General features: G+C 39.0%; 1 protein-coding gene across 1 annotated transcript; it reads left to right on the forward strand.

Moving 5' to 3' along the window:
- The first annotated feature begins 18,567 nt into the window (after window positions 1-18,567).
- CXCL14 (C-X-C motif chemokine ligand 14) lies at window positions 18,568-43,141 on the forward strand. The gene is made up of 4 exons (XM_075209850.1): window positions 18,568-18,852; window positions 19,325-19,430; window positions 35,968-36,078; window positions 41,389-43,141. Exons 1-4 carry the CDS (start codon window positions 18,789-18,791, stop codon window positions 41,402-41,404), a joined length of 297 nt encoding a protein of 98 aa, XP_075065951.1. The 5' UTR covers window positions 18,568-18,788; the 3' UTR covers window positions 41,405-43,141.
- The last annotated feature ends 28,948 nt before the right edge of the window (window positions 43,142-72,089 follow it).

Genomic DNA, 72,089 nt, shown 5'->3' on the forward strand with positions numbered 1-72,089 from the left:
TTTTTGTGGACTGTACATGGATGTTGTAAATGATCCTCATGGTCTTCTATATAATGTATGTTACATATGGTAATAAAGGCCGACATTTGTTAAGAGAAAAGTAAAAGTTATAAACCTCTCACTATTATTATCATGTGTTTGGGTAAGATGCATCTAGAAAATCACTTCTTTGCTAAGTACAACTGGAAGGTGCAAAATGTGGACCATTAAAAGTACAGGAAGAGATCCGGGAGTAAATTTAACAAGCTGCGGGTTTAAAAAAGCGGAGATGTTGCCTATAGCAACCAACCAGATTCTAGCTGTCATTCCGTAGAATGTACTAAATAAATTATAACTAGAATCTGATTGGCCGCTATAGGCAACATCTCCACTTTTTCAAACCTGCAGCTTGGTAAATTTACCCCCTGATCTCAGTCATCTAAGTGCTGATGCAAAATCCAAGCCTAGGTGCCTGAGGCTAGAGGTGCTACTCTTAAAATAAATAGAATCTGCCTTTCATTTATTTTCAGTTCATCCAGAATGTTTTCAATTATTGTATGAGGAATGTATTAGTAAGGACACATGTTTCCCCATGGGCTGTTCAATATTATGTGTCTTCTTTGAAGATTTTTACTCTGTCTTTGAGTGGATTCTAAGGTAAGCAACAGAGATCAATTCAGTTATCTACTATCTTGATGACTTTCCCCTGCAAGGGCACATGGGACTCTTTTTTATGTGTGGTACTGCTGGCATTTCACTTTGTGGTCCCCTTGGTGCAAGATAAGACTATTGGCTCTAAGGGATTGTTCATGAAGAGCCTGATTTATTAAGATACGTAAAGTGAATGCAACTTGCTTTTCTTTTTAATTTGAACAAAAATTGCACTCAGGTACGTCCATATTCAAGTTCAAGAGGAGTTTAAGAGATGTTTCTAGTTGTATATGGGTCTACGTACAGTCTGCATATGTGGCACTTGCCATATGCAGACAGACACGACATCCCTACCAAACACTGGACTACCCACACTGCATAACACAACACACACCTAAAACAGCCGCCCAGCATGTCATTCCCTGCCATTGCAAAAGCCTATAAACATCCTATACACCACATACCATTCCCTAATTTAACACAGAATGCACAGGATAGAAGGATAGCATTTTATTTCCAACTACAACATAGGACCCCACCTACAAGTACTTTCACCACTTTAAGAACACACAGCTACCTAAAAGAAACAGGCACAAATCATAAACTTGGATACCATCTTAAAGAGGAAGAAACAAGAATGTGAATAAGAAAGAAAACCCACTTTGTGATTGACTTTCTCCTACAAGGACAAAAGATACATTCATCTCTAGCTGCAATCAGCAGCACCATAGGTACTCTTGTATTACAGTTATTCCACCATTGTCCCCATCCTTTATTAACTTGTTTACATGTAGATCTTATAGCACATCTAAGACAAAGTGAAAAGACAAGAGGATCTTATCGTTACTAAAACTGGCACCATCAGTGCAATCCAGGAGAGCAATACAGCTCTAATCATCAGCATCTACTGTGAGCAACTTTTAACCCGGAAAAACACAACAGCTGTATCACAAATTACAAGCAACACCAGAGTGTGCCTTGGAACACCTCCAAATATGACAAATAGGGGGTCTGTCTCAAAAGGCAGCAACTGGAAACCACAGTTAGAAGATACTAATATACAAGTGCGGACGACCTACATCCTCTCAATATACTTGAGGCAGTTGGTGGCGGGAGAAAGAAAAGTAAAGAAAATGTTAGGTAAATTTAAGTAGACAGTTATGGTTATTTTTGTACATAGAGATATTGTATATATACATATATATTTATATACACAGTTTTCTCCATGCTGTGTCGAATTTGCATCCACACAAGTGTCAGTGTCAGTTCTTGATGAGCTACAGGTATGTCATTGTCTAAGTGGAAGGGAGTGAAATCGACGCTGCACAGTCATGTTTCACATGAATTGTTTACCCAAAGGAACAGAGAACTGTTCATTGTTTTTACTTGACCTGGTTTGTTCATCAGAGCAGCATCTATCAAGTGTCAGTAAAACGACACCAATTGTAAACAATGCAAACTGCATCATTGTTTGTTTTTAATAATGCCCCTTTTTAAGTAAGAACAATTCTCTTTTGAAAAAAGAAAAATGGATATATAATCCATAGATGGTATGGTACAATATTGTGGATGATGTGGAAGGGGAATAGCAATTATATTGCTATAAAAAGAAGAATTACTTAAACAACCACTAATCCCGAAAATTATTTTTTAAGTATACAGAGCTTGAAAGTAAAAACATTATTCTGGATTACCATGACATTTTACTGCAGTTCTGTTCAAGGTAAAGTGTAATAGAGTACTGCCTCTACCCTCTATTGTAGACAGTTAAAGCCCCACTGCACATATGTAGGACAGTCATGGTCTGCACTATCATTAAGCAAACCTAGGTGATGAAATGGAGCACCATAGTTTAGGGGGTACCTAAAACAGTGAATGAAAACATAATCTAGTTCTTTTATTGTCCACTCACACCCACAAGCTGAGCACTATGATATCACAGCCCAGCAACACACTCAGTTTGACAGGATCAGAAGAAGTCTCCCCCCTCCTGCCTTCATGCCTGATAAGGTTAGAATGGTGAGGGAGGGGAGCTGATGGCTGATGGTGTTCTGCCTGTAGTCTACAGGACAAGGTGCCTGCCCTCCCTCCCTATTTTTGGAGGTCCTCTGCAGGTGCTTTGGGGTCCAACACCTGCTCAGAGCAAGCATGTTTATCTCCCCCTTGGTTTTGGAGCTTCCTTGCAGGTGCTTTGGGTGCCAACACCTGCTGGGGGTGTGTTTTATTGATACCCCATGTGGAGCAGTTTTGGTATGAGTTCCCATGCCCTTCAGCTTGGTTGCCATGTGCTTTTCTTGATCCCTTTGCAGGACTTTTTTGCTGGTGCTTTGGGTGCCAACACCAGTTTGTTTGAGGTTTGTTTTTGCTGGAAAACATTGAGCCGTCGGCGGACTTTGCTTGCTGGATGCACATAAGCCTTACTTATATAATGACTGAAACTGCTTCCCTTTGAAGAGTAGGTTTTGGTTTTGGTAATGCACCGTCCTAGGGGGCAGGTTTGTTGGTTTGTGTTCCGTCAGCCCATAAGAGTGCTTGGGCGCACCCTTATGGGCTGGAAAAAAGCTAAAAAGATAATGACTAAAGGGTGGTCCTTCAAGTGGTACATTGAAGTGACATTGTACACTTTTCACCATGGTTATTTTCAGAAGAATCTACAAACCAACAAACTTAGTGCAAATTGAGCTTCAGAGGTACTTTTAAGGACTTTGAATATTTTGTGTACCTGAAACTCGCTAAGCTCAGTTATGGAAGCAGATGATCACTGCACATAAAGAAGCAGATGATCATTTTTTATTGTTCATAAATGACCCTTATGACTTTACTTGCTCTTTTAGGTTAAAACATAGAGATAGTGCAGTATGCTGAAAGCAAGTTTCCAATATAAGTGTGAAGTGAATTTTGCCTGCTTTGATATTAGCCATAGAACAAGTTTTCAAACATCTCTATGCAAGTCACACATCTAGACAGATCAAACAAAAGCAAAATGCAGTTTCTGACAGTTGTTAAAAATACTCATGCTTTACACAACAGTTATTACTGTGCAAAATATCTATTTTAAACCGTTGACATTTTATTGTTTAACCAGCCAGTTTGTGTTTTTGCCATTGTTGTTTTTGACATGTAGTGCCTGATTCATTAAGGAAAGTAGGGTAAAAAAAGGAGTATGTTTTCTCCTGGACAAACTATATTACAATGCAAGGAGTGTAAATTATTTTTTTATTTTCACATAATTTAAATATTGGCATTTTTTTCATGTAGCACACAAATACTTGATAGCTTTATTTGTACACTGAAATTTAAAGTTAGAACATGCCCTTGCCCATCTATAAATCTGCCATCACATTTTACATTTACATCCTCCTCCAATGCAAGATAGTTTTGCCAAGGTGAAAAGTTACTAATTTTTTGCCTTACTTTCCCTAATGAATCAAGCCCATAGTGAGGACTTTACTTCACACTATTTTTATTTACTTACAAACAAAGCAGAATCTAACTTGTATGGTTTGTTCACATTGAACAATAAATCTGTGAATGCAAGAACGGGCCAGACCAAGAGTTCCCAGCTTTATTTCGTGAGGATGCCGAATAGAGCAGTTTTTCATTATTATTATTACAGAAGAGGAAATTCCTGGGATAGTCCTTTTCCAGGCGAACTATTTTGTAACTTGCGTAACTTTCTGTACAGTTTGAGATTTCAGAACTTTAGTTAAGTACTTATCATTTTAAAAATTGCATCTATAAATTGTTTAAAAATACACTTTTTCATATCAAAGTTTTGCAAAAGAAGTTAAATCCTTCTGCTTTAATGCGAACACTAAAGAACTAAAGAGAAGACTGGTTTCTGACTTAATGAAGGTAAAAATAATGAATCAATTTGACAAATTGCTCTGGATTCAATGGAAAAACTAAAGTAAATGGAGAATCACAACATCATTATATAAGTTTCCTTTGTTCTGGTTCTGATCTCATGAATTCTGGGTCTAACATATTATTAGAGAAAAGCTAAATCACAGTAAAATTTCACTCAAATCAAATCTTGAGACAGAATAGGTCACTTCACAGAGGTGCAGGTTCCAGTGATAAAACCTTTCAGTTTTGTCTTTATGTGGATTTTCAGTTTTGTTTTATTGAAGCTGGAGCATGTTGCATCCAAATAAGAATAAGGCAAATATTCTATAGAATAAATGTCTCTAATGGACACTAGATGCTTCTGCATTCCGGAAGGGTGTACTTTGTGGGAGCAGTATGTTCTGCGCAATCGTCATTTGTGCACTCCGGAAGGGTGTACTTTGTGGGAGCAGCATGTTCTGCGCAATCGTCATTTGTGCACTCCGGAAGGATGTACTTTGCGAGAGCAGCATCTTCTGCACAACTGGCCACATGTGTCCACTCTGTTTACATAGAGGGCTTCATGTGGATAGTGCCCCCTGGTCTCACATCTAATCTTCCTTCAAGGGGTGCTTTGCTGTCTTCATCCACCACCACCACCACCCCCACATTTATGTCTCTGTTTATTACCTCAATGTCTCTATCTCCATTCAGTTTGCCTCTGTCTTTATTACCTGTATGTGTGTGTATGCATCCCTGTCTCCTCAATCTGCAGTTCCCCCCTGTAGCTGCTTACATCCCTCTGGACATAAAAATGAGAATAAAAGACTACTTTGTCATGTAAAAAGTATCATAGTTAAAAATTTAGCAAATTAATAAGGTTTCTTAAAACACTTCAGTCATTTGAAGGTGATCTGTTTGATATTTAATTACTGTGCGATCTGTGAATCTTTTTTTTATCAACTTTACCATATATAGAGAGCAACCATAGCAGGTGTGCATCTCTGTCTCCCCTTGGTGTGTGTCCGTCCCTTTCTTTTCCCCCTTTTTAATTCTGTATATATAACTCTGTCTCCCCATCTGTCTCCTCATTGTGGGAGTCTGTCCTTTCTTTCTCCCCTTTGTGTAACTGTCTCCCTCTCAACCCTCTTATAATATCTACCGGCCCACCTTTTTTAACATTTGCCCCCACCACTAACTTTCCCCCCCTGTGACCCTCACAGGAGGAACACCCAGTTTTCCTCTTGACCTGCACTATCTTCTGCTACCTCCTTCTTTTTCCACTTCTCCCCTCTTCACACCTTACCTTTGTCCTCCTTAAAGCCGTATCTAGACATTATAGTGGCCTGGTCAAGAGAGAACCGACTGCATCATGGTGGAAGCCATCCTATGTAGAGGATGTGTCTAGCCCTCCACAGACGCAAGGCTGTTCTCCAACCCTGTGCTGCACTCTCCTACCTGTTCTTAAATCTTTCACTGCCTTGTAGTGTTGTTGGTGTCTTAAGCTGACTTGCTGCTTGACCAGATACTAGAATGTCGGGTCCCTATTTGGAAACGAGATAGTTGCTTTTCACCTCCTGGAAAGTCAAGCAGTGAGTGAAAAATCTAGGCCAACTGTCCCCCCTGTTCTTTACAGCCACCTCTCTCCCCTTATATATTTTTTCCCTGTCTAACTCATATATACTTAGGGGGAAATTCAATTGTCTGCGAGGTACCGTGATGTGTATCCGGAACTGTCCATGGAGATACAACGCATTTAGCATTTTTACTAAATTCTCTGCTCATTTTCCTTTGTGTCCCATAGAGATGTGAGCGAAATATTAGTCGAGATTTCTGTACCGTTATGTGTGAAGCCAGACAATGAGGCGATGCCCAGCAGCACCTCGTGGCCAGTGAATTTTCCCTTATGTGTCAGTTTCAATGCCTTGATTTTAAAAATTCAAGCTTAGTCATAGCAAATGTTATTTTGCCAGACTGCTCTCCTCCCCTGTTCTCTTTGAAGTCATTTCTATTTCTTTACTCTTGTTTCCCACTTCCCTATTTCTACTTTCTTCTTTGCCTTCTTCCTGGCTCCTCTCGGCTCCTCTCCACTGACTGCGCTGTGACATCACAATGCTGAAGGGAGCTGAGAGCCAATTACTCTGTCATCGGACAGGTGCTGAAATGTGGAACTGCCCTGTAGTAGCTATGCATTCATATATACCTGCTGTAGTATAGACATATAGAAGGCAGAAGTTCTATCACCTTGAGCTTGCAGCCTGGGCAGTCGCACTGCCCATACTGCCATCATTATGGCCCTGGTCCTCCTCTTTTGCTGAAGTTTGCGATGGAGTTTTGGTGACTGGCTTGTCAAAACTATCAGTTATGTAGATATGATCTAGGGGTTTTGGAAGCATCCTAGTCTAAAAAAAAGTAATCGAGGAGATTTAGTAAATGTTAATTTATTAGGCATTTTTGAAAATAACTTTGCCATACATCTACAGGTATATTACCCTAAAAATGGGACGCTGATTTGTATAACTGCAATTTTCTGCCAATTTTGTCTTTAGTAAATCTGGGGATAAATGTATTAAAGTCCGGTTTTTTCAACTCGCTGGAAATCGGCGAGTTGACAGCTAAAATTTAATGCGGCGCTGCCTTGTAAAGGCACCTTTACAAGGCAGCGCCGCTTTAAATTTTAACTGTCAACTCGCCGATTTCCGGTGAGTTGAATAAAACGGACTTTAATACATTTACCCCCTGGTGGCTTTAAAACACAAAAAATGCAAAAAAAGAGGCAGTTTATAAATGGTGAAAAAAAAATTGAACTGACTGTTTGTAATCTATTACCACTGCAGGCTAAAAACTCATTACTTGGTTTGCTGAAGTCATCATACATAAATATTAGAGCTCAGTTTAAACCAAAGCAAAGTTGTAAGAAGCCTAAAGGCCATAGAAGCTGAGGGGTAGCATTTTCCCTGTACAAAAAGTATGTCAAATGTTTAAGTTGTTTTTACAATGAAAAGTGAACTGAAAGAATGAGAAAAAAAATCAAGTGATTTATCTGAGGAGTAGGTAGTGTTACCATATTCCCGACTGTTACAGAACCAGCAAAGCCACTATGTATTCTATGCTAATTTAATGTGGCTAGTGGATGGGGAAGGTTTAAAGCAGGCCTGTCCAACCTGCGGCCCTCCAGATGTTGTGAAACTACAAGTCCCAGCATGCACTTCCAGCTATCAACAGGTTGTTTACTGGTAAAGCATGCTGGGACTTGTAGTTTCACAACACCTGGAGGGCCGCAGGTTGGACAGGCCTGGTTTAAAGTCTAAAGGGCTACAGGCCCCAATGATGTAAATCCTGCTCTTTAATCATACATGATTATGCAGGAATATATATATGGCAATGGAAGTAACACTCTGCATTAAAGCATACTTGCCAACATTTTTTTTTTTTTTTCCGGGAGATGCCGGCTGGGACGTGGGCGTGCAGGGGGCGGGGCTGCGAAATCGCGTCATTTTGGCCCCGCCCCCGTGACGGAATGACGCAAATCGCGTCATTTTACAGTGGGGGCGGGGCTAAACGCCGCGATTCCGGGTGAATCGCGGCGTTTAAACTAAATTTTTCTCCCTTCCTATCAGGGAGATTGCCACACTCGTCCGGGAGACTCTCGCAAAATGCGGGAGTCTCCCGGACAATGCGGGAGAGTTGGCAAGTATGCATTAAAGAGGAGCTGTCACCAGTTGTTCTGATCCCTTTGTAGTTAACAGAAAAATCAGGGTTATCCCGTGATATGATAGCTGCAAAGAGCAGACATTGCCTGCCCAGGATCAAGCATATCATAGTTTTATACATAGATAAAGTGAGCTGTAAGCATAGTGGGCTCAGTCCCAAGCTGGCTTTACCTATATATATCACAGCTCTCCTGCTGTGCAATCTGGAGAAAGATACCTCACAGAGAGAGAGCATAGCACATAAAGAAAGAATTAAATTAAAATTTCTCTCCTTGGCAAAAGTGGTCATGGCGAAACCCTGTTTATTTTTTGTAATGGTAAATTACATCAGAGACCCTGATTACAGTGTTTCTTTAAACAGATGTTTGTCTAGATTAGGTTGGCATGGTAGCACAGTGGTTAACATTGCATGGATACGACCAGAGGACCATCTGTGTGCAGTTTGTATGTTCTCCCTATGATGGTGTGGGTTTCCTCCATGCTCTCCAGTTTCCTCCCACAGCCCAGCATCAGAAAAGTGTATTACAGACTTGCATTAAGCATAACTAATTGTTGAAGGTCTACTGAAAGCACAAAGAAGCACAACTCATTGCTTCGGTATTTGGATGTCATTTACACAATTGGTTTAGTTGAATATGTGTTACCGAATGGAAACTTTTGCAAAAATTTTAATACCCAGTCAGGGGCAGGCTGGGCTGGGGGGCAGGGGAGCATTTGCTCCCTGGACTGGTCTCACAGTGGGCTACTTTGTGCTGGGTCACTGGGCCACCTGCATTTTTGTCCTTTAAAATGGGCTACTGAGTCGAGACTTGCCCCCCTGGTTAAAATTTGCCAGCCCTTCCCCGTACCCAGTGTTCATATTATTTTCAAACTCATTGAGTGAGTCTTTTACATAGAATGCTTTTGATATTAGGAGTTGCCAGCAATTGAGACAGAACATGTGGAGTTTGTAAACTGTGTGGAGTTTGAATGTTCTCCCTGTGTTTGGGTGGGTTTCCTCCGGGTGCTTCGGTTTCCTCCCACACTCCAAAAACATACTGGTAGGTTAATTGGGTGCTATAAAAAAAAATTGACCCTAGTCTCTCTCTGTCTGTGTGTCTGTCTGTGTGTATGTTAGGGAATTTAGACTGTAAGCTCCAATGGGGCAGGGACCGATGTGAGTGAGTTCTCTGTACAGCGCTGCGGAATTAGTGGCGCTATATAAATAAATGGTGATGTTATGATGGTTAAAGAAATTAAATAGTTGAAAAGTGAATCTAATGAGAACGCCCCTTGAAAACCTGCATTGACTATTCAGTGCAACACTGAACAACGGATTTACACAAATATGTCCAGTTTGTAAAACCATAGTTTTCAGATTACTCAACATAGAGGCATCAGTAATAATGTTGATTAAATGTGAAAGGTCCAGATTTTTTGGTAGATTTTTTTGTGAATTTGAAGCATTGGTGAAACATCCCTTTTATGCCTGTGAAAATGAGAATGTACAAAACACTAAATACAAATTTATATTGTTCATTGAAATATAATTCCATAACATATCTTGATATTAATGTGAATATTAATGTGTGTACGCTAAAATTGCGTGATGTCATAATGCAATGTCATACATTGTGTGTAAACAACCTTCGTGTAAATTGACAAATATTTACTTTGTTGATCTTATTAAGTGTATTTTTCTAGAGAAATAAAGCAGGTTTTGCACTCACCTGATTTTATATGTTTGTCTTATTGAAAAAGCCCTACTCCATTTGTGTCACATCTCTTTTTAAAAGTGTTCCATCCTGGAATGATGTCAGTTAGTGAAGTAATAATACAGTTACAATCACATTGTGCATGAGGATATTTAATCTTATTTCCCTCTGGGACTTTTCAGCAAGGTCTTTATATTCTACAAGATATTATTTTTTTGCACACCTTGGATATATCCCAGATCAGCCCCATTGTCTCCTTTGGATACAGCTGTACCCATGGAGCAATTTTGTGTTGTATCTATGGGTAATAAAATACAACAATTCTGTCTAGATGATATAAACATATTGGTGGAAAACACAGAAGCATCCAGAAATGTAAAGAAAAGTAGTCTGTAAGAGTTGCAGGAGATCATAAACAAGTCAACAAAGTTATCCAAAGGTGCTGTGCTCTTCCAAAAAAAACACCCCATCCATTGATGGTGAGTGAGAATTGAGGGGAGATGAGGACTTATGGAGGAAGAAAGACAATAAGTTATCTTTTGGACATGTTGAGCTTTAGGTAACATTGGGATATCCATGTGGAGATAGTAGAAAGACAGTTGATTACACAAGGGAAGAGGTCATGGGAAAAGATATAGATTTGGGATTGATGTAGTACTGGAGGCCGAATGAGCGAATTAGTTGCCCAAGAGAAGAGGTGTTCAGTGAGAAAAGTAAAGGGTCCAGAACAGAGCCTTATGGGACCCCAGCAGATAGTGGAGTGGAGGGGAGGATGTGTCAGAGGTATAAAAAGTAAAGGAGCGGTTCGATAGGTAGGAATTGAACCAGAACAGAACTGTTTCACAAAGTCCACTGAAGTGAAGTGATGAAGTGTGTGTAGGAGAAGAGGGTGATCAACAGTGTAAAAATCAGTAAAGAGCTCCAGGAGAATGAGTATGGAGAAATTACTCTTAGATGTTGCAGTAAGTAGATCATTGATCATTTTGTGAGAGCAGTTTCAGTGAAATGTTGGGGGTGGAAACCTGATTACAGAGAGTTACTGGAGAAAATGCATTGAGGGTGGAAATTGGAGAATGTAGGTGAAGGTAGGAGGATTGTGTGCGATTTGGCATAAGGAAATATCTTGTCAAATGGTGTCAAATTTGTTTTTAAAATTCTTTGGCAATTGAAAGAACAGGCTGTAAAATTGCACATTTTACTTTAAGCGTCACCCACTTTGTGTTTCAAAATTCAGACCGTCCCTTCTAAATCAGAAGTGTTGGCAGATATATGCATATATGATAAGGGCTTAGCATGATGGTGGCTGGAAAATTCCAGAGGAACGTAGTTTATCCTTGACATATGCTTTAAATACAACAACTTAAATTAATCTGTGTTCTATATTAGTCTTGGTCAGTCTGTCTGTTGAGGTGGGTGTTTGTTTGTGTGTCTATTTTGCTAGATTATAATATGGAAATATACTATATTTACCATCAATATACAAAATTAAAACACATTAAACAATGACATGCATCTCCACAAATCTGGATGTGGAAGAAGACCTGTGAGGAGCAAGGAAAGGTCTAGTTATAGGGGCTGAACAGCTGTTCCCCCTCCCCCCTCCCCATAACTATAGTCAATCTGAATTATTTTCAAGACAGTCTGAATGTTTGGCAGTCAAAAGTGGCTGTTGTCAGGAAAAGGATGTGGTGTCACCAGTAGTCATCGACATATGGCCAGATCTTGAATTTGGTGTACCAGGGGTGTGAACAAATGTCCAGTTATAAAAGTTGTCATGTATGGCACTCTGGAACAACATCCAATATCTTTCCCTTCTCCTATGTCATAAGTATGTATACTTAGCTGTCAATGTGTCCCTGTTGTCCCAGGAATGCCCCCTTTTTATCACCTGAAACTCACAATGTTTATTATACCTTATATCATTTTAAGATTACGGATATTCTCAAACGAACTTAGGCAAAAATGATATATGGGACCCTCTAAGCAACCGATCTAGCTCTCCCCTTCCAATCTAATTTTTCAGCTTAACTTAAATGTAACAAAAAATGTCGACTTATCAATAATGTATAAATTAACTCTGGTTGTAAAGGTATTAAAGATCCCTGGCAAACAGAGTTGTAAAATGTAAATCGATTGATCACATTTGGGCTACTACTACTATGTTCTGCCTCCCCATGAAGCGAATAGAGTTTAAAAGATTTCTCCAAGGCCCCAAAGTACCTACTGATCTAAATGCTATGCCTTGAAAATCAACACCTTCTCCGCCCTATTCACAACATCAGAATTACACACACTATTTTTAATCACAAATATTTATCTCTCTCTCTCTCTCTGTATATATATATATATATATATATATATATATATATATATATATAAATAGATACATAGATTTATATATCTATATCTATCTATCTATCTATCTATATATATATATATATATATATATATATATATATATACATATATATATATATATATATATATATATATATATCTATATATATATATATATATCTATATATAAATATATATCTATATATATATATATATATATATATATATATACATATATGTATATATATATGTATATATAATGTATATATATATATATATGTATGTGTATACATATATTTATATATATATATATATATATATATATATATATATATATATATCTATATATATATATATATCTATATATAAATATATATCTATATATATATATATATATATATATATATATATATATATATACATATATGTATATATATATGTATATATAATGTATATATATATATATATATGTATTACACATGTATTCATTACATTTCAGAGTATCTTAATCTAAATTCCCCACAAAGCAGCAGTGGGTGACCAATGAGTCTGTTATCTGATGTTAAGGTATGCACTGTATCTGATTGTTAGCATTTTATTTCTCTTACTTACGCAGCATAAGAGCACCAGATAACACATATAAATCCGGCATGACCTTATGAGCTTTTAGACTTGTTCACACAGAGTGACTTTGTAGTGGCAATAAAGTCATCAGTAGTCAAAGCAAATAATCTCACATGATCTGCCACTGTGCAACTTCAACTGAATCGTAAACATTTTTCTGCTGACTAAAAACTGTTTCTGCATTCAACTTATTTATTAAATAATACCTATTGTCAGTGCCGGATTAAGGGAATGGAGGCCCCTGGGCTAAGGGGGCCTCCATTCCCCCGCGAGGCCCCCCCCCCCCGTGATCCGAGCTGCCCGCCCTCCGTGATCCGAGCTGACCCCCCCCCCCCTGGCACTTACCTCCTTCCCCGGCGCGCTGTACGCTCTTTACTGAGGAGATCTCGTGAGAGTGAGACTCACGAGATGTCCTCAGTAAGGAGACTACAGCGCGCCGGAGAAGTACTGCAGGGAAAGTGCTCAGCAGCACTGATCGCGCCGGGGGCACCCCCGCCCCCGACCAATCAATACTGCTGCTGAGCACTTTCAAGGGCCCCCTGGATGCCTTAGGTCCCTGGGCTGTAGCCCAGTTAGCCCTATGGTTAATCCGGCCCTGCCTATTGTCTTGGCTTTGATCCTGCAATTTTAGAGGCAATGCAAAATCAACCATTTAAAAAAACATCATCCAAACATAGGTATCATTTATATATTAAAACTAGTATGAAAACCGAAAATGTAAATGTTCAGATATGAACCATGGAGGTAAAATACATCAAGGTGATTGGTCACAGAAAGTCACCGTCCTGTCTTAAAAATGGAGTAAGCAACACATTTGTATTTTAAACTATTGTTAGTTGTCTTTGAACATTTTCTTTTATCTAATTTTGTTAAATGTCCCAATAAGATTGTTTACTGAAAACAATTTCCTCTATGTGCCTTTTACAATAGCGCCTATTTTATCTCCCTCTTCTGATTTTGCTGCATCAAGGTAATACATAGCTCGTTTGTGTTGGGGACACTGGGTAAAGTAATTGTGGATGCCTGTTATGTTTTCCTTCAAATTGGATGTATTATGTCTGGCAGGTAGAAGGGGGTCTAACGTAAATGATGTTGGTCTATATATGAGTGTGGCTTGGGCAAGAACTGTCCGATCCCAGAGGATGGTGTATAGGTGTAAAGGCCAATATGAGCTGTTATTCAGCAGACGTCTATTGGTAAAAAGTATTATTGGAAGTGGAATGGGATAATGGATGGATAATACGATAAGTGGAAAATGATAATGTGGTAGCAGTAGATTGTGCCGAAATGTAATGGGAAAAAGGGGGATTGTGATAGGATGGCAGTGATGAATCGGAATATATTTGAGTACAGTATATGAAAAAGTGCTGAGTGCGATTGGGAAGGGATTAATTGGAAGGAGATGGATGTGTGATAAATGAGTAGTTGTGATTAGCAACAGGATTATATTAGTAGTGCGAGTGAATAAATTATAGTGTAACTGATAGGTGGAGAATAATCAGTTTTAATGTGTAAAAAAGAGTAGGTTATAGGAGGGGGTAGAAATTAAATAATTGAATAAAAGAGTAAATTAATTATTAATATTTACATATCTTGAACAGGTTAAACAACCACAACCCTTTGAAACCACATCATTTGATAAAGACATTAAGAGAAAACTAGAAAGAGTCCTTGTTAAAAAACAACAACATAGAATTAATATATTACCAAGAAGTCTTAGGGCTAGATTTACTAAGCTGCGGGTTTGAAAAAGTGGGGATGTTGCCTATAGCAACCAATCAGGTTCTTGCTGTCATTTTATAGAAGGTACTAAATAAATGAAAGCTAGAATCTGATTGGTTGCTATAGGCAACATCCCCACTTTTTCAAACCCGCAGCTTAGTAAATCTAGCCCTTAGACTCCAAAAAGTGCCCATATGTTACACAGATAACAAAGACTTTATGGGAGCCTGGTTCTCTGAACTAGAAAAGTGTTTAACAGCTCTAATAAGACTACCATTAGCACACTATAAAACCATACTAGCAGAAGTAAAAAAAACAATTCACCAACAAAAAGAACTTAACAACACATTTGAACCAACAGCAACTAAGAACAAGACAATGATAAAAAAGCTAAAAAGAAAAAAGGGCAGAAGGCTGTGATGATTACAAAAAACATATACACAAAAAAACAATACTAGGTGCACCAAGACATATTAAAAGAACAGATGTCCGTTCATGACCACTCTTAATTTATCAACAATTGCAGGCCCTCCGATACAAACCCTCCCCCTCAAAACTATCTATATAATCACTATCTATTTTATGTACTACACAACCCCCACCAATACCAAAGAATGTACAAAAAATGGACAGAACCTGACACATATAGTCACAATCTTCCGATTATTAGTTACCAACACGTACCACACTATGCCACAAAAATAGCCATAAAATGAATACACATAGTTTATCACTTCAAACAAAACAAATTACAACCAAACCCAGAATCAAAAAGATAGCAAGAGAATCCCTTGGCACATTATGGACCAGAAAATAGAGAATGTAATATAGGGTATGATTCATTAAGGAAAGTAAAGCAAAAAAAATGAGTAAATGTCTACCTTGACAAAACAATGTTGCATTGGAGGATTAGGTAAATTTAAAATGTGGGGACAGATTTATAGTTGGGGAAGGGCATGTCCTTGATCAACTTAAAATTTCAATGTAAAAATAAAACTATTAAGAAATTGTGTGTTACATGAAAAAAGAGCAAGTATTTAACTTATGTGCAAAATAATAAACTAATATGCACCCCTTGCATTGTAACATGGTTTTGTCCAGGAGAAAACGTACTTATTCTGTTGCCTTACTGTTCTTAAAGAATCCGTCCCATAGTGTTTATTGTTTCTTGATCTATATATATATATATATATATATATATATATATATATGCCTAGTGGTGTGTGTTAGTCTGTGTGTGTGTGGAAAAAATAAAACCAAACTGCAGCGCCACCTGCTGGGCGGAGTTATACACTGACCTACTAAATTCTTAGTGTGTGTGGGAAAAAAAAATCAGAAAGGGCTGAAATTTGGTATACTAAGATGTTTTTAATTTGTTAATTTAATTTGTTAATTGTTAAAAGTGTTTATAAAGATTTAAAAAAAATATATATATATTTCTTTAAGGAGAAGTGACAGTTGGGAGTGGTTGGTGGTTGCCGGGGGTGACAGAGTAAGAGGAGTGTGATACTCAGGACCGCTGAGAGAGATCCCTGTGTCTGGATAGACATCTGGATAGATGTGGCGATAAAGATGAAGGATGAGGTGATGGAGAAAAATGATGAGGTGGTGACATGTGGACAAAAGCACATTAAAAAAGGGCGCTTACGTCGGGAAGTAGCGCTCTTCCCCTGAGGAGGCCTGGGCTATGGCCCAAATGCATGACAAGAACCTTTTTAACACCTTAAGTAGCTTGATTTTACTAGAATGCATGAGTATCATGCACGGGTTAACTTGTGTATATATATATATATATATATATATATATATATATATATAATATATATATATATATATATATATATATATATATATATATATATATATATATATACTGTAGATAGATACATATATATATATATATATATATATATATATATATATATATATATATGTAACTATATTTAGTGCACCCAAACCGTCGGTTTTATAGATAGAAACCCCTGTTTAACTTTTTTAATTGGTTGGATACACTCCTTGGAAGTGTGTCTCTGATAGAAACTGCATTTGAAGGTGACAGCAGTCCTCTACATTGGATGCTTGGTACTGGCGTCCCTGGTATTGAAATTGCTAATGCAAATAGTTAGAAAGAGACTGATTTTAACAAAATTAGTTGTTAAGTCTATTTTTTTCTAAGAAACAAATGTTCACAAAGGAAGACTAATAGTTTACCAATCTGACACAACAAGGTGGGCAGGTTTTATGTCATTGTGCTTGTTTGCCATAGTTGCAACTGGTTATATGACAAAGATTGCTTCTTTGCGCACAGAAATGGGTGGATTATGGAGATCAGTATGCATTACTTAATATCTTGTGACAGTCGCAGCACAAAAAAAAACAAAATGGTGAATAAACAAACCTGTTAATTGAGTGAGCTAAAAGTGGGTGGCAGAGCACAAATGAATGAGCTATTTTTAACTTTTGGTCAAATGATATTTTATTAGATAGATTTTTGCAGAACCAAACTTAAGCATTGCCACATTAGTAACAGAACATTTAAATTTGCCACCTAAAAATGGCTGTGGATGGGGATGTGAGGGGCAGGACAAATCAGAAACCTTGTTCTTTGTGATTGTGTCCTCCCACCAAGCCCTGATTATCTAATAGGCTGACTAGGCTGCAGCATAGGGCACAAGGCTTTTGGGGGGTGTAAGCACTTTTGGGGAGCAAAATTGTGACAGGGAGAGGTATAAACTGAAATTAATTTTAACATATAAGGTAATAATTGTTCTGCAAAGGGAAAGAAAACTTGAAAGAAAAGCTTTTAATCGTGATGTATTCCCATTGTAAAGGCTGAAGACAAGGAGTCATCCTTGGGCAGACGTTGGAGGATAAGCGAGTAGGAGAGACAAAGTTGGTGACAGGTGCAGATGTGACAGCCCCCTTCACAGCTTCACCCTCAGTACGTTTGTTCATGCCTCTGTTCTGCTATATAGTTCTGATTTTAATGAAAACAAAGTGAGTGACAAAGATTGCCGGGATCCTTTCAAAAAGCCAAGTAGAGCTGAGTTTTGAAAACAAAGGAACATAAAAATTGGGGTGGGCTTGCGCTGAAGGAAGACAGATTTTAAATCAAGAACATGTTCATTTTTACATACCACGACAGGTTCACATATAAGCCTGGCATGGAAGGCGCCAGGGCACTACGAGCATGTTAGTCTAAGGCGACCTGAACCTTTAGTCAGGCCCTGCCTCACACTCAACCTTCCCCCCTCCATTGCGCCTGGTTTTTATATAGGATTGTGAGACGAATCACGCAGAGCCGTGTGAAATGTCCTCAAGGAGTAGCACCCAGGGAGAAGGATCAGGTTGGTAATAGGTGTCAATGCATCTTTAAGATAATAGTACAATATATGCATCTCTGATGACACCACTTTAGTCATTTTAATTGCACATATTGTTTAATATGGTCAAACAATGAGGAAAACATCTATAGTGAGGCTATGGTGATCTGTCCAGCAGGTTGGGTCAAAGTGTTAGAGATAGACAGCCACAAAAGCATAGGTCACACAGTCACTGACAGTCTGCTAGCACAGTGCACATAGGGCAAAACAGAGGCACTTTTGTTCTAAAATTATATGCACATTTCTGTTTTGTGCCTGTTCATTACAATTGACCCTGAGGTGATCCTGAGGGAAAAAGCTTGCACTCTAATTTTGAAACCAAACTTATTTTAGATATTTTACATCAGTTTTTAATCATAACTTTACAACATTTGTTTATGTTTTTATTGTATTGTTATATGTAAAAAAAATACATGTTTTTGTTCCATAAAAAAATAGTAAATTCATTTATAATATTAAGAAGTTCCTTCATTGGAAATTCACTTTAGAAAAACAAATATCAGTTACAAAATGCATACAGCCCTCACAGTTTTTCAGCCACTTTATTCAGGCAGAACAGGATAGGGTAAACTAGAATCCCCACCCTCCACAGAGTGAGGAAATTGCAGTGAGTAGTTTGGTTGCTATGCATGTTAATGACTTTGTACCCTGGGCTGTAGGATCTGTTTTAAAAGAGGACGAGCTAGGAAGGCAAGTCTCACACTAGAGGTGGATCGCGATCAAGGCAGTAAGGGCATCAGGACAGAAACAGAGTGTGATTTCTCCAAACTCAGCACAGAGAAAGCCACTAGAGACTGCACAGGGGGAGCAGATTGAAGCAGATCTCCAGTTAATAACAACACAATTGGTTTTGGGACATGAAACTCCTGCCAGCAGCATTCCTTTTGCTTATTATAGCCGTCTGTACATTACACGTGGAAGGTGAGTCTGTCATTATTTTTTTCTCTTAGCTAAAACCATTACATTTCTAAATATGTCGTTGTAGCTATATAATATGAATGTAGTATAAGGATGCATTTAACAACTCTTTTGTTTATGTTTTGATAAAAAGATTATCAGTGTTATTCCACATTGCATTCATTTGTGAAGGGTTGACATTACTTCCAAACTAAATTAACTTGTTCACAGTCACATATATGTTTAAGTTTAAAATCATTGCCTTGTATATTGCATGTAAACTAGAAAGATGACACTAAATTCATGCTATTTAGTTTTATTAAATGAGCTAACGTTAAATGTTGTTATTTACACAATGCATGTATTTATTTTATAAGTAGGCAATGCTTTATCACAGTCATTTATGCAAATATTGGTATAGTTTTTACTCTATTTAAGTCTTTAATAGCCCTCGTATCACTGAATTTGAGAGATGCCCTAATTCTTTTTCCTCCAGGGTCAAAATGCAAATGTTCCAGAAAGGGTCCAAAAATAAGATTTACAGATGTGCAGAAACTGGAAATCAAACCAAGGCATCCATACTGTGAAGAAAAGATGATTATGTATGTAGCATTAATTGTTTTCTTTCTTAATCATAATTGAAAGTATAATTACTCTTATGATATATCTTTGTTTTGTTTACCTGCATGCATAGAGGTTGCATCATGAGGTTCTCTCAGTAATGTTAGGGGCTCATGCATTATTTATTTTGAATTACAAACACACTCATTGTTGCCTCGACTAAGATCCTTAACACGGTGGCATATGCCTTCAATCAAGTAAATGTTTTCCTGATCAGGGCTCATGTTGTTTTAATGAACCTTTAACCCTACTCACTAATCTAGTAAAAAAAAAAGTTTGTAGACCTCAGGTTGCTAAAATAACAAAATTACATTTTGTGGTTCCATCAGGTTATAAATAAGAATGATGGTAGGCATCTTACCACTAATTTTAAAGTGTCATGTAACATGCACAAATATATTAAAACACATAAATGGGAGTTCACACAGCTGGAGTACCATCATTGTTACCTAACATATTTAATTAAATCACAATGGCCAATAGGGAAAAAGATTTTTCCCTTTAGGAATACACTTTTGTTTTATCAATTTTCCAAGTTCTGTATGGTGCTGTTGTGAAGAACTGTGAATCAGAGGAAAACACTGTTGCTCCCAATGCAAGTAAAATTCAGATGGCATCATAGGATGTTTAAATTATTCATTTTAAAACAAGTGTTTTTCTATGTCTAAAGTAGCATCAAAAGAACAGTAACACAATATTGTTACAAAAATATTTTATGTTACTAATTTGGATTTGCTGTGTGTGCTGGTCCCACTTTATCTCTGCAACTCCTTCACATCAGTTAGCCTTACCTGGGGGTAAATTTATCAAGCTTCAGGTTTGAAAAAATGGAGATGTTGCCTATTGCAACCAATCAGATTCTAGTTGTCATTTATTTAGTACATTCTACAAAATGACAGCTAGAATCTGATTGGTTACTATAGGCAACATATCTACTTTTTCAAACCCACAGCTTTGTAAATTTCCCCCCTGGTCATCTATTCTGTTCTCTTCACTGAACTCTAAAGCAGACCTTTTCAGCTATAGACACTGTTAGTGAAAATACATATAATTTCTGTTTTGCAGCACTGTGGCCATTAGTATTTCAGAAAGAACTATTGGGCTATCCTAAAGGGACATTCAATGCAGAAATAGGACAATAAAATGTATAACATCTGCAGATATTTACATTTATGTAAAAATATAAGTAATTCACATTTTTAAACATTGTGCCCATTTAAAGCCAAGAAACACCATTCCACCATTCATCAAACAATGTGCGGAATATTAGGAATCCCACACCGCTATATTAGTTGGCGCTAGGGGGCTTTCAAGAAAAGATAACGTTTAGGGTGAAGAAAATCTCTCTGTGGTGAATAACTTATTGCTTAAAATGGCAGTGAAGCTTGAACAAAGTATAAATATGTTAATTATAGCAACGTATTCAATTTTGCAATCCGTATAGTTAAAAATTACCTTCTATTTTCTAGTTATCTTATTCAGTATGTTGAACCTGTTTGCTATATGCATGCATTGTCCTCTGGTCATCAGACTGTTTGGTGTGACCCTTTTTCAGTCAGTGTGATTCACAGTAACTGATTTACCCCTACTCACTAATCTACTGATTGAGTTCAGGATCTGAAGAATTATGGCTAGTGTGTCTTTCAATAAATTCTTCATGTAGTGCTTACCTTTCCACCACATACATCTTTGAAGATTTTGTGAAATTTTCGGTTATATATGCAAAATAGACCTAAGAATCTATTTGCCAAATATAACTCATATCCTACATTTAACTGCTTGTTAGATACATTCTTTAGCAAAGTGTATTTAACACTACTCCTCCAGGGTTTCCATCTGATGGGGTTGCCTTGAAAATGTATACATACATGGGCACCGCCATTATGTTCTTGTCACATACCTTATACAAAACCATGTTTTAAAAAATATTTGTAAACATTTATCCTGCATAACTGTAAATAAATCATGGGGTATATTCCATGGGACCACCAGTCTCTGCACTCAGTGTAACTATGTGTAGGGCCCACTCACGGGCGTGGACCCCCATCCACTAGCCCAGCCCCGCCAACCTCCTCTGCTATGTACATTGTGTATAGCGTGGACGGGGCAATGTCTTCTCCTCTTGAAAGTGTGACACTGGGATGTGACATCATAGCTCAGCACTGCACTCCCAGACCATTACCAACATGGAGGAGCAGTAGTAGCCCCTCCATGTCAGTGGGTGGCGCACAGTGAGGCACTGTGAAATTAAAAACATTAAATGAGTGCCGTACAGTCACTTCTTTAGTGTTTTAGGTGTCCCCTAAAACCTGGCACCCTGGGTGACTACTTTGGTTTGCCTAGTAGTAGCGCCGGCTTTGCTTATGCAACATCATTACACCTCTTCAGTACACCAATGCAATTACCTTTCAAAAGGCAACCTATAAATTCACTAGGAACTAGTGCCATTGCTGAGACAAGAAGCCATTTATTGAATTGAACTAATATTAATTACAATGAAGCCTACCAATGTTTGGAGAAGCAGTGCCTCCAATATTTTGTACCACTAAAACCTGATAAACAGAACCCTAACCTGTCCTCATTCTAGTGGCTACTAGAATGAGGATAGGTTATTCTACATTTGTTAATATAAAAAGCATAGGCCGTTCTTTTTGCTAGTTTATAGCAGATTTCCAATCTGCAATCTGGTGCCCAATGTAAAGCAGGGCAACCCCTATCCTGGTTGCCTCTTAACCCCTTAGCTGCTGGTGCTTTTATCACCTCTGGGCATACCACTTTACCTGCAGGTGAGCATGAAGTGACACACGCACACACACACACACACGCTTTCCCCCCCAGTGGAGGAAAGATTGCTTTCCTCCGGCAGTATCAGAAAACCTACAGATCGTGGTATGAAGTGATCTTTCTTTACTTGTTGCATGCAGTTGATGAGTGAGACTTATCCTTTGCACTTTATGGAATCATGAAAAGAACAAGTCCCACTTGTCATTAGCACTCAAAGGGTTAAAATAATGTACTCGTTGTTCATGGGCTGCCTGGGACTCTGCTCTGCTGCTTACTCTTGGTAAGGGGAGAGACACCACAAGCTGTAAGTAGCATGCAGCTGACAGCTTCCAGTGCTCTCATTTGTTAATAATGTACAATGATTTATTTAAAGTATGTATGTATAACTTAGTGCCCACCATAGCGGCACTGTCCTATACAGCAGCAGCGGCGCTGTCAAAGAAGCGTCCGCGGCGGTGCTGTATTGTATACATACTGTATAGGACAGCGCTGCCGAAACGGAGCTGCGCAGCAGTTCTCTTTCGTGTGTTTTTTTTTTTTTTGGGGGGGGGGGTCAGACCCCCCCCCCCCTGACAATCCTGCGTGCGCCCCTGTATATACAGAGAGAGAAAGGAGAAAACAGATGGCACCTGTAGCCAAGAGAAATTAAAGACTTTTTATACTCAAAATGGTAGCAACATTTCGAGTCTCTTTTTTTCTTTATACCTATTAGTCACAACATTAAAAGCACCTTCTTAATATTGAGTAGGTCCCCCTCATACTACCAAAACAGTTCTGACCCATAAGGGCATGGACTCCACAAGACCTCTGAAGGTGTCCTGGGGTATCTGGCACCAAGACATTAGCTTCTTTAAGTCCTGTAAGTTGTGAGGTGGGGCCTTCATGCTCAGACTTGTTTTACAGCACATCCCACAGATTAAGATCTGGGGAATTTGGAGCAAAGTCAACTCCTTGTACTCTTTCTAATGTTCCTCAAACCATTCCTGAAAATTTTTTGCACTGTTGCATGATACATTATCCTGCTGAAAGAGGCCACTGCCATCACGGAACACCGTTGCCATGAAGGGATGTACTTGGTCTGCAACAATGTTTAGGTAGGTGCTACATGTCAAAGTAACATCCACATGAATGCCAAGACCCAGAGTTCCCCAGCAGAACATTGCCTAGAGCATCACACTGCCTCCATCTGCTTGCCTTCTTCCCATAGTGCATTCTGGTGCCTTCTCTTCCCCAGGTAAACAATGCACAGGCAGCCTGCCTTCCACATTGTGTAAAAGAAAACTTGATTCATCAAACCAGGCCGCCTTCTTACATTGCTCCATTTGAGATCTGGCACTCACTTGCCCATTTTAGGCAGTTTTAGTGGTCCACAGGAGGCAGCACTGGGCTCTCTGACCAGTCTGCTATGCATTGTGTGTTCTGACACCTTTCTATCATAGCCAGCATTAACTTTGTCAGCAATTTGTGCTACAGTATCTCTTCTGTGGAATTGGACCAGATGGGCTAGTCTTCGCCCTCCACCTGCATCAATGAGCCTTGGGCACCCAGTTACCTTCCTTGGACCACATTTGGTTGCTACTAAATGCTGCATACCAGGAACACCAAACAAGACCTGCCGTTTTGGAGATGCTCTGACCCAGTCGTCTAGCCATCACAATTTGACCTTTGTCAAAGTCAATCAGTCCCTTACACTTGCCCATTTTTCCTGCTTCCAACACATCAATTTCAAGAACTGACTGTTCACTTTCTGCATATTATAGCCTACCACTTGACAGATGCTATTGTAACGAGATAATCAATGTTGTTTACTTCACTTGTCAGTGGTTTTAATGTTGTGGCTGGTCGGTGTGTATATTTATTGTGACAAAGGGAGTGGTTTTCCACAGGCCTCTAAGAGAGGAGTTCGGTATCCAGCTGATAGACTGCAGGCTAAGGCTGGAAACAGTGTTACACATTTGTACAGTAGTGCACGTAGTTTAAAGAAATACAGGTGGAGGACATATGTGTGACAAAATAATAATATAGTATGATTTATCTTGTATATTTTGACGTGGTTTAGAGGTATTTTTCCAAAGCTAATAGCTGTCTGCAGAGAGACTAATTAGAAAGAACAGCTGAAGAGAACTCCTTTATAAAACTAGGTAGGAGTGATACCTGTCTGTCAAGCTAGGGCTGTGGGAGGAGTATATATTATTTAAGCTTGAGTTGTTCATTATGCAGTGTGACCGATGCCAAACAAGCTGGCCGGCAACTAGGGTGTTGGTCTCTGTTAATTTAGCGTTCGGGTCACAATAAAGTGTGTGGAATTTTGTGTTATGAGCTTTTTTGCTCTCTTACCAATAAAAGCAAAGTACAAGCAAGAAGTTGTTGTATGTGCATCACCAGAAGGGTGCGCATATCACAATATATATATATATTTTAAGCATGCCCAAAAATGACCCATACGCCAGAGAATGTAGCAATGTCCAGTTTATTTTCTAGCGCAAAGGACCAATACTATAGCTTGTGATTTTCTAGGCAGAACGGGGAAGGGACTGGGCGTATGCACGTAGTTAATGTAGAATAAGGCTGTGCCAAGTTCAAGTGCATGCAGCAGCGTCCGATTCAAGCTTTGGTCATCTCTAAGGTGCGTGATGTTCAGTCATATCACTTGCACCAGGTACAGGTCTGGTGTAAGTGCATATTACTAGTGATGACAACTGAATATGCATGCTAGAACATGTGTTTTCAATCAGGTGCAACTGTAAATATATATTTTATGTACAGTATATATTAACATCCTGAAAAAAAGTATTTTGTGGGGGGGAAATATTTTTTTAATGTTTATCATTAATGACTATATTTTTAACAGGTGACATTAATTGAGTAGTTTTTTTTCTGCATGTTCTACATGTTATTGGACATATCCTGCAGTGTCTTGACCTGTAGTCATTAATAGACGTACCTTCAGATCCGCTCCTTGTTGAATATGGACGTGCATATGCCTGATATGTGTGTATTTTTTAAACAAATGCACATTACATTCGTTTTGCGTTTCTCGATGTATGAGTCCCATAATGTATACTTGCTATGACTTCAAGGCCATTTGAAACAGTGGAATTATTGTCATGCAAACCAGTTGAAAAATCTCTTTGTGACACATATAGCCTTTACATTGTAGTGGATGCCAGGATCAAGTCATAGTGAAAAAAAATTTGATAGCCAAGAATTTCACCAATGTATGACACTGTCTTTGATATTATAAAACCTTTTTCGTATGTTTCTTTTATCAATTTATTGTGGAAATATTGGAAGTTTTGCACCTATAACATGAGAGATTGTTATTTACTAACTTTGCACAAAGGTGGAAATCTGTCCTATAACCGTAGCTACCAATAAGGAGATGTTGGTTGTTAGTGCAAGTTAGACAATGAAAAGCACAAGTCTGATTGGCTGCAATGGTTTTAGAGCAGATTTCCCCCCTTTAAATTTAAAAAAAAAAAAAAAAACATATGTTCAGTATCACTATACTCCAGCGATCTGATTGTATCATGAAATTCATGGGTTTGCATAAACTGTGTAAAAAAGATACAAAAACAGAATCTAATTTTGTACATTTCTCCCTATAGATTTGATCTAAACTAAAATTATATGTAAACCAGTATGCCACAATAACACATTCCTATCACTTCTGACAAAAAAAATATAAAATTCACATTGGTAAACTAAAAAACAAATACAGTTCTTTCCAAAGAAACAGACTCCCTCTAAACCTAAAAACTGGCTTGAGGTAAACTTCTTGTCATGAATTAATTATATTTTTTTCAATAAGGAAAATGTTGTTGGGCAATAGAGCGAAGTTATTACAGTACACATCGCCACAGCTACAATGAAAAAATTGTGTCTGCTGTCTGGCATGCAGATTACACTTTAAGTATATTTTGTGACATATGTTCAAAGTTAAAATGATGGAGTTAAAAGAAAATCCCAAGTATTTATTCAATGCAATGGAATATACCAGTTAAAGATATACAAAACACATTCAGCGCTTTCTGTAGTAATTACAGAGCCGTAACTTAGAATTCTAGTGCCCTGGGCGAGAAAGACAAATGCCGCCCCCCCTAGACCTCAATTTTAACCAAATTAATCTAAAATATTCCTAAATTGCGCCCCCCTTCAGCGTTGCGCCCTGGGCGGTCGCCCCTGTCGCACAGCCCTAGTTACGGCCCTGAATTAAATCATGGATCCACAGGAAAGCTGACCAGGCTAAATAGCCATTTCTTTCAGCACGGTCTCATTGGGTTTGCTTTGAAACATCACCTAAGCCTGTGAGGCACATTGTGTTATGAAACATGATACAAACACTTTTGTATTAATTGTTTAAACAGGGCTGTGAAACTTGATCTTAGATTGAAAAATGGAGTGAAACAAAATGAATAGGTAGAACAAAGTGGCACATCCTGTTAACTAGCAAGGCAACAAAACATGCGTGATTGTGGTTTTCTAATCCGATTATCCACATTTAGTCTGGAAATTGCAAATTCATCGGCGCATCTTTGGAATGAAATTTAATCACAGAGCTGTTTACTTAATAAATTGTGTTTTGCAGTTGTTGTTACTGTGCCAGCTCTCCCAAATGTCTGACTGCAGATGACCTACATTTTGCTAAGCACAGATGGTATATGTGCTTACTTATTATTTTGCTATAGCCAAATGTATATTCCAAAAGTATTTTTGGGAATACAATTAAAGTAATGATAGTAAATCATTTTTTGAAAACAATTTTTTTTTTTTCTAAATTGACAACAGACATTGTAAACATGTTTCGATTGACCTATCATTATGCAAAGGCCGAGCTGCCCACACACAGGCAGATTGTGTTGTTTTTGCATGCGTTCCGAACGGCAGGATATAAATATCACAAGCACAGATTGGGCCCACATGTAAAGTGAGATTTACTTGTATACTTTGTATATGGTTTGCATAACATAACCAAGTCTGACCATAGATTCGGAATTATTATCAGATTAGCAGACAGGATAAATTCTATAATTCTACAATCACATGAATTCTAAATTTACTGTTTTTAAATCGACACCAATGATTGTTTCAGTTGGCAGAATTCTATAGAGACAGAAATAAAGAGGTTCTCAACTAGCGTACCTCATTTTCTATTGCCTTTAGAAGCTTCCACTTTCCTCACATGCAGTCACTATATGAGGAAGTACTTTGTGCTAAATGAACCAATCACTGTGCCCTTTCTCTAGAATTACTGTATGAAGAATGTGTTCCCCACTTGTACCTCCCCTCTCCCACTCTTAATCACCAGGATTTTGAAACATAAATGTAGGGTACCCATGTGACCTGAAGTTGCTCATGCCATAAAATTCACCACAGTTCAGATTCAGTGCCAGACCAGTTGCAGGAAACAATCCCTGTATATTCAGTTCATTTAGAGGCATGAAAGGTCTGAATTCTGGGAAAATTAACATTTTGTGTTCTAAATTTCTTGTGAATAGAGAGGGTTATTCCAGGAATAATTGGGACACATTGCAGTCCTAACCTCAATAACTGCATGTGGAATCTCATGGTGATTGGTCTGTATGTCACCATATGCTTCCTCTTGCTGTCAGTCTACCTGGAAAGTGGTAACTTCTATTATGACTAGAGAAGGAGAAGAAATAGATGATGGGCATATGGAGTGATGGGGCAGTGCAAAAGCTGTACTGATGTTCCACTGACTAATTTCCCAATGTTCTGCTATCTCCTATTGTGTGCACATGATTTAGCTGTAGCAGTCCTGTGTTGAGTTATATCTGAAACCTTCTCTACTGGGCACAGGTTTACTGACGTGATTATCACTGAACAACATTAATACTCTGTACTTCTTGGAATACAATATCAGCTTCTACTGGAAATATCTGAATTTGTTTCAACCCTCTGGCACAAGTCTGTGTGCCCTGAAAAACATTTTCATGTGTTGTTTTCCAATGAAAACATCTATGTTCCTGGATCTCCTAACAGTGTCTGGAATTACAGAAGGCAGAAAGGGGAAAAAAGGGAGTGAAATACTTTATTAAATATTCTATACAGAAAAATATCATATTGGCAGATAAGTTTATGTATAATTTTAGTTACTCAAGTTTAAGACTGGGAACTATTAGTAAAGCAGCACATTTTTTTAAAGCAATCACTATATAATTTTCCAGTGGTAATAAAGAGTAAACTTAAGAAGTGCAGATATCAATGCAAGAACAACTACAAAATAGTATAATCTGATATATTATCTGAATGTTTTAAATGACTGCGAGCAGCAATAAATATCCCATAAGTGTTCAACTCTCCAGTTCAGTTTTTTAGGGTTTTAAAAAAGGAATAACTGGCAAAAGGCATTGCACAAGAGTATCTGTTGTAAAGGATTACTTATAATAATCCTACTAACTCTTATTGCATTGTTGTCATACCATGTATTCACACAGCAGTTAATAGTTTACCCTGTGGAACGTCATCTCCTGGATTACTCTTCATTCTTGTGTTAGATTTGCTAGGTACAGTATGTACTTCTGTCCGGGAAAGCCATTCCTTGATGGCAGCATAAGCATTGGACATGATAAGCATTTGATGTTGTTCTTGTTGAGAACTAGTCTGTTGTGAGAACTGCCTTTCCAGTCAATACTGTACATACTCAGGGCCTCATTTAGAGTCGGACGCAAAGGCCATTTCAGGCGCATCGTGCACCTTGACACTGATGCGCATGCTCAGTTAGTACCTGTTCCGTCTTCTTTGCAGACGCAGTGTACACTTGCGACAGCTTGCGTCTATCTGTACGAGGGTAAGGGCGGAGTTATGTAGGCGTGAACGTGTATAATAATGATACTATGGGCGTCTACCCGCAAATAAAACCCTAGACGGACTCAGACGCAGGCGGAACACACGTCAAAAAAGAGAGAAAAAGTGCGGCAGGAATGAGGTGGCGCTTGTAGTTAGCTAGCTGCGGAAACTGGCCGCAGCTCGGTAGGGTATTACGAGTGGTTCGCAACTTGGGTTTGCATTTTAGACGCACTTGCGTACAACTCTAAATGATCCCTCAGTGTTCAGAGTGTAAGATGGACATGTTGAGACATATAAAACATGATTTTGTTTCTGCCATTTGACATCTTTCTTATTGATACATCCATATTTTGTAAATGGCGATTGTACTCACAACTACCATTGTACCTATAAAACTGCACCATGTAAAATACATTATGCTATATGATATACATTATATACCATTAAATAAAGTATTATAACTTAATGCATAGCAATAAATGTAAGTGGGTGTTCCATATTATATTTTAAGATGAGCATTATATAACAAATACACAAAATTATGATCCAGGACTTCTTTTTACACACTAAATGTAAAGTGTTATTAGGAATATGCACAGCCCAGGTGAGCTTGAATGATTGATACAGATACTAAAATTAAACTTTTAAGGGAAATTACAAGCACAACAGCTAAAAAAAACACATGATATTACAAGGGGCGGATTATAAAGTTAGCCATGGAAAATATTCTTAAAGTGGGGGTTTGTTAGGTGTTGCAATGTAAACTCAATGGAGTGTGTGACCCCACATGAAAGGGGTGTGATTTTACGCAATGCTATGCAGTCCAATCCTTTTATGTCCCTTTCAAATACACTGAAGATGCTGTGAGCACCTCTGTTAGGTGCACCCAGCTCCCCCTTCACGAGCAGAGCAGCACGAAGTGGGACATGCCTTCTAGCTGACCCAGTAGTGGACAAAGTCCTGACTGAGCGGGACAACACCCCAAAATTGGAAATGTCCGATCAGAATCTTGCAACTTTCACTACTTGCTGCTTGTGTCTTAAGCTCAGTTACTGCTTAGCCAGTGTTTGTTGTAACTGCATTGGGCTGTCGACAGCTGTTTTTATAAAGCCCTATGGTAATGCTATGGGTGGACTCTGTCCTCCAGTGCCAGGAGCTCGCTCTCCAAAATTGGCAGGTTCCACCTTAAATGCTATACATATAGGCAGCATTGCTTGACTTACAAAGCGGACAACCCATTTTACCAGTTTAATTCTCTGCCCTTACTAACAGGAGAATTCAATAATGATCTCTCTCAAACAGGAATATTTGGTGTATTTTTTTATATTTTTTTTTAAATATGGATCACAGAATTTTACTAAAATATGGAAGGGCAAGTGTGTACATTCCTAGTTAATCAGAGTTCTTATGGGAATCAATAAAAGCAAACTATACAGCTAATATCCTAACAAACCAAAAATACATTATTTATTATATTTCTACTACAACTATAATCAACATGTCCAAATTACATTAGTAAGCAATACAAGAAGAGCAATGTTAAATATATATTATTTTGAAAACGCCTCTTTGACATGTACATTTATAGACTTTATTTTAGTTTGCTTAATATTATTGTTTTTCCTTTTAGACCTGAGAGCAGCATTTATACTTGTTTAATGTTATTGTCAATATTTCTATCTTCCTCTGAATGCTTGTTTGCTTTGTTGTTTTTTGCTTGCACTTGATCACAAGCACATAGATGTACACATATCAGGAAGTTTTTATACATATCTGTTTTTCTATGCTGTGCAAAGTATTTGTAATAAACAATAAATCCATTGCAATCGTAATCTAACTAAAATGACATGAATAATTATTCAACTTAATCTACGCTCTACAATTTTTCTCACTTCATCAAACCAGTGTCCTTATTTTAAAATTCTCAATTTAACAGGAAATAAGTAATTGAACAGATTTACTTGCTACTTTAATAGGTAGTATTAAATTATGGTAATGGAAGAGTTTTTATAATAACATAGTCTAACTATATACATCATAAAATATAGAACATAAAATAATAAGATATATTGAATAGCAATATGCAAAATAGATATCATAACATTTTTTAATAATGAACTCATTTTTTCCTAGACTATAAATGGATGCAGTCCCATTGAAACATTGACATAGAGTATGACATTGACATTCAAAGCATTCACACGCATCTCCTAGTGTTGACAGACACCAAGAAATGTTTCTTGCCACTGTTAGTAACATATACCATTTGAATGTGTAATGTCATTTTATCCATTGTTTCAGTATAGAACAAATGAAAGCCTCACGGATATTTCATTCACAATACTATTCACCGTTAAACAATGGCAAAGGCACTGTCACATAATGAATGTATGCGCATTTTGTTCTTCAGAGCTCTGTTTTGCTTTTAGAACTTGTAATTCAATTTTCCTGTGCAGTACAAGGACTTGTAGGAACGAAAATGAGGCAGTTGAACTAGGATGCTGGAGATTGTTTACTAACAAAGTGCAGTAATGCATGGCAACTAATCTGTAAATTGCTGTGAAGCTAGACAGTTAAAGCACACATTTGACTGTTTGTTATTAGTTTGTAATTAGTATTTTTTTTAGTAAATAACCCACATCCTGCACCCACTCAGGACCTGATTATCCAATAGGCTAACTAGGCTGCAGGCTAGGGCACAAGGCCTTGGGGGGTAGGGTTTCCCTTTTTGGGAAAAGCAAGTAGGAGAGACAAGGACAGCGACAGACGCAGGCCCCTCCACCATCACATATTCACTCTCAGTAGCGCTTGTTCATGCTTCCGTTCCACTATACAGTTCTGATTTTAATGAAAACAAAATGAGTGACAAAAGTTCCTGTGACTTTTTAAAAGCCAAATGGAACCGAGTTTTTAAAAATACACGAACATAAACATTAGTGGTGGGGGTGGGTGCAGGAAGCTAGATCTTAAAATAAGGATGTTTTAACTTTAATCTACCACATATTGGCCTGGCGTGGAAGGTGAGGGGGCGCTATGAGCGGATTAGCCTAGGTCAGCCTAGACCCTTACTCAGGCCCTGCTCTTACTGTTGATATCAGCACATGCAATGTCTGTGCAAACACAGTGAACCTGAAACAGTCCTTCACTGCTTATAGCCAGTCCCCTGCAAATGCTCAAAAGAGCAGAGCAGAGATAACAGGAGGTCAGGCTGCTTCCTCCCCGGCATATCCCCCCTCCAACGAAAAATAATTTGCTATGGGAAACAGCAACATAGTTTTCTGGCCCTGCTCAAGGTATTTCCCAATCACATTTCTCTGGTGTAAAACATTTTACAAGGCTTCTGTGAGAAAGCAGTTTTGCACAGAGAAACAGAGACCTAAAAAACATTTTTTTTTTAAATGAAAATTCAGCAACATTTATTTGCAAATGCAAACACAAGTCAAAAATAAAGTTGACATTGCCCAGAAATCAATGTCAGTAGGCCCCATCTAGCAGTCTGGAATGTGTCCATGACATTGTTGTTGATGGCTAGTTGTTGCTCATGAAGCCACACAACCAAGCATATTGAAAGTTTTATTTTTTCTGGTTGTGAGGGCTGATATTTTGTGCTAGCAATAAAAATGTTTGCACATCTGAAGCATTGTATGTTGCCACAGCGAGGCAATTAAGAAAAAGGGGGCAATTAAGAAAAAGCTTTCCATTCCTTTAATTGATATTCAATTCAAGCGTTTTGTTTAGTGGTAGGAATTTCAGATTAGATAGTATCCTATGATGTAACAAATTAAAATGTGCAACATTTCAAAGTAGTGGATATTGGTTCGATACTGTGTGTATATATATATAAAAAAAATGACGCTATACCCATATTATAGGCTTAAATAGGCACGTAAAACAGTCTTAGTAACAGGGGTGTGAAAATAGAGAGTGCAGGGGTTGTGGTGACTACAGGGCACAAAGTGAGAGGAGCAGAGTGCAAAGCAGGAGGCCAAGAGGTGAGAATGGCATCGCTGTTCCCTATCTAAATTTAGCTGTTGGGTCCAGCAAAGCACTGTTCCACCCTGCTTACTATTTTCAGAAGAGCACTACTGTTAAATCACAAAACGTATACATTGTACATTTGTGTCAGCCTTGGGGATGATGACTGGGAGAAAACTGCACGCTAACTGATCATTATTATAATTATCTCCAGATTTAGATATTCATTCACCATGTATCAGCTATTGAGAATTGAGCAATGTTACACTTTTGCCTGCCAATGCTGTTAACTTTCTTAATCAGTGACAAGAGCACTTTGTTTACAGTAATGACACCAGTAAATAAATGTCTTCCGTTTTTTGACCAAATGCTGCAGTTGTTGGTGCCTCTGAATTTGTGTCAGCATCAACAGGTACACAAGGGTATCATCAGCAACATTTATATAGTGCTTTACAATTGGAAACAAACACAGTAATAAAACAATACTGGGTAATACAGCAGGCAGGTTAGAGGGCCCTGCTTGCAAGCTTACATTCTATAGGACAATGGGAGTCTGATACGTGAGGTCAAATTCCACACATTGCAAACTGGTCCAGGTAGAAAGCATAGTTAAACAGTGCCTAATGAGCCATATGATCCAGTCACACATCAATGTTGGGCAGAGGCCCAGAGGGTTGTAGTCTTGTGTGAACTGTGCAGATGGTGGTAAGAGGGTAACCTTGGGAGATTAAGAGGGTGGTTGAGAATTATTCAAATACTGCTGCTAGGGAAAGAAGGGGTCGTTAATCAGTCTTTTAATGCTAGTGATGCATGTCACCAGTTGTCCCACACATCTTGAGTGGCTCGTTTCAGCATGACTATTTTCCTCATTAATTTTTTTCAAGGTGGATTTTTGTCATGGCTGCTAAAAGTACCATTACAGGAGTTGCATCCCGGCCTTGAATTTGATTGCTTAACTTGTAGTCAGTGACTTCTTTTAGCAACATTTTGGGTCTACATTTATACCGTACTTCTTTTCCGTTTCATCATGTCTAATTAATGTTATTATTTATTAATAGAGGAAACAAAAGGATAAATAATCTGTTTGCTTGTAATATTCACTCTGGTGCACTAAAGCAAGATCAATTAAATTATATACATTTTAACTGCTATTTTATTTCTTTTTGCTGTGCTATTCCTTCTATCTTACTCCTTACTCCAATCCTACCTTAGACAGACAAGTGGAGAGAGATTGTGGTAGACACAGTATACTTCTCTTTTTTGTGGTGGCAAAGCAAGGGGGGAGCAGACAGCAGAAACAAGAAAAACAGAAATGCACAGAGGATGGAGAAACAGGAACAGGCATAAGGCAAGGGGACTGGTAGACTTAAGGAGCAGGATAGATAAAAGGAGGGGCAGTGGAGACATAGAGGAAACAAATCGACGTTATGTGAGGCAAGAATTGGGGGCAAGGGAGAGCAAAGTTGAGAGCAAAGTTGATATGTAATGGAGTCACAAGGATCAGATATAAGGCAGAAGAGGCAAGTAGTGTGGGCATGCAAGGTGTAAGAATACTATAGGCATCGGAGTGCTATACGGTAAACTTGGGAGCTATACTCTACACTGTGGGCCTTGAAGATGCAATCATGGCTACTTGCGTTTGCTCTGATGTTTTCTCATCAGTACCTCAATAATGAATCCATTAAAGTTTTATTTTATTTTTTTAAAGTTCATTTTCTACTTAGGTTTCATTCAATGAACTGAATGGAAACAGATGAAACATGTTACATTGGAAACAAAGTAATACAATATACTGTCAAAGTAGAGTAGGAGATATGTTTTGTTGTGTCCATATACCTGAAAACCAGATAAAAAAAAACATATTCAGACTGATGAGTGGGCCATGGGCACTGCTCTTTTGGCCTCTTAGGTATTGTTGCCTGTGATACACATGTTGCCAGCACTTTACTGGTTAGTGAGCAGATACAGTTCTACAAATATAATATACGTGCAAAAATGTAGATTTGACATTTTTTTAGATACAAATCAAAATAAAACACAGATTACTATACACAAGCTCCAAATACTCAAACAATTTAAAGGTTATGCACAGAGAAAACACCATATTATTACATTTAGACATTCTTGGGGAGAGTTAATAAATGTCCAGTTGACTTTTTTTTTTTTCTTATTTTACATTTGGCATATCCAAATGGCCAGTTCTGTAAATAGGCAAGGAGGCTATAATAATTTCTGCTAGCAGTTTTACTTTCTGTTAGAATTTATCTAGAGGGTCCTGCATACTCCGCATTATTGCGTCCAGTACATTATTTTGCAGCACATTGTCCCCAGCACTTTTTTACATAAACAATGGCCACCCTTTTACCTCCAGGTACCTAATGGCCTTAGAGAACCAAATGCTACACTTTCAGCTCCATACACAAAACATACACTGTAATGGCAGTGAAGGAAGCCTGCTGGTTCATCAGCCACGGAAGCCACTGATATGTGGATGGTGCATACGCAGTGAAGAGCCTAACAGGGTCCCACTGCACATGCAACGGTCCCTACTGATGCTCTCCTGAACAGATTGCTGGGCGACTTTACCAAATTTTGCTATGGGCTCAGAGATTGAGTGTAACACCCCTGACTAGTTATACTACTGGCTAAATGCAAGTCCGTTTGCCAACAGTGAATTCCTTTACAGAGGTGCAGGCATGTTCATTGGCAAAATAGTTTGCCTTCTTATTAAAATATATAGCAAGCATCAAGTATTAGATCACATTTTGGTCACCATTTGACCTCCCAAGCGTTATCTAGTCCTATTTTAACTTGAAAGCATGCAATCCTGGGAGGTGATTAATAAGTCATATTTGCCACCTACTCTATTATGATTGTCTATATTAATACCTATGCTTATTCTTTTTTCTATTTTAATTTCTTCTAACATTACTATGTCCTTTGTTTTAGTGTGACCATGCATGTATCCAGACTTAGAGGGCAACAATACTGTTTGCACCCTAAACTACACAGTACAAAGAAGTTCCTCAAGTGGTACACAATATGGAAGGAAAAGAGCAGGTATGTATAATAAAAATTATACGTAACATTCTCAGTAAGTCTTCAATTTAAATCTAAAATATTTGCATATAAACTAAAGTATTTTAAATATTTACTTTATAATTTTGTCCATGAATTATGTGGGACTAAAGTAATATTTCTCTCCATTATTGTGCTTATTAAAGGGGTTATCACATATAAATATGCAAATTTTGTAATTAACAGAGATCAGTTCTGGACGAAAGTGAAAGAAAACAGGGTATTCTAGGTCAGAAAAGCTGGCATGTGATTGGACAGGAGTCACACCAAGCCAATAACTGCCTCCTTCTCCCATCTTAAAAAGCCCATATTATAAAATTGTCTCCTATAGTGTACAGTTGTCAGGTTTACTGGTGTAAGGTAGTGCAGAATCAGAACTTGGTTCACTACCTGAATTTGCCATTACTAAATATGAAATAAAATAATATCTTTGTCTCACATTATCTTCATGGTCTGATAGAAATCGGTGACAACTTTGCCGAAGTAGTTGTTCTGCTTGTCATGTCCTTTGGTTCCTGTGCCTTGGGCACCCCAGATACCAGCAGGAGGATGAATAGCTGGGGCAACTTGGAGCATAGACAATCTATATCCCAACAAACAGCGGGGCTGTAAGCTGGGAGGGAGTTTCCCCTGGGGATTCTCCTCAACTATCATTCCATGATTTTGTTTTTTTTATCAGTTCATTACTTGCTTAAGATTGCGATATACTCTCTGTAATGACAGGTGAGAGGAGTCTATGTTTCAAGTGGTGCACGTATAATTAACCCAAAAAATGTTTCGTTAAAAAAGTTTATTTAAAATAAAAGTCTCTAAAGCTGACTTTTTTATTTCTAACTTTAAAAATGCAGTATGTAATATTAACATGCTGGAATTTATAAATTGTATGAAGGCAGAATCATTTTTGCCCTTCCTTAGTAGAAATACCACTGAAAGCAACCCTGCCCTAGAGGTAGTAATCTTGATTAACATGTTTCATGTTGACAATGAGAAATTGGTGTAGAGATTTTCGCAAGGTTTTAAGCAATTGTAATATCTGGAGAATATATTTGTATATTAGTTACTGCAGTTTCAGTCAATTTAAAATCCAGATTGGCAATCGATGCCAAAAATATAAAAAATAAAAATAGATATATGTATTCCCTCTAATCCCCTTTGTGGGGAACACAAAAAAAAGAGAAAAAGAAATGCAGATTCTCAAAACTCTTTAGAAAGGAACTTCAAGATTGCTCAGCTCAAACGAGGGGGACCAATGTCGTAATAGTAAATAACATTAAATAGCATTAAATATCTAACATTGTTATCTAAATATGAGATATTAATTTTCAATGTTTCTAAAATAATGTGCACTATACCTATTATTTTTCTTTAAACAAAATCCTTTCTCCTAAGTACTGTTTACATTTAGATATTGTCAAGAATGTGATAACGAGCTGCAGTTGACATCTATTAATAGCACCTTAGAGTGGAGTTCATACTTTTCTTCTTGAGGGCAGCAAGTTCTGATTAGACTAGAAATGTCACTCTAATTATTTTATTTGGAAGCATGTGTCAGTCCATCATGAAGAAGCTCCAGCTGTGAGCATGGAAATTTCCCTTGAGAATACAGATTAGCTACACATCCAGCCAGAAGAAAATCGGAACATTTTATATAAAGCCTAAATTAGAGAAACTTATTAAACACTTGATGGCTTCCTCTCTCCTGTTTTAAATGCTACAAAGTTTTGCTAAGTGTTTTAACTTCTAAATAGGTCCATCTGCCGTTACAGAATCTGTGACACCCTATAAACAAGCAATAATGATGGTGACGATGGACTCTTACTCTCCCTTTGATACCACTTGTTCTAGTATTAAAGGTTAAGTGGGTGAGAAAGTAGCTGAATAGCAATGTAGGATGTGAAGATCAGAAGTACTTTTCCAAAGTCTTTGAATAGCCATAGTTTCATCATATCTAGAAGTCCTAATTTTGCCCTATTTCAATATAAGAATTTGTACGGCTGTCTGTGTTAATTAAAATAGCTTTTTTTCGACCTTCCACAGTGGACTCCATTGTCTGCTTATGCTCCAGTACACAAGATTGGCTGTAAAATGTTTATTCTTATATTTTCTGAGTTCCTGGGGCCCATTTACACTACTCTCTTCCCCCCAGAACAATGCATTGGTGATGGTTTCTCTACTAGCACTAATGGCATTAGTTTGATTCATCTGATCCTACTTCACTTGTACTTCTTTGTATACATAACTTCCACTGTCCCGATTTACACGGAACAGTCCCATTTTGAGAGTTCTGTTCTGACCCAGACAGCATTGTCCCATGGATCGGAATGTATGCCCCGTTTCACAGTGAATAGGTGCAGTGCACACCTGCCCTTTTGGCGTGCGGCAATGAAAAGGTCTTTTGAGGGATGTGAAAGGGGTTTAAGGGATGCCTAGTGCTAGGCAGGCCACATATATACAAATGGTTAAGATCAATGCAACATGTCTAGTGTCAAATTGTACCTTTTTATCTATGTCTTTCTTATTTCTTTATTTTTTTTGTCATGGTTCAGACTGGATAAAGTAGGCAATACCAGATTGTAGAAAAATAGCAAAATCCTAAAGTAAAAACGTTTTTACAGCCATCAATGCAGGATTTGGAGAATATGAATCTGTATATACATAAAATTCCTTTTGGAAAAGGCAGATGGGATGGATCCTAGCACTGCTAGTTATTGTAGGAAAATTGCTATGATCATGATGTTAATTCTTCAAATACAGATTATTCCATATGTGCTTATGTGGTAATATACATAACTATTTTTCTGGGTTGTCAGGGAAATTAAGTTGGCCCAACTACAAACAGGATTTAATTACCGTATTTAATTTAAAATCTTTTATCAATGCCTTTCTGTTTACGTACTTGAAGAATTAATGCCTCTTGTTGCAGAGGAAAGTAAAGATTTCATTAGCTAAACAAGTAAACTCTTAACATGTGACGATTCCTGAAACCTGAACAGCTATATCACTTGAAATATAGATGAAGTGATACAATGGAGACTTTGAGAACTGAATTTTATATGGATGCTTTTAATACTTTTAATTCCATCACTTCAAAAGTAATTCCATTTGGGAGCAGTAGCATGATTTATTTCCATGCATTTATGGGAAAAAAAATTATCCATTAATAAATCTTAAATTAAGGTAATCTCATTATACATTACTTAGATAACATAAATATGCAGTAAATTGGTTAAATTTGGAGGTGAAATCAAATTCGGTAGTCTTGAAACACTCCCAAGTAGACCAACTACATAAATTGAACATATACTAATAAACTATACAGCTGTAATTAACTATGGCTCTATGAAGATCTGAAATTCTGTTCACTATCAGTCTGAAAAATTCAGTTCAAAAAGTGTACATTTAAGGACAGTGCTCTAGAATGTCTCCTGCTCTTTTATGTCCCTATCTAATACTTCTAGCCGTTATGGTTGGCAGCATTACCCATGGCTGGTTTGGAATTTTATTGTGGATTCATTGCATGCATTATGTGAAGATAACTGAAAGCTTAGTTTGCCCTGCACAATTATTATAAGGTGAAGCTTTAGCCCCATAACAAGTAACGTGTACATCATCATCACCCTCATCGTCATCAGAAGGGAAAACAAAGATAGATGTACAATTAATATATTCATATTAATTCTTGGGGGGCATATTCAGTTATGTCCAGCGATCACGATTACTCTCAGATGCGCACATAAAGTGCCAACACAGTACCGCAACATCCTGGATTTTCCTTTGCAACCCTATGGGGTGCTCACGGAAATCCGCGGTGTTGCAGTAACGGGAAGTGTGCAGGCGCACATAATCAGGATCGCCGAATGTAATTGAATATGCCCCTCGGTGGTTTTCCCTAAGGAGACTTTAATCCTTTTCCATATGGATCAGGGCTGATGTTCTGAGCTTTCTTCCCTGGCGACGCCAACTGACTTTCATGCACATTCTACGCATTTGACCATTGTCCTTATCCATGTCACTCGTTTGGCAAGGCTACTGACTTATACATGATGTATTAGTTTAATTTCTTGAATTGGCAACTTCCTTAGTGCTTGTTATAATTGTAGGTGAGGAAGAACTAGCAGCCATGGCACTGGTCTGGTATTGTGTTATCGGTTTCACTTAGAATACAATAAATTACACTTTTCTTTTCAGTATAATGTTTTTGAAGGGCAGGAAGCATAGAGTTGTTCTTCTCAGAGGCGGTTTGTGGGACAGTCAATGTTTGTTTATGCTTACCATGTGCCTGCTGAATGGCAGCTGCTAGTTTTGTGACAGTTTCCTCTTCAATATCACTGTTAGATTCATTTTCACAGCAGTTTCTGAGAACAGCTCCTCTATGTAATTTCATGTTGTAATTCTCTGTCACCAGAATCTGCAAATACAGATTGCTTTGCATTGCACACAATTGACAAATTGCAGGAGGCATCAACTTCACTTTTCTTCATTCCAATTGCACTAGCATTCTTCTTTTCTTCTACAATGTACTTCACAATGTAAGGTCTGAGCACATTTGGCCTTTTTTTACCCATTCCAGATGTAAGCTTATCACTTGGCAATACATTATTATTTACATCTGATCATCTCAAGCATGGGACATAAGTACATTATTACCAACATCACTCTAAGGATAACAATCACATCACAATACTACGGTCTCCTCATGATCCACCTGAAACTGCTGTGAATTCAGATTCAGACCACTGCTAGGACCTGACTTATTGTCTTCAAAGTCAGCAAAAACATGACTAATTAAAGAAACGTCTATGTTGTGATTTCATCTGAACTGCTAACATGGGCTAGTCACTGTATAATCTCATGGGGGTTTCTTGTGGTGTTTTTTTAGGGTGAGGTGGGGTACTTTACTTTTAATTCAAGCAAGTAATCATTTTCTATAAAGTAACTTACAGTCAATACATTAAACTTGATATCGGGGCTTTTCAATACAATGTTTATTGATCCTTACTGGTTGGCTTATTTGTAGTGAATGCAACAACTGGACTGATACTACAGTGGCCAAAAAATATTTAGCTAATATAGGGCAAATCTACGCAAATTCATATTCATATTCATATTCATCTAACACTACAGCTTTATATAGAGGTGGAAAGAACATTTCTGATCAATAACTACCTAAATGTTCAATTAGGTTTCATATAGAAGTTTATTGAGTAATTACATGTTTGAGAGGGTATTTTTCATTTTATAATGTGATTTTGTTTTGTTAATTAACATATACAATTTCTATTACTTTTATAGAGTGTATGAAGATTAAGTGGAGAATTACAAGATACAATAGCAGAGGCAATCGTCCTGAAAGAAGACAGAAATTGATGACTTTTTTTCCTCGTTTATGGACTTTACACTTCCGTTATATAAATGCTCCTAAAGCGGGCCTATTGTAACATTCTATAGCCATTTAAATGATAAGACCTTTTAATTCATAACTGCTCATACACTCCTGAATTAATAACTGTCTGCATAATTCTGAAAATGGAAAAAATATTTTGTTTTATTTTATGATGTGTTGTGCATGATTAAAGATTATTAGTATGTGTGAGCTTTATAAGTTCATTTAGTAAGAAAGTAATTAGGTAAAATTACTACTACTTTATTTTTTTCACTACACTTTAATTTTCCTTTTTTATTTGCAAACAAGCCAATAACTTTAAATACTTTTCTTGGCTGCCACAAATGAAAGTTAAAATCATGAAATGGAACTGAACACTTTCTGATAGTCAGTGGAAAGTATTTAGTTATTAACTACACTTCCGCAAAAAGAGCCAACAATATGACAGTGAAAGTTTCTATTTAATTCAAGTCAGTGATTTTACAGCTATTTTAATTGTATGGTCATCAATTAAGCTATAGTTTTTCCATGCCTATAATGCAAACATATTTATTTATATAGCATAATTTTGCCCAACTTGCAGTAAAATATCCAGTTTTAGTGAGGGTTGGAGAACTTTCTTTTAAACAAATTTTTAAAATGGCCTTATTATTTTAAATCATGGAAAAAAGCACTTTGTCACTTAAAATATTCATAAGAAACGGAGTCATTTTTTATTTAAGGACATGCACTTGAATGTTTCAATTTTAATAAATGATCACATTTATCATTATAAACATTATACAAAAAAATTATATTTGCATCTCACATATGTAAAATACTATCCACTGAACAAAAAAATAATAATTTTTAATTTTGCTTTCTTTTTTTTTCATGTCAGAATGTTAATAATTTCTATAGACATAATGTGTTCCATTAATTGCAGGGTATTTCAGTATAAAATAATATGTTGTAATCTCACCAAGATAAATTACGTATTTTTTATTACATAATATTATAAACATAGTAATTGTTATTATAGGAAGAATCGCAGAATTTCCAAAACAAAATGGCTGAGAATGTAGTCACATGTGACACTTGTCTTCTCATCTGGTGAAGCAAATGTCTACCCATTACAGAATGCACCAAGTAGCTATACCTGGAACATTAAAAACATATTTAAAGTTTGGATCATGCAATTAGTTGGATTTCCAAGGGTACAATTCTTCTAGCTAGGCTCAAGCCAATCTCCACTCTCTAAAACATTTGTTATAGATGGTACAGCAACGTGACTTAAAATACACATTATTATTATTTCTAAAAATAATTATTTTTAGCTAAAATCCCACACATTTCCTTCAAGATAAAGTTGTAAAGTTTTAAAAATGTTTATATAGCTGATCAGTCTTTATACATATTTACTATGTGCAAATGCTTAATAGACAGTATTTCATTCAATATTAAACAATATGGTCCTTTCTTACAGAACTTAGTTGGGTAGATAAACGCTTTTTAATATGTAAATAAGCTATGATGAAAAAGGTTTGTATTATTGTGTATATTATCTATATATGTAATGCATTGTACTGCTAAATTATCATGTTATTTAAGTACATTCAGTTTGTAGAAAGTTGCATGGTGGTTTCTTATTCATTTTTATAAATAAATTGGGGAAAAATAAAATGTGTTACTTTGTTTTTTCATTAAGATGTTAACGAGATTTCTTTTTGTTTCTTGAGTTTGCCTGCAAAGTTCAGTGGTGACCCTTACTTAAATGTTGTCATAAACAAAGTTTGACTATTCATAGATATCTTATACAAAGCTTGATATATTCTAATGTGGGTCATAAGCCAATTAAAGCTGTATTGTTACCTAAAGTGGTGAATATTTTTTATTCACCACTTCAAAATGGCTGCAGAACGGGGGTGTGAGCGTGAGGAGCAGAAGCCGCAATGTCCATGAATGAGGCTTCTCATTGGTGCTCTTGTTCACATGTCCCTCACAAAAATGTCACACAGCCCTGGTTTTCAGCCAGGCAGTGTTATTATCCTTGGAGACTGGAGACACACAGCTGTATGGCACAGCCCTACCCCCCAGCCTTAAATAGGTGACCTTTTTTTTACTTTATTAACCAATTGCATCTTTAAAGACCAAGCTAAATGAAGATATTTTTCAAAACGTTTTTATAAGTCTGTAGCCCTCTTCTGAACACATTATATCATGTATGAGTTAGTGACATTAACGATATAAAGCAAGAAAAGGATCTGAGCTAACACAGTTTGATGTAATGAGATGTGCCAGGTATCTATAGAGAAGCTTCCAGGATTGGGCAGGTTTGCTACACTGCTCTGAAAAAGAGCCTTGCTGAGCAGATCCAGTGCTGCGTCTAATGAGTGTTTACAGATCCAGTTTGTATTATTAATATTATTATTATTATTGTTTATTTATATAGCACCACCATATTATTTAGAGATGAGGTTTGAGATGTATGAAGGGTTGGTGTTCTGTCTGTACCTATCAAATGTAACACTATTGGAGTAGTCACCATCTTGATGGTTGGCAGTGTGCTGCTGCTGTGGTGTAAAATATATTTAACAACATACAAAACATTAATCCCCCATTTCCCCTGTTGTAGTATGCCTAGCTGCACCCACCCCTCTCGTGCATTGGGGCATTGCATTAACTGGTTCTCTCCCTTACCCTAGGTTCAACTGCTGTGGTGTGAAGCCCCACATGGGCAGGAGTAATTACAAATTAACATTCTTGACTATGGGTAGCTCTACATGTCTTCAGCTGTAGCGGTTTGGGCCAAAAATAATAATAAATAATGATATAACCAGTTGCACTCTACAATATGTCCATTGTCCCAGCAAAAGAAGGTATTGTCGGTCACCGCAGTTTAATAAAGCAGAGTAAGGGAATATGGAAAACAGAGCTGTACATGTGACAGCATATTTTGTTAAGGGAAAAATTATTTTTATAGAACCCAATAGTAAATTTAAGGGTTCTATATAGAGTTAAAAACATTATATAATTTATGTAGCAAATCTATTTATTGCCATATATTAATCTACGTTCTGTACTCCTAAGGCAACACTTTTTTTTCTTTTTTTGAAAGGTCCATTCTCCTCATCTAGTAGAACTGCTAGTGGCACAACCAAACTAACAGTGATTACAAATGAATGTTCAGAAGTCATTCTTCCTCCACTCGTGGATGCGCTCAGGTCTATACAGACAAAGATTAGATGCATGTCATTGTAAGAAAAGGTTTTCTTCTGATGATAGATTCCATTGCAATAGTGATAGTATGCCTGTAAGCAGTCCATAATTTTGTTGGACAATCCTAATTTGTGGAACCCTAAATAGGAGCAGCCTGCCACAAAGTAAGCATGGTATCACCGAAAATGTTTTATCTAGATCAGCCATGTTCTGAGTGGTTCTATTTTGGCCTAATTTGTCCAGATTTTCAATTCAGCAGTCTTGGCAGGCATTCAAAATTCATGTTATTCATGTTACTATTCATTCATTGACAATAAAGAAACTAAAGTATAATGCAAGTACAGGTACAGGATCACATATCCTATTGACATCACTCTAGTTTTATTTTTTGAAGCTTGTTTTAATGCACACTATGTTTTTTAGAAAGCTGGCTGGTTAAGCATTATGAGAGATTAGTATTATCACCATCCTATATATAGTAACCAACATAAGTAAGTACATTCCAGGAACACTTTGCTGGTGGGAAGGTGGATGTAAGCACGTAAAACACAGTGCATTCCAGGCGGATCTTGGTGCACTACAATATCCATCATTACATGTTCACTGAATAAAGGTATTATCTAAAATATTTTGCATTCTAAATGCTCTTCTTTAATGAATATTAACTCACAAATCCCAGAGAAAGGGAACAGATAGATAAAACTGCATATAAATGAGAATAAAAAAAAAACCTTCAAATGACAAATTAATAATGATTATCAAAAATATATTAATGATATCTAAACCATATGTGATATTATTATTAGAAATTAATGTGTTAGTCTGAATATATAAAAACATGAATGTTTAGTAGAAATTATTGACAAATTAAAGCAATACGTTAAAACTTAAACAGATTGCTGTGTAAACGATATCTAAAAGTAGGCTCAGTCCTATCTAAAAAAAAAAGAAGCCTTGAGCATCTGTGCACATAGATAAAAAAATCTGAAATAACGTTGGTTAGAAATGCATCTTATACACTGAATAAGATAAATTGTATTGGACAGTTGTCTACTTTTGAAAATAAGTACATAACTTTATTACTTGGGACTAGCCCAGGAAATGACCCTTTATGATACTGTTATTATAATTTGTGTACATTCATGGCCATAAGTTTTGAGAATGACACAAATATTTATTTTTACTAAGTTTGCTGCTTCAGTGTTTTTAGACCTTTTTGACAGACGTTGCTATGGTATACTGAAGTAAATTTACAAGAAATTCATAAGTGTCAAAGGCTTTTATTGGCAATTACATTGAGTTTATGCAAAGAGTCAATATTTGCAGTGTTGACCCTTCTCTTTAAAGACCTCTGCATTTCGCCCTGGCATGCTGTCAATCAACTTCTGGGCCACATACTGACTGATGGCCATACATTCTTGCCTCAACAATGCTTGGAGTTTGTCCGAATTTGTGGGTTTTGTTTGTCCACCCACCGCTTGAGGATTGACCACAAGTTCTCAATGGGATTAAGGTCTGGGGAGTTTCCTGGCCATGGACCTAAAATTTAGATGTTTTGATTTCCGAGACAGTTAATTATCACTTTTTCCTTATGGCAAGGTGCTCCATCATGCTGGAAAAGGCATTGTTCGTCACCAAACTGTTCTTGGACGGTTGGGAGAAGTTGCTCTTGGAGGATGTTTTGGTACCATTCTTTATTCATGGCTGTGTTCTTAGGCATAATTGTGAGCCAGCTCACTCCCACCAGTGCAGAGCTTGCTCAGGAATGGCCGCAGGCAGGTATGAGTGCATGTACACGCACAGTGAGGTGAAGACTTTTGGAGGATAGCCTGATAACCCATCAGTCCTGTGTCATGCCAACAGTAAAGCATCCTGAGACCATTCATGCGTGTGTTTGCTTCTCAACCAAGGGAGTGGGCTCACTCATAATTGTACAGATAAGTACAACCAAGAAACTGAGTCACAACATGATAATTGTCATGCAGGCCTGTCTCGGTAGTAGTCACTTAAACGACTACCCCAATTCCAATGAGGCCTACATGAGAACACCGATGGAGGGCTTACCAATACTGTTTTCCCCCCGACAGCTTGAAAAAGAGACTAGAGAGAAATGCGGCGCATCAAGAGGCCGTCCGCCCAAAATGACGTCAGTAGAGAGCGCGACACTGTCATTCCTGATATTACGGTGGTTATTTAAGGAGGCGGCGGGTATACCAGCAGTACAATGATTTTTTTACAAAGCATTGTAGACTGTACCACCGGTACACCCGCTGCCTCCTTAAATAAACACCATAATAGCAGGAATGACAGTGTGGCTCTCTTTACTGACGTCATTTCGGACGGACGGCCTCTTGATGCACCGCATTTCTCTCTAGTCTCTTTTCCACAGCAGTCCCCATAGACCTCTTTGCTTTTTTCTGCCAGCACCATCTTAGGGTGTCTCTGGCAGTCCGTGACATTGGCACAACCTTAAGACTGCGTGACTGTTTGCAGGTGTATGCACAGCAGATACAGGAAGGACCAGAGCATCACCACAGAACTTTGCAGCAGCACTAGGTGGACTACGAAACCCCATCCTCTAACAATGAGGAGAAGGATTTTTGCATTCCATTGAAGGCCAGGTAAGATTTGATAAATACCGGCAGTACAAGATTATATATGACTGCGTTATTTTAAGATGCACAATGTTAGTCACTGCAGACCACTGCCCACCAATGATAAATAGACCTCTTAGTCTCCCGTTCATTTTTAGAGCACAGTTTCATTTTATTTGGTACAGATGTTCTCAGTGTGTTTCCTTTAAGATGTCTGTCATACCATGCAATAGCCTCTTTGGAAATAATCATGTGTTAAAATCAATTCAACCATTCCAAATCTGTGTAAGCAACTCAGTCTACACAGTTATTGATTTGCATCAGATATGTTTGTCTATCATTTGACTTGGGGGATAATAGACCATACTAAAATGTTGATGAACTGAATTTCACAGGAACAGACACAGCCAAATGTGCTTTTTACAAGGATTAAAGGATTGCACTGACATTAACAAACATTTTCTTGGGGTTTGGAAAGAGATCAAGAGAAAGCTAATTTCAAGATATTACATATTTGTTTAATATGAAAATAAAACTAGTACAGTTTGAATTTTGCTTAAATATGTGGAAGTAAATTAGAAAAACATGTTGAATGCCTCTTATATAATCACATTTGAAAGCAACATAATATAGTTCCACTGTTTATAATATAACACTATTAACAGCAAATATTTAGCTGTTTACAAATGTATAAATTGGCATGATAACTTATTTTTGAATAACTTACTAATCAATTGAATCAGCAGAGGAGCCAAATATTAGAAAACACTTTTTACGATTTACGATTTACGGAAAGCTTCTTCTCCTTATTCTAGCATCTTTCAAAACAGTTTTTTTTTTAACTTTAGAAAACTGTTTGTGTTGTAGAACCCAAGGATGCTGCCAATATGGGAGTCTACCTAACAGATGGAAGTGCAGCTTTTATCAATTACTTTTTGGGATATTTGTGTATGTTAAGTTCAACCAAATTTAAATTCTGCTATTTGTATTTGTACCCAGGGCCGCCGAGAGGGGGGGGGGCGGGTACTAATTACCCGGGCACGGGCATGTCAGGGCCTTGCGCTGCTGATTTTTTTTTAAAAAAACGTGTTTTTTTTTCTTGATTTTTATTTTTTTTGCGGCTGGGTGGGGGGGGGGGCTCGGTCGTTGGTGGGGGGAGCAGGCTAGTTTAAAAAAAAAACAACATATTCACCTGATCGCGGAGCCGGCATCACTCCTCTCTGCTGCTCTGTGCTCCATTCAGACTGTCTGGAGCAATAGAGCACAGAGCAGCAGAGAAGACCAAGAAAGGAGAAAAGGTAAGTGAAGGGAGGAAAACGAGGGGGGCACAGAGGGGGCACAGAGGGGTTAAAAAACGGGGGGGGGGAGCATGATAGAGGGGTTAAAAAATGAGGGGGGCACAGAGGGGTTAAAAAACGAGGAGGCGTCATGACAGAGGGGTTAAAAAATTTGGGGGGGCACAGAGGGGTTAAAAAATGGGGCAGCATGGCACAATGGGGTTAAAAAACAGGGGTCAGCATGGCACAGTGGGGTTAAAAAATGGTGGGCAGCATGGCACAGTGGGGTTAAAAAATGGTGGACAGCATGGCACAGTGGGGTTAAAAAATGGTGGGCAGCATGGCACAGTGGGATTGAAAAAGGGGGAAGGGGAGCAGCATAGTATAGTGTGATGAAGGGAAGCCAGATGAAGGGGCAAAAGCAGCATGGAGGGCGCAGTGTGATCATAAAGCATGGTGATGATGAAGGGGTGCATTATTGTAATATTGGAGCTGGAGGAAGGCCTAATTATTAATCGTGGATGGTATTGATTTAACGCTAGGGTTGTTTGGAATTATCTAAATGTAGCTATTTTTTTCCAAATAGGGCCCCCAGCATTCCAGGAACCAGACAAGCCGCAACTAAAGAAACATGCAGCAACAGGTGGTGAAAGTGAGAAGAACAGGTAGGAGAGAGCAGGACAGTATGTGAAATGTTGTGATTCTAGTAGGGACAATGTCAATTTTTGGTGAGTGTTGTGCCCAATGTAAGGTGGAGGCCAAGACTAAACTCTTTGTGTACACACTGCATTTTTTTCTATACTACACTTTGGTGCTAGATGTTCTGAAAGTCAGGAGTGCTTGGACATATGTGACACTTGGGCGAATTGAGAGCCTAGTGATTTTGATGTGTTAGCCATGCCCCAATTGCGCATATGCCACGCCCCCAAATGCATGACCATACCTCTGAATTTTTTTTTTACCATACTCAACTATGAGGGGGGCCCCATGAATTTGTTGTACCAGTGCCTTGAATCCCTCTTGGCAGCCCTGTTTGTACCTTTTGCGTGTATGACACCAATGGCTATCTGTTTACTTTAATCTTTTTGCAATTTAAATGCTTTTCTGCTTATAATGCTTATGGGTTATGTTTTAGACTCTGGGCCTGATTCATTAAGGAAAGTAAAGCAACAAAAATTAGTGACTTTGGAAAAACCATGTTGCATTGGAGGGGGAGGCAAATTTAAAATGTGATGGCAGATTTATAGTTGCGGTAAGGCATGTTCTAGATCAACTTTAAATTTCAGTATACAAATAAAACTATCAAGCATTTGTGTGCTACATGAAAAAACAGCCAGTATTTATCTTATCTGCAAAATAATAAACTAATTTTCACCCCTTGCGATGCAACATGTTTATTTTCAGGAGAAAACTTACTCACTTTTTGCCTTACATTCCTTAGTGAATCAGACCCTCTGTCTATATAGTTAACATTCTATTCCATATATTATATCAGTCACATGATGTGTGTTACTTCCAAAGCACAAAAATATGAATATGATTAATACAATTAAGAAATGTGTGTTATTCATCACTATGTGTATTAAATGCGTTAGGTGCCATGAAGTCTGTTTCTTAGATGCCAAAATAGATTTGATTACTGCAGAATTTTGCAACTTGTTTTTCTTGCTATCTCATTTGAAACTGTATTAAATAAAGAAGACATAGTGGAATGTTCATGTTTTACATGTGTATAATACATTCAAGATGTTCCCCTAGTGTGAGCTGATGAACATGCAGTGCATGTGTCATTACCAGATTAGCTACGTTTATCAATTGATAACAATACCTGTTAATAACACAAGTCAGTATTATGCCCAGTAAGTATAAGATATGGTCCATTATTTATGTAGTGTGAAAAGCACGCTAAACAAACTGCTCCTCACACAGGTTTTGCTGAACCACTTTGCTGTTTATTTTCTTGTCAGGATGGATAATAAAGCCTCTGCAGTGTCTTCAGCAATCACACCAAATATATTCAAATATTTACAAAGTCCCATAGCCCTAACGCTGGCTATTACAGTTAGTTCCTTAACTGGACACTGGACACTTGTTGGTCCCAGTCTTACCACCCACAACACAAACCCAGTTTCCTGTCAGAGCATTGCACTAGTTGATTCCTTAATTGATTAGGCCCAGGTGCTATACCTGTATTCCTGTGCTGTCTGTGTGTGTGTGTCTGTGTGTGTGTGTGTCTGTGTGTACAAAGTTTACCCTGTCTGCATCCTCAGCCTGCAGATTCCCAGGGAAACCACCAATCGTTCCTCTATTAGTATGTGACAAACTGCCCCCATTGCCACAAAAGATAAAATCTGATTAAAATATAATTTGTTCCAGTGCAAACGAACAAGTTAAATTAATAAAATAAAACTGGAATTTAAAAAATGACCCTTACAAAACTTTAGAGGGAAATACCATGAGTAAACTGAGGTGCATATTTTTACATGCCACTTCCTCATTCAACTAGTGGCACTGTTGAAATTGCTTTTAATTACCAAAATAGGCAAACCAGGCACATGTCTAACATTATTCAGGGAGCAGAATAGAGCTTGAAGGAGTGAATTGTTTGCTTGCTGACCTGCTCTTTGAATTTGTGGACCTGTCTTGTTTAAGCTCCTGTGGTCTATGACAATGAACCAGACCTAGGCTCAGGACTGGGTCTAAAGGGGGAGAATATTTTTAGCCACCGCAGTTCTCCCAGCCCCACCATCAGATTCGATGTTGAAAAAAAGACTCTGGGTCGAACTGCAGCCTAAAGAAAAGACAAAGACCTGGAGGACCCACTCTGCCATGCTGCCCCTTCACTCTGCCATGCTCCACCCCTTGCTTCTGTTCCTTCACTTACCTTTTCTATCGGTTTCTTTCTTCTCTTCTTCTGTCTTCTGTCTTCTTCCCGACTCCTCTCTGCGGCGCTCCTCACTGAACGTCGGGCGTGATTACGTTGCACCTGACATTCATTGAGAATGGAACAGAGAGGATGGGCGCCAGCGCTGCGGTCACGTGAGCATTCTTTTTTTTTATTTTTCTGCCTCCCCCCCACCAACGAAGAGGGGAGTGATCAGGGTCGGGGCCTACTGGGGGATAGCCCGGTCCCCCGGCGGGCCAGTCCGACCCTGATCACAAAAGATGTTAATTTTACAGCCAAGTCCATAACGATTTTTCTGCTACTAAAAGGAAGGGTTTTAAAGTTTTATACCCTCTGGTTCAATTCCTCAATCCCCTGAATCTGCATCTTCCCTAAAAGTTAGTTCTTAGATATCAGCTGCTGACACTTTTACTTCTTCTGGATACTAAAAGACTGTTGGATTTTAGCATTAAGCTAATTTCTCAGTTGCTCAGATTAATGCTTCAAACTTTGGTGTGATTCATATTAAGCACCAGGGTCGGACTTCCCATCGGGCCTTCTGGCAAATGCCAGAAGGGCCGATGGCACCGTGGGCCGGTCCGGCTACCTGCGATCGCCACTTCAATAATTTTTTTTAAAAAAATAATAAAAAAAAAAATTCTACTTGCGGTGGAGCCGTCATGACGTCACACGCGCTTCAGGTTTGCGGCCGCGCAATGTAACGTCAGAACGTTATGCGCGGCTGCGTAGGAGTGTATCAGAGGGCGCACAGATTCCCAGGGGCTGCAGAGGCTGCTGAGGTAAGTGTATTTTTTTCTTCACAGGGAAAATGGGTGCAAGGAGGGGGAAGAGGACCCGATAATGTCTGCACGGGGGGAAGGAAGAGGACCCGATAATGTATGAAGGGGGGGGAAGAGGACCCGATAATGTATGAAGGGGGGGAAGAGGACTCGATAATGTATGAAGGGAGGGAAGAGGACCCGATAATGTATGAAGGGGGGGAAGAGGACCCGATAATGTATGAAGGGGGGGAAGAGGACCCGATAATGTATGAAGGGGGGGGGAGAGGACCCGATAATGTATGAAGGGGGGAAGAGGACCTGATAATGTATGAAGGGGGGGGAAGAGGACCTGATAATGTATGAAGGGGGGGAGGAAGAGGACCCGATAATGTATGAAGGGGGGGGAAGAGGACCCGATAATGTATGAAGGGGGGGGAAGAGGACCCGATAATGTATGAAGGGGGGGGAAGAGGACCCGAAAATGTATGAAGGGGGGGAAGAGGACCCAATAATGTATGAAGGGGGGGGAGAGGACCCAATAATGTATGAAGGGGGGGAGAGGGCCCAATAATGTATGAAGGGGGGGAGGACCCAATAATGTATGAAGAGGGGGGGTGAGGGAGGACCCAATAATGTATGAAGAGGAGGGAGGGAGAGGGCCCAATAATGTATGAAGGGGGGGAAGAGGACCCGATAATGTATGAAGGGGGGAGAGGACCTAATAATGTATGAAGGGGGGGGGGACCCGATAATGTGTGAAGGGGGAGGGAGAAGACCCGATAATGTGTGAAGGGGGGGAGTGGGGCTGAAAATGTCTGCAGGGTTAATGAAATGTCTGCAGGGGTGGGGGGGGAGTAGGGCTGAAAATGCCTACAGGGTTAATGAAATGTCTGCAGGGGTGGGGGGGGGGGAGTAGGGCTGAAAATGCCTACAGGGTTAATGAAATATCTGCAGGGGTGGGGGGGTTGTGGGGCTGAAAATGCCTACAGGGTTAATGAAATGTCTTGGGTGGTATTTAAAAAATATAGCAGTTTTGGAGGACATGATATCTTTTTACCAGCGAGATGGGGCTGGTAGAGGTTAATATTTTATTGACCACAAATGTTCAGATATTACTTATATATGCCTGTACAATGGGGTAGTGTTATCTAGCCATAATGGAGTGGGTTTTTTTTTAATTAAAGAGCCTAATCATTCTGGATTTGTTAACATTTTGTAATATAATACATTTTTTGCATTTTCGGTACAGGACTCCAAATTTCCCAAAGCCATCGAGAAGACAACAAAGCAGCAAGAGAGACGAGCAAGAACAGGTAAGAGTCAACGGCGCAATCAATCTAAATTGAATGCTGGAGAATGTTTCCGAATATTTATATTTAGGAGTATTCCTATACATTGGGGGGAGGCGCTGTTGGTGTATTTGACTACGGTGACCGGAACCCTTAATCAGGCCCTGGGTTTACTGCAGTCGTTTTATGTTGTCTCACGCAGTCAGAACAGTACGCTTTTGTAAATGAAGCAAACTGCTTGGTACTTGTTAATCTGTGACTGTGCTCAAAACATTATCAGAATAGGTTTGGTTAGTTCGTGTCCAACTACATGTATATGACAGTTCTTTCGATTGTTTTTCAAATGTGTTACCCATTTATGCTGAGGATGGTTATTTTTTTCTTTTTACTTTTCTTGTGTCCCATTGATGTGTCCGTATTAATCTCTGCAATGAAATTTCTTTTTATTATCCGTTATTTTATGATTTTGTTGTGACTGTGTATTCATTTATAATATTAAATGAATGTAATGTTTTGTACGTATCCCTGAATGTCTAATTGGCCATCTGTATGTATATGTTTTTTTTTATAATCTATTATGTTTTTTATTAATCATCACATCCAATTATCTCTCACCCACCTCCTCTATCCCCCTTAATTTATATACTGTGTTATTTAAAATGAATAGAAAAGACGTATATCCAGTTACTGTAGTAAAAAAAAATATTTTTCTCTGACATTTTGCTGTAGATGGAAATACTTTTAATGCGGCCGTGTGGGTTCAAATGATTATTCAATAGTTATGTTTTTTTTTAGATATATGTTAGAGTTTTATTTCATGTGGAGTGATTCATGAAAATTCTGCCATTACTATTTAATCAAGGGAAAAGGGTTCCTGTTATCTATATGTGTGTAAGTATTCTGTTGTTGCTATTTTTTGGGAGATTTGAAAAAAGCAAAACATTGGTTTCCTACAGTGGCGCCTGTATAATTGGTGGTATTGCTGTAGTATGGGGTGGCTTGGTGGTGGCAATGTTGTAGTGTTTTTGGGGCTTAGTATTGTTAATATGTAGGAGAGGGTATTGCTGTAATGTGGGGGGTGATGCTGGTTGCTGTAATGTGGGGGGGTGTTGCTGGTTGCTGGAATGTGGGGGGTGATGCTGGTTGCTGGAATGTGGGGGTGTTGCTGGTTGCTGTAATGTGGGGGTGTTGTTGGTTGCTGTAATGTGGGGGGGTGTTGCTGGTTGCTGGAATGTGGGGGTAATGCTGGTTGCTGGAATGTGGGGGGTTGATGCTGGTTGCTGGAATGTGGGGGGGGTGATGCTGGTTGCTGGAATGTGGGGGGGGGGTGATGCTGGTTGCTGGAATGTGGGGGGGGGATGATGCTGGTTGCTGGAATGTGGGGGGGGTGATGGTGGTTGCTGGAATGTGGGGGGGGGTGATGCTGGTTGCTGGAATGTGGGGGGGTGATGGTGGTTGCTGGAATGTGGGGTTAATGCCGGATGCTGTAATGTGGGGGGTGATGCTGGACGCTGTAATGTGGGGGGTGATGCTGGATACTGTGATGTGGGGGTGATTCCGGTTGCTGCAATGTGGGGGTGATGTTGGTTTCTGTAATGTGGGGGTGATTGATGTAGTATGAGTGTGTGTGGGGGGTTATTTATTGCTGTAATTTGGGTACTAATAATGTATTGTCATGCTATTTATTGATATAATTGGGGTGCTAACAATGTAATGTTGAGGGTCATTAGGAGAAATAAATACCCCACACACACACACTCATACTACATCATATTGTACAGCACCAGCAAAGCGCACTGCGCCAGCATCAGTGTGCAACAATATAGTGCATGAAGCCCACAACACGTGGGCCTGTGTGCTTTAAATGCCAGGGCTGATTTTTAGTTCCAGTCCGGCCCTGTTAAGCACTATCTTTCACGTTTTGTTTTTTTTCACTATCCCTCAAAGCATAATCTGTATTTTCTACAATAAAAAGTGTTCAGAGTGTTTCCAGTGTGAGCAAAAACATAGTTTCATGGTCCAAGGCAGTCTTCCCTCATGTGTTTAAGCCTTGAGCTGTAGTTCCTCTCCAAGGTTAGTGTCATAAAGTTGTCTGCGTCATCCCCAATGTAGGTTATATCCTCTCTTGTGTTATCCTCATTTTCCTTGGTAACATTTGTGTCTTCAATGTTGGAAACCCAGGTTAATCAGAAGTCAAGTATCCTTGAAGATAATGTATATAGCTTTATTACCAAGATAGCATTAATCACAGACACATTGTTCACAACAAAACTCTCAGATGGTTCCAAACATATTCCAATATTTTTATACTTTCTTAATACAAGTATTTATATGTAAAGCTGAAAGTAACAAGATGTTTTTTTATCATATGATAAATTGATCATGCACATACCGGGAAATAAAGGATGTGTTTTTTTCCAGGTGTTCAACTTGTTTGTTTCCCAAAAACAAGTTTGATATTTGATAGAAATTAATATATTCTTTAAACATGGCACAAAAGTGACAAAATACTGATTGCCCACAATTCCCCACACCACCCTCTTGTATCTAATCAAAGATACAATCATTTCTTTACAGTATGGCACACAGTAATAGGTCTTACTTCTTTGGAAATAAATCATTAGAATTGTGTCTAGTAACCTGAAAGGGATTAATGATCATACTATTAAATCCTGATCCAAAGGGAAAAAATAAGTAAGGGAAGTTATATTTTACTCTTCTGCAATGTCATGTCATCCTCTAAAAGAGACAAGACACTGGTTTTCCTTTAAATCACTTACAATACAATCATACAAAAATATAAATCATAATAATCATAGAACCAAAAAGGCAAAAAATATAGCGCATCGTATAATATAGTCAAAAATACAATGCAGGACTACTTCCTTTGAAGAAATGAACAATTTGTGTTCCCATGTCGTATCAAAAATATTGGTATTGTTCCTTGACCCCCATAACATTTTTCTTATGGCGAGCAATAGCCACAAATAATTGTTTACCTTGTTCATCATAATTCTTATACATTGCTTAAGAACTTGCAAATCGTAAAGAAAAAGAAGCAGAACACATGATAGAAAACTGAAAACAGCCATAGATACTATTGTGTCCATGTGCTGCCACTACATGTGTCCTTTTAGTCCATGACTTTAATATCCCCTGTTTCATGCTGTCAATAACAACTACATTTCTCTTCTTTGAGGAGAATAATCAAGGTACAATGAAAAGTAAGTCCAAAGACATAGACCTTCACTGGGGCATCTTCTAGTTCAGTCAAGGACATTCTTGATTAAGGACCTTAAAGTACCAAAGACAGCAGCTGGTTGTAACGTGGAACGCCTCATGATGACTGCAAAAGAAAGTGGAGTATCAGTCATGTGACAGGAATAGCTCTCATCTTTGGTCAGTGACACATTTAAGGTGCACATACGGCACTCAACCTGTTTAACTCAGACTTGTGAGCATAAATGAGTTTTATTTAGCTTTAGGAAGACAGGGAAAATTAACTTTCCTTGAAAACAAAAAACATATAGTCCCTTTCAGGGCACAACCTCAATTCTTGGCCTCTATAACCAGTGGCCAGCTAACCTTCTTACCACATTATCTTTAGTGTCGAAATATAAATATAAGTCCTTCCATTACTGAAATTCCTCTTTAGCCAGTTACCTTGGTCACATGGTGGAGTTTTAGCTATTCAGGGACAGGACTCCTTCCTGTCTCCAACTAGCCACTGTAGAAATACTCTCTGCCATACAACTCTCCTGAGCTCCTATTTGCCGAAATTTAGTTTCCTGACAGAATTCTTGTCTGCTTCGGCTTTCCTGCCTCTTGCATGACACACCCTGGCTTCACTTTCTGCCCTGTATTCTAACCTCCCTACAGATCACCATATGATCATGGGCACGCACCTTTTCAATCCTGTTGTGGCAGATACCAAACTCTAGGTTATCAGCAGGATGAAAATTAGTGCCACTATCACAGTCCTTTTCACTGTTTTGAACAGTTTGCGTTGATCAGTATAAGCAATTTCCTCCTTGACCTCTAGTTACCACTAAAACTAGGGATGTGCACGGGCGACTTTTGAGGTCTCGTGTTTTGTGTTTTGGATCCGGATTTTCTCGATGTTTTGGGTTCGGATTTGTTTCGCAAAACACCTGCCGAAAGGTTTTGGTTCGGATTTAAGGTTTTGGATTCGGATTTTTTTGAAAAAAGCATAAAAAGTTAAAAAATCAATTTTTTGGGCTTATTTTCACTCCTACGCTATTATTGACCTCAATAACATTCAATAACAAGCATTTCCACTCATTTACCGTGTATTCTGAACACCTCACAATATAGTTCTTAGTCCAAAACGTTGCAACGGGCTATCTTTCTGGACTGCGTAGTGGAGTGGTCCCCACAATATAATAAGAAAACCATCAACTGGTCTTAATCGCACCAAAACATGTACCTGGACTGCGTAGAGGAGTGGGTCACCACGATATAAATTAAAAACCCTGAACTTGTATGATTCGCACCAATAATGTACCTGGACTGCGTAGAGGAGTGGGTCACCACAATATATATAATAAGAAAACCATCAACTGGTATGGATCGCACCGAATAATGTACCTGGACTGCGTAGAGGAGTGGGTCACCACAATATAAATTAAAAACCCTGAACTTGTATGATTCGCACCAATAATGTACCTGGACTGCGTAGAGGAGTGGGTCACCACAATATAAATTAAAAACCCTGAACTTGTATGATTCGCACCAATAATGTACCTGGACTGCGTAGAGGAGTGGGTCACCACAATATATATAATAAGAAAACCATCAACTGGTATGAATCGCACCGAATAATGTACCTGGACTGCGTAGAGGAGTGGGTCACCACAATATAAATTAAAAACCCTGAACTTGTATGATTCGCACCAATAATGTACCTGGACTGCGTAGAGGAGTGGGTCACCACAATATAAATTAAAAACCCTGAACTTGTATAATTCGCACCAATAATGTACCTGGACTGCGTAGAGGAGTGGGTCACCACAATATAAATTAAAAACCCTGAACTTGTATGATTCGCTCCAATAATGTACCTGGACTGCGTAGAGGAGTGGGTCACCACAATATAAATTAAAAACCCTGAACTTGTATGATTCGCACCAATAATGTACCTGGACTGCGTAGAGGAGTGGGTCACCACAATATATATAATAAGAAAACCATCAACTGGTATGAATCGCACCGAATAATGTACCTGGACTGCGTAGAGGAGTGGGTCACCACAATATAAATTAAAAACCCTGAACTTGTATGATTCGCACCAATAATGTACCTGGACTGCGTAGAGGAGTGGGTCACCACAATATAAATTAAAAACCCTGAACTTGTATGATTCGCACCAATAATGTACCTGGACTGCGTAGAGGAGTGGGTCACCACAATATATATAATAAGAAAACCATCAACTGGTATGAATCGCACCGAATAATGTACCTGGACTGCGTAGAGGAGTGGGTCACCACAATATAAATTAAAAACCCTGAACTTGTATGATTTGCACCAATAATGTACCTGGACTGCGTAGAGGAGTGGGTCACCACAATATAAATTAAAAACCCTGAACTTGTATGATTGGCTCCAATAATGTACCTGGACTGCGTAGAGGAGTGGGTCACCACAATATAAATTAAAAACCCTGAACTTGTATCATTCGCTCCAATAATGTACCTGGACTGCGTAGAGGAGTGGGTCACCACAATATTATTAAAAAACCCTACACAGGTCTGAATTCCACCCAAAAAGTTTATGGACTGCGTAGTGTAGTGTTCCCCACAATATTATTTAAAATTTTTGCAGCAACAGTCAACGTTGTTTAATATCTGATACACCTCTATCTGGACTGCATAGTGGAGTGGCCCCGGTACCCAATTTGGTACCAGGGCCACAATACCTCCTCCAAACATGGTTCGTCATTTGTCATTGAGATCCCATCAAGTATGTTAAAGACAGACAGGGTCGAAGTGTTATTGGTTGACTTTGTAAACCAAAAAACTGTCCCTGTTGCACATAGTCATGCAATGAAGACAGACTTTTTCATTTAAAGGCACCATCTTTCAAGTGTAGTGTTTGTAAGTCATATTATACTTTTGGTAAAATTGGTTTATTTTGTTCCTCTTTATGGTAACTACTAATAGAATTAAAGTATTAAATAGAAGCGGCAGTTCCTCTTTATGGGAATTAGTAATAGAATTAAAGTATTAAATAGAATTAAAGTATTAAATAGAGTGGTATAGAGTGGTAGTGTGGTATAGAGTGGTCCCCACAATATAATAATAAAACCCTCAACTGGTCTGAATTCCACCAAACAAGTATCTGGACTGCGTAGTGGGGTGGCCCCGGTACCCAATTTGATACCGGGGCCACAATAAAATAAATACACCCTCAACTGGTCTGAATTCCACCAAACAAGTATCTGGACTGCATAGAGGACTGGCCACTGGCCACCACAATATAATATATAGAAAACCTTCAACAGGTCAGAATTACACCCAAAAATAGTATCTGGACTGCGTAGAGTAGTGGGCACTGGGCACCACATTAAAAAATATATAGGAAACCTTCAATAGGTCTGAATTAAACCCAAAAAATAGTATCTGGACTGCATAGAGGACTGGCCACTGGCCACCACAATATAATATATAGAAAACCTTCAACAGGTCAGAATTACACCCAAAAATAGTATCTGGACTGCATAGAGTAGTGGGCACTGGGCACCACAATAAAAAATATATAGAAAACCTTCAACAGGTCTGAATTAAACCCAAAAATAGTATCTGGACTGCATAGAGGACTGGCCACTGGCCACCACAATATAATATATAGAAAACCTTCAACAGGTCAGAATTACACCCAAAAATAGTATCTGGACTGCGTAGAGTAGTGGGCACTGGGCACCACAATAAAATATATAAAAAAACCTTCAACAGGTCTGCATTACACTGCACATACGGCTGCTCCTCCATCCTCTCCATCATATAAATGTTGGAGTTTCAGCGTGTGAAAACCTCTTGTTTTTGATAATGTCAGTGCATTTTGAATATTTTTCAATTTGCCCCACACCACTGAATGTACTTTATCTATGATACGCATCTATCTATCTTGACTGCGTAGTGTGGTGGCCCCGGTACACTATTTGATACCGAGGCCACAATATAATTAAAAAACCCTCCACGGGTCAGAATTCCACCAAAAAAGGGTATGGACTGCGTAGTGTGGTGTGCCCGGAACACAATTTTTTACAGCGCCAACAATATAATTAAAAAATTGGGCATCAACTGTCACCGTTGTTTAATATCTGATACACCTAAATATGGACTGCACAGTGGAGTGGCCCCGGTAGTAAATTTGGTGCCGGGGCCACAATACCTCCTCCAACTTCCAAGTGTAGTGTTTATAAAGACAGACAGCGTCGAAGTGTTATTAGTTGACTTTCTTAACCCTAAAATTGTCCCTGTTGCAAATATTCGTGTAATGGACAGTTACTTTTTCATTGAAAGACTCAAGCTTTCAAGTGTAGTGTTTATAAAATATAAACAACAATACAGTAGTTTTAGAGCGCGTCAATACCTCTTGTTTTAAATTATGACAGGGCATTTTACTTTTGGTTTAATTTCTTGAATTTGTTTAAATTTGGTTTTACTTTTTGAACATGGCAAACGACTGTTGATTGGTCATATAATGCAAAAAAAAAAGTTCCAAGATGGAATTGTCCTTGGGCCCTCACACCCACCCTTATGTTGTTGAAATAGGACATGCACACTTTAACAAACCAATCATTTCAGCGACAGGGCCTACCAAACAACTTTGGCTGAAATGATTGGTTTGTTTGGGCCCCCACACCAAAAAAGCTATTCATCTCTCCCTGTACAGACTAAACAGGCTCTACTGAGGCAAGATGTCGTCCTCATCCTCAACCTCTGATTCCTCTCCCCCTACAGTGTGTACTTCCTCCTCATCACACATTATCAATTTGTCCCCGCTGGACTCCACAACCACAGGTCCCTCTGTACTATCTGGAGGGCAGTGCTGTACTTCATTGAGGAATTGATTATTCATTTTTATAAACATCATTTTTTCAACGTTATGAGGAAGCAACCTCCTTCGCCGCTCACTGACCAGGTTCCCTGCTGCACTAAAAACTCTTTCCGAGTACACACTGGAGGGGGGACAACTCAGGTAAAATGGAGCCAGTTTGTACAGGGGCTTCCAAACTGCTTTTTTTTCCTGCCAGTAACAATATGGACTGTCTGACATGTCTACTTGGATGGTGTCAGCAAAGTAATCATCCACAATTTTTTTCTATTGTGACAGCATCCAATGCAGCGAGAGTAGACATGTCTGCAATGGTTGGCAGGTCCTTCAGTCCGGACCAGATGTTATCAGCATCCCCGCCAGCGCCTCTTTTGGGAAAACTGAGCTTTTTCCTCGCAGCCATAGATGTGGAAGAAAATAAGGGTGGAGCTGTTGGCATGTCACGGTCCTCTTCAGAGGACAATCTCCTGACCAGCAGGTCTTTGCACCGCTGTAGACTTGTGTCCGCCGGAAACAGAGACACAACATACGCTTTAAACCGAGGATCGAGCACGGTGGCCAGAATGTATTCCTCTGACTTTAAAAGAGTGACCACCCTCTGATCCTGGCAAAGCGTACGAAGGGATACATCCACAAGAGCTACATGCTTGGTGTAATCGCAATGGCTTACCAGCTCCTCCCTCACTTTCTCCAGCTGCTTCTGCAACAGCCTGATCAGGGGAATGACCTGACTCAAGCTGGCAGTGTCGGAACTGACTTCTCGTGTGGCAAGTTCAAATGGCTGCAGAACCTTGCACAACACGGTAATCAGTCTCCACTGCGCTTGACTGAGGCGCATCCCCACTCCTTTGCCTATGTCGTAGGTGGCTGTGTAGGCCTGAATGGCCTTTTGCTGCTCCTCCATCCTCTGCAGCATATAGAGGGTGGAGTTCCAGCGCGTCACAACCTCTTGTTTGAGGTGATGGCAGGGCAGGTTCATGCTTTTTTGATGTGCCTCTAGTCTGCGGTAGGCACTGGCTGAATGCAGAAAGTGTCCAGCAATTTTGCGCGCCACCGCAAACATCTCCTGCACACCCCTATCACTCTTGAGGTAATGCTGCACCACCAAATTAATGGTGTGGGCAAAACATGGGACGTGCTGGAAATTGCCCATATTTAATGCCCGCACAATGTTACTGGCATTGTCTGACACCACAAATCCCCATGAGAGTCTAAGTGGGGTAAGCCACTGGGAGATAATTTCCCTCAGTTTCTCTAATATGTTGTCAGCGTTGTGCCTCTTATTAAAGCCTGTAATACACAATGTTGCCTGCCTTTGCACGAGCAGCCATTTTGTAGATGCTGCTACTAATGCAGCTGTTGCTGTTGCTGCGGAAGGGGATGCATCTACCCAGTGGGCTGTCACAGTCATATAGTCCTTCGTTTGCCCAGAACCACTTGTCCACATGTCCGTGGTTAAGTGGACAGTGGGTACAACCGCATTTTTTAGAGCACTGAGGACACTTGATCGTACTTCTCTGTACATTTTTGGTATCGCCTGCCTAGTGAAGTGGAATCTCGACGGGATTTGGTACCGGGGACACAATACCTCCATCAACCCTCTAAATCCCACTCCACTGATGGCGGACACCGGGCGCACATCTAACACCAACATTGCAGTTACAGCCGCAGTTATACGCTTTGCAATAGGGTGACTACTATCGTATTTTGTGGTCATGGCAAACAACTGTTGGACGGTCAATTGTTTTGTGAAAGACTTAGCGGTCTTACGACTTCCCCTCTGGGAAGATGACCGACTAACAGCAGCAACAGCAGCAGTGGCAGTAGTAGGCGTACCGCTGCAGGATTCCTCGGATGAATTCCGTATTGAGGAGGACTCAGTCTGGCTGCTGACTTGGGCTGCAGGACTGAATCTGATGGAGATTGTGGAGGAAGTTGACGAGGAGGGTGTTGCTGGTGTGTATCCAACTGGACCACGGGATTTAGGTGTCCCTGTACCGATGAGGGTCCTAGCCCCAGTTCCTGAACTAACCACTGAACTATGAAGGTTATTCAGGTGACGTACAAGGGAGGATGTCCCTAGGTGGGCAAGATCCTTACCCCTGCTTATTTGAGCTTTACATAAGCTACATATGGCCATACATTGGTTGTCTGGATTTGGATAAAAATAACTCCAGACCGAAGAGGTGCATTTTTTGGTCTTCTGACCAGGCATGACGATGGGCTTTTTCATCCCATGGACATCAGCTGTTTCCCCCCCTGGTGCCTCATTTACAATAACCACATCACCATTCTCATCATCAAGTTCCTCCACAGCGCCAGCTACATCATCAATAGGCTCCTCCCGAGCCACCTCTTCCCGTACAGTGATGGGAAGGTCAGGCTTGACAACCACCAACACCCTTGGACTCGCCTTGAGGATTTGTGATAATTTCTCTTTAGAAGGCAGAGTTGTTTGCTGTTTTGTTGCTGACAGCATAACTCTCTTCAATTTTTTGGAGGGGGGGGGAGGAAGAGGAGGGATAAGATCCGTGGGTGAAGCTGAACCACTAGTCATGAACACGGGCCAGGGCCTAAGCCGTTCCTTGCCACTCCGTGTCGTAAATGGCATATTGGCAACTTTACATTTCTCCTCAGATGATTTTAAGTTTCTCTTTTTGCTACTTTTTCTTAACTTGGGCTTTTTGGATTTTACATGCCCGGTACTACGAGATTGGGCATCGGGCTTGGAAGACGACGTTGATGGCATTTCATCGTCTATGTCATGACTAGTGGCAGCAGCTTCAGCATTAGGAGGAAGTGGGTCTTGATCTTTCCCTACTTTATCCTCCAAACTTTTGGTCTCCATTATATGTAGCACAAGATACTGCAGAATGTGTGAACTTGGTAATATTGCAGTACCAATGGACTTATACTGCTGGATTGGTTTTGGAAATTTGGTTATAATTATTTTTTTTTTTTAATTTTTTATTTTAATATTTTTTATAACTTTTTTTTTATTTTTTAAAAACTTGGGAATAATGGGGAAATAACTATGCCCTTAGAAGCACAGAGCACAGGACACAGCACCACTGGACTGAACAGGACACAGCACAGGAGCCAGCAGCACTACGGAACTCAGCAGGACAGAGCACAGGACACAGCACCACTGGACTGATACTGCAGAATGTGTGAACTTTGTAATATTGCAGTACCACTGGACTTTTACTGCTGAATGTGTGAACTTGGTAATATTGCAGTACCAATGGGCTTATACTGCTGGATTGGTTTTTCTAAATTTGGTTATAATTATATTTTTTTTTTAAATTTTTTATTTTTATTTTTTTTTAACTTTTTTTTTATTTTTTAAAAACTTGGGAATAATGGGGAAATAACTATGCCCTTAGAAGCACAGAGCACAGGACACAGCACCACTGGACTGAACAGGACACAGCACAGGACCCAGCAGCACTACGGAACTCAGCAGGACAGAGCACAGGACACAGCACCACTGGACTGATACCGCAGAATGTGTGAACTTTGTAATATTGCAGTACCACTGGACTTTTACTGCTGAATGTGTGAACTTGGTAATGTTGCAGTACCAATGGGCTTATACTGCAGGATTGGTTGTGCAAATTTTGTGGTAATTAAAAAAAAATTAAATTAGTTTTTGGTATTTTTTTAAATAACTTTTTTTTATTTTTTTAAACACAGGGGAATATTGGGGAAATAACTATGCCCTTAGAAGCACAGAGCACAGGACACAGCACCACTGGACTGAACAGGACACAGCACAGGACCCAGCAGCACCACTGACCTCAGAAGGACAGAGCACAGGACACAGCACCACTGGACTGAGCACAGCACAGCACAGCACAGCACAGCACTGAACTGAACAGCACGAGATATAGCAGGACAGAGGACCACCTAACACACCCTCCCTCTACCCTGATCAATGCCCGAGTGAAGATGGCGGCGACTAGCAGGGAATTTAGAGTATCGCGAGATCCGACAACGGGATTATGAGTCAGAGCCTCAGTTTCAGATTTGAATTTGGCGCCAATACCCGGATCTGTCTCGGATCCGACTCGGATCGGCAACGTTCGGGTGGGCTCGGATTTCATAAATCCGAGTGCGCTCATCTCTAACTAAAACTATAGGTTTAATTACTTTTTTATCATAAAAGGACCTAATGTATATTCATTTTTAGACCTGCCTGTTGTAAGGCATAGCACACATTGTACAGATTGGAGTTCTTTTTTATGTTTTTATTAAAATCTCATCCACATATTTCATGGCTTTGTCTCTTTAACACGTGTTGTTTCTAACACGTGTATCAAACTAAATAGGGCTATTCTGGCAACTTAGTCCTAAGCATGACTACCTAGGGCAACTCAGTAAACAGTTAACATCTAAAACAATTTAGATGTTAGAGACACTGAGAAAAAGCCATATGCAACATCAAGACAAGTAATCTCTTTACAGTCAGATCATAACCATGCAATAACATTTGGTGTCTTCTGGTACCATTCCCTTGGACACAGTCTAAATAGGACTATTACAAAGTTAGTTTGCTTTAAATATTGTGCCTTGACTATCAAGTTTATTTGTAGTTTCTGTCATATTTAGCAGTTGGTGTATCATTGTTTTTATTAGCCCACTGTTATAGGTAGTATTGGATGGGAGCATAAACTACTAGAACAGCTTCACAAGATCTTCCCTGATAGCAGCCTCCTTTCTGAGATGCACAATCCATTTACCAGGCCAAGGTCAGGGCAGGCAGAGGCAGGAAGAGGTTATTTCAAATCCAAGAACAGACAATGGACAGGGCAGGAGAAGACAGTGGCATCCAATAAACAAAGTCAAATAAGGTCAGAATTCCAACAGCACACTAGCTCAAGCAGAAACTATCACCAACACAGGTGATTAACAGGAAGGGGTTTTTGTTTCAAAAGGGGTCATTGAGAATAGACCAGCCTAACTAAAAACTTAAAAAACTAACAAACTATTTGCTCGGCAGTTGCTGCTACATAGCAACTGGCTAGATGCCGGCAATGCAAGAACAGAAATGCCAAGTCCACTCGGCAACAAGTTGCTGGTTGCCATTGCCAGGCAACTGGCTCGATGGAGCACGGTGTCAGCTGCAAGTATTAACACCCACAAACACAAGCTGAAAATTAAATTTAAGTTCATAATTTGCAAAAGGATCATCCATTGTTAAATAAAAATAGCATTTTTTTGCTTTAACAGTATTGAATCAACAGCAACTTCTATCAGGCGTTGAAGATCAATTAACAATATTGTCATGTCAACCAGATTTCAACTTGTGGGAGGCCAAAATAAACACGGAAGATCCCTTTGCATCGATGTTACCTGACTCACTTAATTGTTGCTTCAACATAGGAACTATCGCATCCTACCAAACTAGTAGCATTTTACCATCCTGGGCGGTTTGAGCAGAGAATGCCCTGTAGCTAATACTGTGTATCCTGTGTCTATGAACATCTTTTCTGAATTTTGACATCTCTAAACTGCACATGACATATGGTTATCCATTGCTGTCCTGTGAAAGGGGGACAAGGACAGTAAGGAGTCGTGGGAGGAATATCCGTAATTCCTAAATGTCCATCCCTTGTATATCCATGAATCCCTATTGAACAATTGCATACATACTTACCACAGGTCTTAGTGAAAGCCACACTTACAAAGTTGGTATCCATTTCATAATCATATACAGATATACAATGAAGAAATACTCACTTAGGTATCAATAGGTTCTGAATTTATTTTGAGAACTTTTTTCTTAGTGCAAAAGTTATGTGGATGGCATGCAAATTTTGGATCAACGAATTATGGTGATTAATGTCAAATACTTAGCGCTCCTTTGACTATGCCCACAAGGCCCTCTGATTGTAGATGGATGTTCTGCCCCTGGTATATTCCCTCCCAGTGACTTTGAAATGACTGTGGAGCTAGAGAGAACTTTTCTAGTAAACCACAACACCAGTTTTACTGTGGTGGTTTTCTAATAGGTGAGTGGTAAGTTTTTAACTGAGTATTCCCAGTTACTGCAGGTCAGAGGATCATCTGTGGACTGTAGATGGTACTATACCCTTTCTGTAATGTTATAAACAAATTTATAGGAACTATAATAAATAGCAGAACTGTAACTCGGTGGTGGGGTGGTGCAGTGACCTTCTCACTTGAGAAATGACAACGCTGCACTGCACACTGGCAGCCACAAAGCCTGCACATCACATGACTGGCACCATGACAACGCCAGGATGGCACATGGGACTTCAGGACTTCTGGAGCAGCATCACTTAATGCTGTCAGCGTGTTTGGATTCTTCCAGGCCCTAAAATATTAGGGATGTGCACCGGCGACTTTTGAGGTCTCGTGTTTTGTGTTTTGGATCCGGATTTTCGTTATTTTTGAGGTTCGGATTTGTCTCGCAAAACACTTGACGAAAGGTCTCGGTTCGGATTTAAGGTATTGGATTCGGATTTTTTTTGAAAAAAACATAAAAAGTTTAAAAATCAAGTTTTTGGGCTTATTTTCACTCCTAGGCTATTATTAACCTCAATAACATTCAATAACAAGCATTTCCACTAATTTACAGTGTATTCTGAACACCTCACAATATAGTTATTAGTCCAAAACGTTGCAACAAGGTATCTTTCTGGACTGCGTAGAGGAGTGGGTCACCACAATATATATTAAAAACCCTGAACTTTTATGATTCGCACCAATAATTGTACCTGGACTGCGTAGAGGAGTGGGTCACCACAATATCTTAAAAACCCTGAACTTTTATGATTCGCACCAATAATTGTACCTGGACTGCGTAGAGGAGTGGGTCACCACAATATCTATTAAAAACCCTGAACTTTTATGATTCGCACCAATAAATGTACCTGGACTGCGTAGAGGAGTGGGTCACCACAATATATATTAAAAACCCTGAACTTTTATGATTCGCACCAATAAATGTACCTGGACTGCGTAGAGGAGTGGGTCACCACAATATCTATTAAAAACCCTGAACTTTTATGATTCGCACCAATAAATGTACCTGGACTGCGTAGAGGAGTGGGTCACCACAATATATATTAAAAACCCTGAACTTTTATGATTCGCACCAATAAATGTACCTGGACTGCGTAGAGGAGTGGGTCACCACAATATATATTAAAAACCCTGAACTTTTATGATTCGCACCAATAAATGTACCTGGACTGCGTAGAGGAGTGGGTCACCACAATATATATTAAAAACCCTGAACTTTTATGATTCGCACCAATAAATGTACCTGGACTGCGTAGAGGAGTGGGTCACCACAATATATATTAAAAACCCTGAACTTTTATGATTCGCACCAATAAATGTACCTGGACTGCGTAGAGGAGTGGGTCACCACAATATATATTAAAAACCCTGAACTTTTATGATTCGCACCAATAAATGTATCTGGACTGCGTAGAGGAGTGGGCACTGGGCACCACAATAAAATATATAAAAAACCTTCAACAGATCTGCATTACACTACACATACGGCTGCTCCTCCATCCTCTCCATCATATACATGTTGGAGTTTTAGCGTGTGACAACCTCTTGTTTTTGATAATGTCAGTGCATTTGGAATATTTTTCAATTTGCCCCACACCACTGAATGTACTTTATCTATGATACGCAATACGCATCTATCTATCTTGACTGCGTAGTGTGGTGGCCCCGGTACACAATTTGGTACCGAGGCCACAATATAATTTAAAAACCCTCCACGTGTCGGAATTGCACCAAACAAGTATCTGGACTGCATAGTGGGGTGGCCCCGGTACCCAATTTGATACCGGGGCCACAATACCTCCTCCAAACATGCTCCAGACAATTCGTCATTGACAGACCCCAGACAGACAGGGTCGTAGTGTTATTGTTTGACTTTGTAAACCCAAAAAAATGTCCCTGTTGCACATAGTCGTGCAATGAAGACTGACTTTTTCATTTAAAGGCACGATCTTTAAAGTGTAGTGTTTGTAAGTCTAAGTCATATTATACTTTTGGTAAAATTGGTTTTTTTTGTTCCTCTTTATGGTAATTAATTAGTAATAGAATTAAAGTAGGAAATAGAATTAAATAGAATTAAAGTAGGAAATAGAGTGGTATAGAGTTGTAGTGTGGTATAGATAGAGTGGTCCACACAATATAATAATAAAACCCTCAACTGGTCTGAATTCCACCAAACAAGTATCTTGACTGCGTAGTGTGGTGGCCCCGGTACACAATTTGGTACCGAGGCCACAATATAATTTAAAAACCCTCCACGTGTCGGAATTCCACCAAACAAGTATCTGGACTGCATAGTGGGGTGGCCCCGGTACCCAATTTGGTACCGGGGACACAATACCTCCATCAACCCTCTAAATCCCACTCCACTGATGGCGGACACCGGGCGCACGTCTAACACCAACATTGCAGTTACAGCCGCAGTTATACGCTTTGCAATAGGGTGACTACTATCGTATTTGGTGGTCATGGCAAACGACTGTTGGACGGTCAATTGTTTGGTGAAAGACTTAGCGGTCTTACGACTTCCCCTCTGGGAAGATGACCGACTAACAGCAGCAACAGCAGCAGTGGCAGTAGTAGGCGTACCGCTGCAGGATTCCTCGGATGAATCCCGTATTGAGGAGGACTCAGTCTGGCTGCTGACTTGGGCTGCAGGACTGAATCTGATGGAGATTGTGGAGGAAGTTGACGAGGAGGGTGTTGCTGGTGTGTATCCAACTGGACCACGGGATTTAGGTGTCCCTGTACCGATGAGGGTCCTAGCCCCAGTTCCTGAACTAACCACTGAACTATGAAGGTTATTCAGGTGACGTATAAGGGAGGATGTTCCTAGGTGGGCAAGATCCTTACCCCTGCTTATTTGAGCTTTACATAAGCTACATATTGCCATACATTGGTTGTCTGGATTTGGATAAAAATAACTCCAGACCGAAGAGGTGCATTTTTTGGTCTTCTGACCAGGCATGACGATGGGCTTTTTCATCCCATGGACATCAGCTGTTTCCCCCCCTGGTGCCTCATTTACAATAACCACATCACCATCCTCATCATCAAGTTCCTCCACAGCGCCAGCTACATCATCAATAGCCTCCTCCCGAGCCACCTCTTCCCGTACAGTGATGGGAAGGTCAGGCTTGACAACCACCAACACCCTTGGACTCGCCTTGGGGATTTGTGATAATTTCTCTTTAGAAGGCAGAGTTGTTTGCTGTTTTGTTGCTGACAGCATAACTCTCTTCAATTTTTTGTAGGGGGGGGAGGAGGAGGAGGGCTAAGATCCGTGGGTGAAGCTGAACCACTAGTCATGAACACGGGCCAGGGCCTAAGCCGTTCCTTGCCACTCCGTGTCGTAAATGGCATATTGGCAACTTTACGTTTCTCCTCAGATGATTTTAAGTTTCTCTTTTTGCTACTTTTTCTTAACTTGGGCTTTTTGGATTTTACATGCCCGGTACTACGAGATTGGGCATCGGGCTTGGAAGACGACGTTGATGGCATTTCATCGTCTATGTCATGACTAGTGGCAGCAGCTTCAGCATTAGGAGGAAGTGGGTCTTGATCTTTCCCTACTTTATCCTCCAAATTTTTGGTCTCCATTATATGTAGCACAAGATACTGCAGAATGTGTGAACTTGGTAATATTGCAGTACCAATGGACTTATAATGCTGGATTGGTTTTGCAAATTTGGTTATAATTATTATATATATTTTTTTTTTTTTAAATTTTTTATTTTTTTTTACTTTTTTTTTATTTTTTACAAACTTGGGAATAATGGGGAAATAACTATGCCCTTAGAAGCACAGAGCACAGGACACAGCACCACTGGACTGAACAGGACACGGCACAGGACCCAGCAGCACTACGGAACTCAGCAGGACAGAGCACAGGACACAGCACCACTGGACTGATACTGCAGAATGTGTAAACTTTGTAATATTGCAGTACCACTGGACTTTTACTGCTGAATGTGTGAACTTGGTAATATTGCAGTACCAATGGACTTATAATGCTGGATTGGTTTTGCAAATTTGGTTATAATTATTATATATTTTTTTTTTTTTTTAATTTTTTTATTTTTTTTTACTTTTTTTTTATTTTTTACAAACTTGGGAATAATGGGGAAATAACTATGCCCTTAGAAGCACAGAGCACAGGACACAGCACCACTGGACTGAACAGGACACGGCACAGGACCCAGCAGCACTACGGAACTCAGCAGGACAGAGCACAGGACACAGCACCACTGGACTGATACTGCAGAATGTGTAAACTTTGTAATATTGCAGTACCACTGGACTTTTACTGCTGAATGTGTGAACTTGGTAATATTGCAGTACCAATGGGCTTATACTGCAGGATTGGTTGTGAAAATTTTGTGGTAATTAAAAAATATTAAAGTAGTTTTTGGTATTTTATAAAAAAAACTTTTTTTTATTTTTTTAAACACAGGGGAAT

Source organism: Mixophyes fleayi, chromosome 4 (assembly GCF_038048845.1).
Source record: "Mixophyes fleayi isolate aMixFle1 chromosome 4, aMixFle1.hap1, whole genome shotgun sequence".
In the NCBI taxonomy this organism is placed as follows: Eukaryota; Metazoa; Chordata; class Amphibia; order Anura; family Limnodynastidae; genus Mixophyes; species Mixophyes fleayi.

Bases quoted from the DNA above. Each gene is read 5' to 3' on its own strand.
- CXCL14 (XM_075209850.1), top strand. From the start codon at position 18,789: ATGAAACTCCTGCCAGCAGCATTCCTTTTGCTTATTATAGCCGTCTGT. The intron at 18,853-19,324 runs GTGAGTCTGTCA...TTTTTCCTCCAG, and splicing joins CTGTACATTACACGTGGAAG to GGTCAAAATGCAAATGTTCC. The intron at 19,431-35,967 runs GTATGTAGCATT...CCTTTGTTTTAG, and splicing joins TGTGAAGAAAAGATGATTAT to TGTGACCATGCATGTATCCA.